Source organism: Athene cunicularia (assembly GCF_003259725.1).
Source record: "Athene cunicularia isolate RWA chromosome 1 unlocalized genomic scaffold, athCun1 chr1_part2, whole genome shotgun sequence".
NCBI classification, from domain to species: Eukaryota; Metazoa; Chordata; class Aves; order Strigiformes; family Strigidae; genus Athene; species Athene cunicularia.
The window spans coordinates 71,429,358-71,501,446 of record NW_020799092.1 but is presented as its reverse complement, the minus strand read 5'-3'; the positions used below and the strand labels follow the sequence as shown (position 1 = coordinate 71,501,446).

General features: G+C 38.1%; 1 protein-coding gene across 8 annotated transcripts; it reads right to left on the bottom strand.

Moving 5' to 3' along the window:
- Nucleotides 1–15,660: 15,660 nt before the first annotated feature.
- CD36 (CD36 molecule) lies at nt 15,661–53,033 on the bottom strand. 8 transcript variants are annotated; one of them, XM_026868650.1, is made up of 15 exons: nt 52,167–52,242; nt 50,996–51,048; nt 39,203–39,430; nt 30,881–31,041; nt 28,609–28,753; nt 25,764–25,943; nt 25,523–25,614; nt 25,060–25,106; nt 22,648–22,717; nt 20,839–21,026; nt 19,961–20,079; nt 18,602–18,675; nt 17,739–17,793; nt 17,376–17,540; nt 15,661–16,275 (listed from the first exon to the last, which is right to left on the bottom strand). In XM_026868650.1, the coding sequence occupies exons 3-14, from the start codon at nt 39,320–39,322 to the stop codon at nt 17,376–17,378; spliced, it is 1,416 nt and encodes a 471-aa protein (XP_026724451.1). In that variant the 5' UTR covers nt 39,323–39,430; nt 50,996–51,048; nt 52,167–52,242; the 3' UTR covers nt 15,661–16,275. The 8 variants fall into 8 exon arrangements, with proteins under 8 accessions (XP_026724451.1, XP_026724450.1, XP_026724454.1 ...); XM_026868649.1 differs by lacking the exons at nt 50,996–51,048; nt 52,167–52,242 and adding an exon at nt 52,922–53,033; XM_026868653.1 differs by lacking the exons at nt 50,996–51,048; nt 52,167–52,242 and adding an exon at nt 52,922–53,018 and having other exon boundaries at nt 39,203–39,427.
- Between the last annotated feature and the right edge of the window lie 19,056 nt (nt 53,034–72,089).

The window sequence follows — 72,089 nt, the reverse complement described above, 5'->3', positions numbered from 1 at the left end:
AATGCAGTAAAAGGTAAATTAAAATCTACCCTGCTGTTTGATTTTATATGACAAAACTCAGTCATAACTGACTTAGCAGCCCTGGCTGTCCTGTAACCGTGCTGTTTACTCCACCAACTATACCAACACTTATTTCCAATTTGATATGTTACAGTTGAGGCCTTTTTTCTGACTTGAAGTTTCCTTTGAAGGTGGCTAGATGGTGCTAGATACACTTCTGCGTTACATCGATGAGCATATGGCTCATATTCTCTTTACTGTTGATCAGAGTATACTTAAAACGTGTTGACAGTGTGCCTTCCACACTTAAAAATAGTGAAATAAGTCGGTTCTACAGTCCAGCCCTGGACTAGAAATTAAGTGCCCCATTAACTAAATATTGAGTTGATTTTAAGGATAGAAATTTTAAAAAATATAAATTAAAAAAATTCTTTCCATTGCCATAGGTTATAGCTGCTTGGCAATATACTGGTGCTTTGTATCTGTGAAGGTTATTTTCTCTTCATTAATATAGGAATTTGTACCAGTAGTGCACTCTAATTTTCCTTGCTGCCACAAATATTGACCTTTGGTCTTGCTAGATGTCCTTTCAGGGTGGTTCTGTGTTTTTGCCTGTTTGTTTGTAATCACTTGGGTCCACCAACTCAAAGAAACATGTGATATAATTAATATGGGAGAGCTGCAGAAACAGTTGAGCACAGCCTGAATTTATATTTTCATTTGACTGGTCAGAAAATTGGTTGCAATTCAAAATGAATGTGTTATCCCAGATCTCCCACTCTGTTCTGTGGACAGCTACACATGCACAGAAACAGATGAAATAAAAATGCAAGTCTCAGAGGATATTTAACCTCCAATATTTTCAACTTCTCTTATCACCACTGACCCCAGTTGCATACTGGCCTTTTCACAGAGATAAAAAAGGGGTTTGAAATGCTGAAAAATGAGTTACAGAAAATGAACGCAATGTGTACCAGTACAGCCCTCATATTCTGCTTGTAAGCAAACAGTTGCTGGTAATTTATAACTAGTTTTGGGAAGATGAGTCGGACCCTTGCTGATATGTGCTAGCTGACTGCTGTAAAGCCTGCAGGGGCAGCATGCCTCCCATCACACAGAAACTTCTAGCAACACAAGAAAGATGATCATAGCTCAGCCATTGCTGTGACTGTGGTTGTATGTTTTCAGAACAGCAGGAAGTTCTCTTTCCCCTCCAATTTGAAAACTAAAGAAACAAAGAGACATTTTTTTGCAGCCCATATATGGGAGAAAACACAAAAAAGAAGACAACTGATAAAGAGAAAACACCTTTCTGTTTAAGATAAATATTGATGCCTCTATCTCCTGAGAAAAACAATACCTCTATAAGGTCAAAGACTTTCAAATAAACATTAACTCACTTTCTGGAGGAGTAAATTTCAAATTATTGAAGAAAGACCTGTCAAGTGAATGCAGGACTCGTTGACTCATTCATGTAGGTTTTGCTGCTGTCAGTCCTCCCTCTTGAGCAAGAGAGTTGTTGAGCAAGTCTCAGGCCACAACATTGGGCTGCTCCATGTAGTGGGAACTAGATGGAGGCTCTGGGATGGATGTGCAGTGCAATCTGTACAAGAGAGGCTTCAATGCTCAAAGAAACCAGAGTGCTGGTTTCTCTGCCAGATAACAGTCCTGAGCACTGTGTTAGTTAAGGCTGTGAGATTTCTCTTTTCCTTTCTTCTCTTTTCCATGCAAAGTCAACCAACCTCAACAGGAGAGACTTAGATAACCCTGGCTAAAATGCTACAAGGGAGCTAGCCTCAAGCTGGTTGAGAAGATTAAAATCTCTTTGGGTTGAGGAGTGATTATCATTTGAGTTAGCCCCATGACCTGTGACTGGAAAGAGAGGAGTTGGAGTCTTTCTCTGGATGTGTTTAACTGGGGTTAGACATAATCTGAGAATAACTACAGGCTCATGCTTTGCAATTGGAATAATATCTGCTGTGGAAATCCTCAAAACTCCTGAGCTTAGGTAACTGGTATGCTCACATGTGGGCAGATGAAGTTTAGCTGATTGTGGCCAGGAAGTATCACTTAGGTCAGGTTGGAGTTTTGTTTCAGGCATCCAGAGCCAGATGCAACATATTGAAGAGACAGTTCTGAAGCTAGATCCCATGCCACACATCGCAAAATTAAAACCTCAGACCTTCTCTCTGGTGCTGTGTAGCCCTAAACACACCAAATATTATGAGGAGAGGCATTGATATGAGCCACTTCTTTCAATTCCTTAGTCAAAGGGTTAGAAATTAGTCTTTGCCATTTGTGGTATATCTCACCACAAGCCTTAAGATTAGAGGAATCATGACTCACAAGTGCCTTTTTTCGTCCATTAACTACAAAGGTGTAATGTTCTGGTTTAATAGTTATAGTAGGTGAGATAAGCCTCAGCATAGTTGCCTCCTGGGATGACTGAAGAGTCAGGGTGACTGGAAGGGTGGAAGAGCAGTGACACCAACACCATGGATGAGCTGAAAGACTTCATAAGATTCAGGGGCATGCACTGGGACATGTGCACAGCGAGTGCCCTGGGTTCATTCCCTTTCTCTCTTGCTTTGGGGTGAAAAGGCAGCATACTCTAACTGAAGAGTAACCGCTTCCTCCATATTGCACTGTAGCAATGCCTAGAGGCCCCAGGCCAGAACAGTGGTCCTTTGCTCTTAGACCTGTTCAAATACATAAACAACGGCCTCTGCCTAGGTCAGCAGGGCAGATAAGAGGCAGAAGAAGTCACAGGGCAGGACAGTTGAAAGGCTGCAGGGAGTTGGTTGACTTCGGTGGATACACCTGGATGATCACAGACCTCTCTCTGCTGCTGGGGAGCTGCTCCCAGGAACTGCCTCCTCCACCCTTTCCAGCTGCCAGACCACTACAAGCAGAAGAGATGTACAACCTTAATGTTCTTTCTGACAGAGTAACTCAGACTGCCAGGCACACCTCTCTGACCACAGCAACCCACCTGATCCAACTTAATTTTAAATTATCTAATTTAATTATAGGAAATGGCCTTTAGCCTTATGCTTCTGCTTTTAAAAGGATTGCTTCAGCTCCAGTCATTATATTTTGCATGAACCACCCACTTAGATATGGAAATTGTTGCAGCCCAAGGGGATTTCATTAAGTAATTAGGAAGGAGGGCATATAATGTCATTTGCTGTAACTGGATCTACAGAGCCAATCAATAAGTGACCATATGTGCATGAACCAGGAACATTTCAACACCCTTAACATCCCTGTGAAAAAAACACTGCAAGAGAGAGCTCCTTTATCTGTGACACAATCTTGTGGTCTCAGGCATATTTTCATTGCTTAAAAGAATCACACGAGCCATGCTGTCATATCAAACTGCACAAAGCAGGCAGATTTATCATCTGCCTGGAAAAGCATGGCAACCAAAGAGCTTTACAGTTCCAAGCTGAGGGCTTGACAAGCACTGTAAGAATAAAACCTGCTTTATATCAGAGCTTTCATAATCAGACCATGTTTTCCATTTATATTCCAAGTTTGCTACTCTTAAAGGTCAGTTTTGTTCTGAGTCTGAAAGAAATTCATGGTATTAACTGCTAATGCAGCTGTAAATACAGCTTTCTAGCTTTTTTTTTTTTTAAATTTTATTTTTGCCTTCTGTTGCCTAAAACCCTAAACAGCTGGTGTTTGCTAGATTGCATTCTTAGGGTGAAGAGTTTGTCCTACATGCACAGAATGTGTTCATTCCTCAGGAATCAAGTGACCACACCAGAGCTAAGCAATATGTAAAGCATACAATTTGTTTTGGAATATGATTTCTCCAGATGCTGAAAGCTGGTACATTTATTAACTTTTGACTACAAACCGCTGAGTTTCAGTAGAAAAATGCATAGAAGAAGGAGCAAAAACTTACTGGGAGTCATTAATTGGAACTTCTTCACTAAATACTTGCTGTTTTCATACCTTCTGGTTTGCAACCTTCAATCTCTGAACACAGATATAAGACAAAGCAGACAAGTTTTTATTTGCAAGAAACCTTTCATTTAGGCAAGATGTCTCAAACTGAGACTGGCTGCACTAATTAAAAAATTTCTCTTGAATCTGTGGGAGCTGGGGTGGGCCACCTATTTGAAGACAGACCAGGTCACCATTCGCCGTAGTTCAGGCATGGTTTACAAACCAAACCTGTGCTATTTAAATAGCATCCACTATAATTTAACTTTTGGTTATGCTTATCAGTTACTCTTTTGGTTAGGTGGGTATTGGTAAGCCTCGTGATCAATCGCCCTGGGATCACATTTTCAGAGCTCTTTACAACCAGAGCAACCTGAGCCTTGTGCCCAGGCCCAGGGGTGGCGGACTAACTGTTATTTAAGACCCACTGGAATTAATAGAAGTCATAGGTGTAAGCCGTACTTCAGTGATCAGATGTCTTTGAGCATTTGCGTTTTAAATATCCTGTATGTGATGGTTTAAGCTCTGGAAGACAGAACTGCTGCTTGAGGGAAATGCACGTCTGAAGCCCACCTGAAACCACTGAGAGCTGGAGCTGTGGCCTAGAAAATGAGTAAACAGGTTTTATCCTTTGATATGACAGTTATTAAAATGCCTAGTGAGGCAAGAAATCCTGCAAAAAAAAATACGTGACTCTTTTCAAACCCTTTTCCTAATCCTGGAAAGCTCAGAAATCGGTGGCACCTGAAAATGTCTGTGCCCGTCCCCAGCAGAGGGCCAGGCTAACAGACTGCCGAGGCATGAGGCTGCCCGGCCTCAGGCTCTGCAGCTCTCTGCACTGATATTTTGCCCCGTGCTCTGAGCCAACTGTTGGCACACACTGAGTAAATCACTAATACTCTGTGTGGAAAAACCCTGCACATGCATTTTTTGCACTGAAGCATGGAGTTCTTCCAGCAAAGGGGTTGGCAGGTACATAGGAACATTATCAGTCTTGTATACAGGGCTGCGCTATGCAGGATAAAAGATAAGAGTTTGTCCAAGACATATTGTATGTCTCTTCCCTTGTTGCCCTCACTTTCATTTTGTTATGATGGTAAAGTTGGTCAAGTGTGGGGCCCCACCCAGCTGAAGGGTCATGGAACATGTTATCATCTCAAATGCATTTCTGTAGCCTCACTGGCAGTTATCTGACTGTATCACCCTGAATAGTTGGGGGTTTCAGTTGTGCACAGAGTTGGAAAACAGTCATTATCAAAGCAATGAGCGGTTATCAAGGCACAGCAAATGGGTAAGGAGGGTACGATGTTGTGTACAGTGTCATCATGGGTGTGTCTGCAGATGATGTAATGGAGAGGTCCAGCCTTATCATGTGGTGCAATTTTACTTTTTGTTCTTATTTATGTGGGTATGCGATGATGATGTTGTATGCAGTAACTGTATGGTTCATAATAAGGCTTTTTGCATGTTTGCTAGTTGTCAATGCCTGTCTGGAGGAATCGGCAGCAGCCGCTGCTGAGCGCTGGAGGAAGCAGACCGAGGGGGACAGAAGTGGCAAAAGGCAGTATTTTATGTATCAGCAGCTGTGTGTAACTCCCTGGTGAGTCAGCAGCTGGAGATGAATTCATGCGATGGCAGCTGCCTTCTTTGGCAAAGTCAGTAATAGAGAAAGTTTAATACACATTGCATATCTGTCATTTTAACACGCCTCCACCACCTACTCAGACCTGGAAATGCTCTCCCTGCCCTTCAGGCACTCAGCACAAAGGCTTCGTCTTCAGCAGGGACACCAGGCTACCGTGTGCCGAGCTTCCATCAGGCAAGAGGTGCTGCAAACCTCATTTGCAGAGCTACTTTGGATAATGGATACAAGTTTCTAAATCATTTAAACACAACACAACAACACAAAAACCTTCACTATGCTACCAGCTCCCTGCAGGATCATCTCCGTGCCAAGTTCAGTTTGTATGGGTAAAGCTAGTTACAACTAATTTTTCTTCAGCAAACGCAGATGTGCCAGAAAATAATTTCAATCAGTAGCCAAAGGTAGCAATTTCTTCTGTAAAATATATGAAAAAAAATCAGTGTGGTAATTATATATATGAAAAGGCCATAAGAGAAATTTTATACTACCTTACTGTAAAATTCAGGATTAAATCCTCATCCTAAAATTGTTACCAGAAACTTTCATAGTGTACAGTGATGATTGGACACACATCCAATATCTTTCCTGTACCAGATGTAGGCCAGTCAACTGAAACTGGATCTTCAGGACATATACACATACATGTTGCAAATAGAAACAGAAAGGGAAACTTGAACAAGCCCAGCATTTGGCATCTTGTCTGTTTATCAACACAGATAACTTCTGAGGTAACATCTTGATCATCATCTCTCTGAGAAATACCTTAGAGTTTAGTTCTGAGAGTCTGTCCATATAATCCAAGCTGATTTTGAAAAATGAACTGATCATGCATAATTGTAAAGGGTCTCTTGAGTGTTACAAGTGGTTTCACCTAGGTATTAGGCACAGACTACAACATATCTCTTTTGATTAGTAATTATATATAAAAACATATATACGTATATGCATATCATCACTCCCACACATTCACAAATAATCAGTCCTGGAAATCAAGGCGGTCAAACCCAAGAAAACCTTATTTTTCTTTCTTTGATGAAATATTCAATTTTAATTTGATTGAATTTCAGGGGAGACTCTATCTCAATTTTTCCATGAATTATATCAATGCAAAAAAAAAATATTTGAAATAATTATTTTTAAAATATTATTTTGAGGTAAACCTATTTTTGAGAAATCATTTCTATGGTCTTCTCAAAGACCTTTTACATTTTTAATATTTTTAGCTTTAGAAACATGATCATGTAAGAAAAAAACATATAACATGTTTTGTTTACAGATTCGATTTTCTGAATAAAAGAGAAACAGCTATCCAACTTTCATGACTCCAGGATGTATACATATGTTATGATTAAGGACAATAAATATGTACAGATTGATAAATATTTTATTTCCATAAAGAATGGACACAGGTGATACTGCTCTAACCATAATTTCAGCTAGACCTGACAAGTTGCTGAGGTGCTGATTCTCATTAGGGCTCACACTATCAGCTTGAAAATGGGGATCAGAAATGGCTCATGTTCTGCTCACTCAGAAAACCCCGCAGAACATCCTGTAGGTACGTTTTTGAAGGTAGACTACAAAGTCCATTTTGCATTTTACATTTTTTTTTAGTTCCTGTCAAAAGGGCTGCTATTATGGGCACCCTATTCACTGAATATTGTTATTATTGGTGCAAATATGTTATCGTAACATAGAACTGTCTGTCTAGCCACTACCATTTTAATATGTGTGTTCTTCCCAGATATAAAAAAATAAAAACATAACCTTAATTCTCTACAATCAAAACATGTCCTGCCATAAAGGCAGTATATCAGTTAATGATTAGAGCCTTGATTTACATCAGAAAATCTGGGAGGGATGTTGTACAAAAGTTTATGCAAATATTTTAAACACAAAATTACACTAATACACACAGAGCCATTTCTAGACATGTCCACACTGTAACTAAAACTCAGCTCAAATGCTCAAGCAGATCATGGTCAGATGTCCCTATAGCCACAATAAGCAGAATCAGAGAAGGTGAGGATGGAGAATGGGGATATTAAAAAGAAGGAGCGTTGGAAAGTGGGAGTTGTTCTGATGGTATGGTAAGGGACAGCAGCTGAGTTTACTGAGCATAAAGGTCTTGCATACTTTCTCATGCCCTTCATCAGAGGTGGCCAGCCTGGCTCTTCAAGCAGGCAGGGTCTGCAGTGGCTGGCAAACAGCAAGTGGAACATCTTCACATTGTTCGCAGGCTTGAGAGTATGTGATCTCTCCGAGTTTAAATATTTCATCATTTCTTCACAAGCTGAAATGGAACTTTGTAAAAAAAAAAAAATTTAAAAAAAAAAAATCTCTATAATATCTATTTCCTGTGGAAGCCATACAGTAATCTAGATGAATGAATTAGGTAACTGTTGCAACCCTACCAAACTGTGTGAGGCGGTGACGCAATGCTTATTTTATGGTCCGGATTAATTCGAAAAAGGGGGCCTCAACTGAGGTCTCACCATGTCCAAGTGTATCCACCCAAACCCCGGTGCAGGGTGAGCCGCTCTGGACAGGACATCTGGAGAATTTGGGACGGTCAGCCTAGATATTGCATTGCCATCTAGTGCGCATCGCAGAAACTGCATGGCGAGGCTTGGAAGTGATGCACAGCGCTGAACAAACATAAAAGAAGGGGGTTTAGAAATGTTCGATTGGAGGGTTATTATGTAGTGGCAGCAGAAAATTCTTAATAGAAGTCTCCAGTCTCATTCGTTCGTTTTCTAAGGCAGCGAGAATCAAGGTTGTGAGGGAACGGCAAGAAAAATTTTAAAATCTCAGCGGTTCCATTTTCCTTCCCTGGATGTAGAACCCAGGGAAGAGTCCTGTGTCCTCCCTCCCTGTAAGTACAGAAAGGACAAGCTGCACGTAAGTCTTGCACAGTGTTTCTTCTTTTAGCTCAGTATTTGCTTGCAAATAAAATGCAAAGATGTAAGTCATTTCTCATTCAAAATTATTCACTGTTTGCCTTTGGGATTGCTCCATGGTTTGCACATCACTCCTACACTGCAAACAGTGACTCAGTGAGTTGTAAAGCACTGATCTCTGACACTTCTGGCAGGTGTGTTGCATTCTCAAGTTTTGCTGCATGGGTACATGTGGACTAAAAAATTAAATATTGTCAAAACTATAAAATAGGCACATGTCATTCAGGGTTCCAGGCTACAGGAGAGCATCTCTTCTTAAATAGTATTTTGGAACATCCAAGGAGTGACCTGAAAAACAAAACAAAACAACAAACAAACAAACAAACAAACAAAACCACAACAACAACAACAAATCCTTAGAAGAGATTAGCAAGGTAAGTTAATATAAATCTGTTCCTGAATTATTTAGCTGGGTATTCTTTTCATTAATTTCAGTCTTCTGCCTACAAAGATGTTTAGGGGAGGTTCCATAAAAGGGCTCAGCTGGGAAACAAGAATAGCAAAGAGTTTAAGTACCTGGTCCCATATCTATGAAGACAGTAACTTGGCTGCTCAACAAGGGAGGATGAGGTACCTGAGATGGGGATATGCAAAGGTCAGCAGTCTCAGGGGGACTCTGCCAAAGCTAGCCAAAAATTCTTCGTGATTGGCCTCCTGCGTGACTTTTGTGGCCTCCTGTGAAGAGCCCAGTCCTGAAAAATACAGCTATGGAAAGAGATTATAAAATGATCTAGTAAGACCTCACAAGACATGCTCTGGAATATTTGAGATATCCAAGAGGGATGAGTGGTATGATATGGAGTCTATTGTAGACCTAGACCCTCCTAAATTAACTGTTAATAAAAATATTATGTGTTCTGAGAGAGATTGAATTTACAGTTAGGCAGCTGAGACTGTTCACAGCATTTCTGCTTTCCCTGGTTCACCTGCACGTGTGCACAGCACACAACCCACATTTGGTAGGGTATCAGCAGTGAACAGTTTAGGGGCTGGTGGACAACAAACTCACTAGTGATCTGATGTTCCTGCTGCCCCAACCTGTGCAATACCTACGGCCTGTTGTGTTCAGACTCGTAGTCCTTGTGGAGTACTGCAGCCTGCCTTTCACTTTATAGCCATCTGTCTGCACACCCCGACCTGCATCTGTGGCTGTTCTCCCTGTCCTGGTCTTCCAGAGTGCTCTTATCCTCATTGCCTTGCACAGGGGCGCTCAAAAATAAGTGTTATATTGTTCATTTCAGCTTTGTTGAAAGTCATTGCCATCACCATGTGATTTGCCCACCCTTCCTCCCCCTGCATTTCACTCCCCACTTCATAAATTCTGCTTTTAAAGGCATATATTAGGGAGCAAGTGAACATAGTAGATGAGTTGTTCAGATAGACAACGTTTCCCAGTAATTTACACACACACAAGGCTCAGCAGCCAAATAGAGCTGCAAAATCTGTTCCAAACTGAAGCATATGTCAGTCAACTCTATTAGCACAATGAGGGAGGGAAAGCAATGGTGAGGTCAAGATGTAACTGCAGTTACTTTGAAAATGGTATTTGCAGGCAATGCTTCACTGGAGATGATGCCCTAAAGAGGATGCTTGTCTGGAGGGACCCATGTCCCTTCTCAACCAGGCTGGCCATGTCAGAGAGCATTTTCTCTTTTTTTTTTTTTTTCCTTTTCTCTTTTCCCCTCATTCCCTTGTATATTTGTTTAGTTTTTGTTTTGCCCAAATAGAAGAGTTACTGTTACAGTTGCTGCATACTGTGAGTTATGGACATCACAAATAAATCGTTGTGCCTGTAAACCTATTTCATCAACCTTTCTTCAACAGTGAGAACTTCCAGTCTTTTTCAGATGAAAACAAAATCGGTGATTTAAACACTTGTCCAAGATTTTAACATTCATAAAACTATTTAACAGGTCTCAGCTCAGATATGATTGATTGGAGACAGTTGCTTGAACTGTCTCCTGTGTGTACTACATCAGAGAGGTTGAAATGCAAAGTCAAATGTATTAGTTTAAGGTGACACCACCACAAATGATTTAAACTCATCAGACATATTGCTGAATAACAGCTATCACCTGCTATCTGGGAGACTTTGATGTGGTGTGATATGCCCTCCACCACCACAGCCAGGGCCACTGACCACTCTCATGTTCATGAAGCTGTGAAACACAGATTACAGAGAGGCACTCTTATCAGACTTTGAGCTAAATACACTCTTGAAAGTTTTCTACAGGGGTATGCGGCATTGCCATGCTAAACCATCTGTGCAGACTTGCCTTTCTTTATCTTTGTGCAAAACTTGTCCTCTGGCACATTCAGCCTCTTTACTCATGTAGTCAAGACAGAGCAGCCCCTTCCAGATCAAAGCAGCTTTAAACAGAAGTACTTAAATGTTTTGATATTTGGTGCTGCAATGCCTAAGGGGTACTTGACCGCAGGAAGGAATTCAGGCAAACACAGGGTAAAATCTGGCTCTTCATCTGGATTCATAAAAGCGGGTGTGATAAGGAATAGATCATCTAAATGCCAAGAAGTGATTCATATTTGTCTTTCCTTAAGGAGAAGATGCATTTAGCATTTATGTTATAGTTCCTGCACCTGGCTAGAAAGGGAGATCAAAAGTATTTGGTCCTTGGTTTTTTGAGTAATTCAGGTTTTAATACAGTAAGAATTAAAATCACCACAAAACCAGTCCTCTGTCTCTCAACCAGTATCCAAAGTAGAGCCAAGACCCCCTTCATCTTAGTGGATTAGCAAACATCTTCATCGAGGACGTTAGAATTTAGGTCATTTGGAGGAATAAACTGTATCATAGGATACTCTCTTCGTCAGGATTAGTGTGATCTAAATGGATTCACATAAACATAGGAGCTTTTGGAACCCACATATTCCATATTCTGGCTGATACCTGTAGTTAGTGACTTATTTTTACTGCTGGTAATATTATGTACATCTCTCAGATACGGCTCCTTCAGGATTGTACTAAGTGCCAAATGACCTTATGCAGGAAACACGTGTACATCCATACAGCTGTGTGGGAGATGCTTCTGGGTGCTCAGGGAAGTCTCCATCTGCTGCCTGGAAGATTAGATGGAGGCTGGAATAGGTGTCCTGAATTAACCTCTCAAGTGAACTGACTTGTTGAATTAAAATATATGCTTTGCCTAAAGTTCTTTCTTTTGTCCTTGTTTTCTGTCAGTATCAGTCTGAATGTCAACAGTGTTCTTCAATTTATCCTGCCAAAGACAACCAGACCGAGGTGGTCAAGACTGCAGAATAAAATGCAGCTGCTGCCACATCACAGTCAATGTATATGTGTGTGTGTGTGTGTGTGTGTGTATGTCCCCATGTGCGTTAATTGTAGTAATAACTTCTGATTTCACAAAGCCGACACAGTGCTTGATCAGTAAAAAGATAAAAGGGTTGTCTTCCATATTTGTGGTAAAAACATGTGGTAAATCCATGTGTCTGGATTTGTACGTCAGTACCCAAAAGTACCTGCAGCTCCAGCAGGCTTTTACCTTCTGCTGCTACTTTGAGGTGCTTATCATGTTTTAGCTCCTATCATGAAAGAAACTACTATTGAGACATTTACCTTTAGTAGCATTCACATATGTGGGCTTTCCATTTGGAAAAATTATGAGGGAAAACTGTGAGAAAAAAAGTAAGGGCAAAAATGCAATTTTCCAAGTCCTATTTGCAAATATTCTAGTGGGGCTGAACTTGTAAATGTATTTAAGGTGAATCCAAAATCTGTCACATAAAAGAGCACTCACATGGCTATATGTAAGTCTTAATTTGTCCACAAGTCCCTGGATTTACATGAGCAAAGCTGGGCAAGAAATAGAGTCCTGAAAAATAGGGGTGTGCCTGGTTACATCAAGAACATATTTCTTAAACAGCAATTCACAGAACTCAAGAGAAACCCTGGCCTTAGAAAAATACTACAGAATATTAATGGGCATAAAAAATACTGTCTTAGCGCTGCATCTGACAATCTGTCATTCAGCTGACATGCAGGATGTGATTTTTCTCACACTACTTTTAAAGTGATGTAATTATTTCTGGTGATGTCAACTGTCAAAGGAATCAACAACGAATTTCAGACAGCACAATTTTTGACTGCCTATGCTGAGATGAAGCAGGAGAACTTGTTAAAAACTGTAAGCCCTTTGGGTGGCGCCTACTGCAAAGCATTTGGTCTCTTTTCTTACACAGAGCTGAGAAAATTCCCAGTGTGGCTGTGTCTGGGTGGGCTCTAAATCCCTGTCTCCTTTGCCTACTGCTGGGAGAGGGTGCAACCACACATCTTCAGGGATATGACATGCAATGAGGGAACAGAGAATAGAAAATTAATAGCATCTACTTATAAATGCAACTTGCATTTGATGTAATTTGTCACTTTGGTTTTTGGTTTTATATCACTACTGAAAAAAAAGCTGTAAATGTATTTTACTAGTTATTAAATGTATTATTTTTTTAAATACTGTTGATGTGTGCACCCATGAATAAAACAAGTTCTTGCCTAGTACTACAGAAGAATAGAGAATAGAGAAAACATAAATTTTCTTTTTCTTTTTCTTTTTCTTTTCTTTTTCTTTTTCTTTTTCTTTTTCTTTTTCTTTTTCTTTTTCTTTTTCTTTTTCTTTTTCTTTTTCTTTTTCTTTTTCTTTTTCTTTTTTAACAGACACTAGTAGGCTAGGTTGGAAGAACAGGTTTTAAGAAAGGTTTTGAAAACGTAATTACACTTAGAGATCAAGAGCTGGCACACCTGCTCTGGGGTGTAAGTATGTGGGCTATTAGATCTTGGGTCAGATCTGATTTTCACCAGTGATTTTCACCCATAAGGACCTGGGATGGGTGGGGAACGTGAGGCACGAGCGCAGCCAGGCTCACCTCCCACCTGGCCTGCTGAGCCAGCAGAGCCAGCAAAGGATGTGGTAATGTGCTGCTGGATGTGCTAGCACCATGCTGCCAACCTGGGGAGTTGAAAGCAGGTCTCTCTCTGAGCTTGGTTTCCTGGGATTTTTAAAGAAATCCTACAGTTTAGACATGCTGGTGCTCAGCTCTGCCCCCAAAGTCCCCTGCATTTTGTAATCCACAGCATAAATGTTGTGCATCACTGGTATTTATAAAATATCATGGGGCAACATTAAAGGTGATATGCACCTCTAACAGCTGTGATGTGCCAGACTATATGCCATAACAAGGTTAGCTGTAAGCTCACTTTTTTATCAGTTTATAAAATTGATTAATAAAATTGATTATAAAATTTATAAAAGGAAACATAGCCAAAATACCAAAAAAAGAAAAAAAAAAAAACACGAGGACTTAATTATTCAGCACAGAAGACTTTATTTACAATTAGACATAAGGATCTCAGAAGGAAGAGTTTGAGCTTTATTTATTTGTATTTAGTTCATTAACTTTTCTAATAAATGTTTATCCTGCACTGTTTGAACAAATGTAAATACTTAACATTAACCTTAATAACATGAATTGACAATAACTGAAACTGATGGCTTGGACAAAATAACTACTAATAATAATTCATGTGAAATCTAAGTGCTGAACATAGTTTAGAAGTCCAAACCTGCGTTGAGATCAATGAGATTATACATATGAACATCTGCATTTGTGTGCATGCAAAACTGGGCCCTGAGACATTTAAAATCATGGCCTGACTTGCTGGATCACTGCTGCTGGAGCACCACATAGCATAAACACTACTAGTAGAGCAAACACTAAATTGCTGACAATAGACTTGAAGCCATAGAAAAAGAAGCTGAAATGCTAGTGTATCAAAAATGACAGGACCATTGCTGCTGTTTCTTTCGTGGAAAGATCTCACTGTTAGATTCTGGCACAAAAGACTAGTTTTATTATAAAAACTCGGTGTCAGATCTTGAACCACAAGCAGAGCTGTGCTTGTGTCAGAGAAGGTGTCTTAATGACTTCAGCTGTCCTCGTACTTTTTTGACAGTCCATAAGATGCTTGGGATGCCTTCAGCTGTGACAAACTGTGCCCAGACTAATATGGGAACAGAACATCACATGTGACAGCAGCAGTAATGTAGAGATGAGAGAAAAGTCTTGGGTTTTATTGACTAGAAAGCACCATGAGTAGTTAAATGCAAAGGCTCTCTAAGTGAGAGCTGAGCTTCCCTTCAGTGTCATGGCTCCTTCAGATCTCCTGCCCTGTTACTTTGTGTTTACAGCTCACAGCCATGTAGCACATAGATCTTGCTTTCAAGAATAAACTCTTGGGACTTCTGTGATTCATCAGCTCTGTTGATAGCTACTCAACTTTGTCCACAAGGAATAAGGGATTAAAACAACAGCATTTTAGACAGTTGGATTTTACTGTTTATTTCCAAAGGATGAAAACTTCCTAAAGGTACTTGGCCAAAAATATTGTCATTTACTAGCAAGACAAACCTTTCTGGTTTAATGTCCATTGTAGCATTACTTACAAACATCAGACTGAACTGAGGCTGAACTTAGTGCTCTTGTTCTGAATTCAGTGCATCCATGGGAAGAGACCCCACAACACTCAATATCTGCCTCACTGAAAATAGATATGTCATTCAGATTAATGAAAAAGTAAACCATTTACACAGATGGCAGTTTGCTACCTGTCTACAGGCTGATGCATCTCATTAAACAAATGATTGCACAAATTTCCTTGTTACAGATGGTTTATGATTAAAGAATTGGGGCTACCTGTTTTGATTTATTTTCTTCCACAGGAAGGAAGTGGAATGCTCTGATGTTTGATCAAAATCATTATCTCAGCCTTTTCTGTGTCTGGAGCATTTTGGAATATTTTCTCTTGAAGATAAAGATGACATATCAGATCATTCTCTAAGGGAGGCCTTGGGTGAAGTGGGGTTAAGGCAGAGCAGAGGCTGGTGGTCAAGCAAGAGCCAGAAAGAAAAGCACAGGGGAGGCAACAGAAAGAACAGTGGAGCAGGTTGGTAGTTAGGGAGTGGTTCAGATTACTAAAGAGCTGTGGGGGCAAATGTTGATGAGCTCCATCAACATATGAATGACTGTGGTGTGTCTATGAGCCATCTCCATATAAAATGTATAAACCACATATTTTAGTAAGTCTTTTATTAACTTCATGTATTACAGTTAGTAACTTTACATAATAAACGTCACATTCAATGCAATTCAGATCCCTGAATAGAGGACAGAGAGCAGTTCTATTGCAGTAGCTTTCATTCCTTGAAGGAACAGAAAGAAACATTGCAATGAGAGCATCTAGAGCACAGCATGAGCTCAAAGGTGGAGTCATTCCCAGCTTGTGCTCAGAGACAGAACATCAGCAAACAGCTTTCATTTTGCAAATCCCAGAAGAAAAAATAGTAGCAGGTTGCATAAATAGCAGAAGGTGGACTAAAATCCAACTGCACCTCAACTTCAGTCTGCTTGGATGTCATTTAAAATTTGTAACAAGGTTACAAATAATCAAAGTTCTTTGAAAGCATAGGTTCCATGGTGGCCTCTTTAGTGATGTCAGAAATGTGGACCTTTGGAAACATCAGCTTATTTGGATTAGTGAGCTGGTCTTCTCAAAATGGAAAAGCATGTTGAATTCCATAGCATGGGGATTGACTGTGCCTTGAATCATATCTTTTGTCTCTGAATTTTAACATGCTGCTTGGCTGCAGTTTCTATCAAACATTGACTCCTTCTGAAGTCTTTAGTTACCTGTAGTGAAATAAAACAAGAATTCCGCATGTGAAGAGGTAAGTCTTTGTCTTAAAAATATCTCTTTGCTACTCACCATAACATTCGTGTCTCTGCACTTCTTTAAATCACTCCAAAAATGTGTTTGTTTCCCTAGATCATAAAATCATAAAATGATTTGGGTTGGAAGGGACCTTAAAGATCACCTAGTTCCACCCCCCTGCCATGGGCAGGGACACCTTCCACTAGACCAGGTTGCTCAAAGCCCCGTCCAACCTGGCCTTGAACACTGCCAGGGAGGGGGCAGCCACAGCTTCTCTGGGAAACCTGTGCCAGTGTCTCACCACCCTCACAGGGAAGAATTTCTTCCTTGTATCTAATCTAAATCTGCCCTCATTCAGTTTAAAATAGTCCCCTCTTGTCCTATCACTCCCTGATAAAGAGTTCATCCCCGTCTTTCCTGTAGGCCCTCTTTAAGTACTGGAAGGCCGCTATGAGGTCTACCCAGAGCTTCTCTTCTCCAGGCTGAACAACCCCAACTGATGATGTTACTGCATTAATCCACCACTTCGTTATTCTATCCATGATGGGAGTATATTTAGTCTTAGTGGGCTAGGTATGCTAAGGAGATGTTTAGACTAACATGACAGTGATGTGTGACTGAGAGAAAGAAGTGAGAAACCCTATCCAACACAATAAAAAATGTGATTTACTGTAGATTGTCTGAACCCAGATAGAGGTATGTCCTGGAAGAGCACAGGAAACTGCAGCTGTGTGGCCTCTGTCCCAGAGAAGTACTAGAGGGCACTTCTGAACAGTTTATCAGTCTTGGATAAAATGCCTGTTTTCATAAACTCACAACAATCATGTTGTGCTTGGGAATAAAATAAAATGTTGGTCTTCTGATATAATTTCCAATACCTTCTCCTAGGTGTGTTAAGAGCATCCTGAAAATTAAGGCTGGGTAGAGAATTTGAAAACATTAACTAAATTATCTGGATGATTTCCTACAGAACAATTGCACTTATAAATAAGAACAGCTAAACAGATAATGATTCTGAACTTCTTGAAACCCTGAGGAAAAGTTACTACTGAGGACTGAGCTGTTAGTACTTACTTACTTATTTTAATTTCTTTGATCTGCATATGAAATAGGAACCCATGAATGCGAGGAACAGCACAGAACCTGCGATCATTAACACCAGCTGCAGCACACTCAGCATCTGGACCCGACTGGTGACTTTATTTCTGAACATTTCTGCTTTTGCATCTCCAATGACAGCAGACTGAAACAGTGCAAGAAAAATGTCAGTGAAAGGTAAGCATGCAAGCCCTCACTTGTTGAATATATTCTTGGTGAGTGCAAATCTTAGCATGAGATTAACTGCCCAGTTTCAGGGCACCAAGACTGAAAAAAACAGGTCAGGTTGGTTTTTTGCATTTTTTTTTAAACACTGAAGATTATAGACAGAACATATACTAACCTCATTTAGCCAAAGAAGAGGAAAAATATAAGGTTTTTGAACTTTTGATAAAGCTCTGAAATGAGAAAATAAGTATACCATGTTATCTTTAGTTTAGTGAATAAGCCCAGTCCCTACTTAAACTTTTTTTCTTCTCTAATTACATTTCTACATTCCAGATGTACCTATTTAGTATAGTTTTGGACTGAAAAAAAAAAACAAAAACCAAAACAAAACCCAAAAAACCAAAACCCTACAATAACAACAGTGATTTTACATATCAAGTAACCATCTCTTTCTCTCTAGTCTTCCATATGTGGGTAGTCAGAAAGAAGAAAGGCTGGACGCAGCTAGGTGTTGGTGGGAGGGTCTGAAGATCTGTGTGGTGTTCACCTGCCAGAGGTATAGGATCCCAAAATGCACATCTCTACATGTACATTTGGGACAATGAAGAGAAAAGAAACAACTAGAGACCTGTCAATCCCTGTGGTAAAATCTGTCTAGTGACATAGCACACATAAATGCTCTCTCTCATTGGGTTTATTGCAGAAAATATATTTTGCCTCCTAGTTCATCCTCATGGCCCCCACTTGTGTTTTGTAAGAATGTTATTTTCAATAACGTGTTGTCTTGTAGGCTTCTGTGGGGAAATCAAATGTCCGTTAAAATACTTGGGCAGTGCCTTGCTCAAGAAGTCTTGCCCTTTTGCTGAAGTTTATTTTCTCTGGAAAGTCATGACTGAAATTTTTGCAATACGGAAGAAAAGGCTTTGGGAAAGTATTTTTATTTATTCTTGTACCAGCCATTTCTACTGACACTCTTGTAGACCAATGAGCCATCTTGAAAAAAGCCTTTAAAAAACAAAATAATTAAATAGTACTTACTCAATTTTTGGTGCAGGCTTCACAAGTAGGTTTACTTGCAGCCTTTTTGCAAACTGTAGTGTAAAACCAGTGATCTAAAACAAAACAAAAAAACCCACACCACATTAATTTAAATTCTTGAATTTGATGTTTAAACCTAGAACATGGACTGTGTCAAAAACCAGTTTGATATTATTTTATCCTTATGTTTTGAAGGATTCCATTTTTATGAAATTTTAATGTTTCTAGGGTGTCTCATTTCCTACAGAAGTTCTGATTTTGTGGCTTTACTATAGTTAGTTCTGTAATTTGCAATTAAATCAAAGAAAAAAAAAAGTTAAAAAGCAGTCATTAAATGTTTCATATATAAATATGTTTTAGAGGTTTTTTTCCACCAGAAATTAGCTAAATTTTCTTTTTCAATAAGAAGGATGTTTAACGTGCATATGGCCAAACCCAAATATTTTATATCAGAACAAACATATCAAAACAAAGGTCAGATCTTTTATTGATCTCCTTTTCTCTTCTGTGCTCCACAAAAATAAGACAGGGCATGATTCTTGAAAATTTCATATCAGATTTAGGAAATATGAGTTTATGGTTCTATTCAAAATAGGATAAAACAAAGATTTAACTTCGGATCTCCTCAGTGAAGTTACATAACTGTCAAGTTATATGATCAAAGATATTTTACTGAGAAATCCTGAATTTTACCTTTTCATCCAAATTCAGAGCAAAATAAAATTTTAGAACCTTAACTCATCACACAATTCAGAAAACTTTGGTAAATACATGTAAAGTTAAGAATCTGAAATACTGGAACAGAAGTAGAGGTAAATTTGGAGGCAATCAAAATCAGAGCTGTTACAAATTCTTTTAGTTTGAGAGTTCTCTTGGACAATCCAAGTCACAAAGTCTATATTAGGTCTGTTCTAGACTAGTCTGTTCAGACTTGTAGAAATTTTCTTGAAATAAACTGCTGTATATTTTATTTAAATTGAGACAGTAACTATACCAAAATAGCTATAGAAAAAAAAAAAAAAAAAAAAAAGCACTTTCATAGAAAAAATTTTTCTCAAAATACTTGGTCATAGAAAAGCTATAGCATACTTCAAAGTTTGCAAAATCTATTTAATCCCACATTCCAATAAGGAAAAATCAAAACTTATTTTCCAAACTTTGAAGGTCAGAATGAGACAAAGTTCTGCTTTAAATTTCCCCTGCTAAAACCGTAACACGTTTGTGAGCAGATCTTGCAAAAGCGAGCATGAAGATATTGTATCTTCTGCTCATCCCTCTGGTATAAAAGCTTACTCTACTACAGTTAAATTTAAACACTGCAAGTTTACTGAGTTACAAGTATTAAATATTTGGACTTACAGGCTCTATATCTAGAAACGTCTCATGCTCCTTCTCATTGGGGCTCAGGCCTTCAACGTCATGCAATATAGAATCACTTGCATGAAGAAAATGCGGAAGAGAGATATATACTGGTTTTCCTATTTGAAAAAAAATAAACTCATTTGAATGATTAAGCCTTGTTTCAGTCTTCATCTTCTGAAGCCATTTTCCATGCAAACATAGTTTTTTATATAGACACACTCTCCTCATAAAACTGTTAATAGTCTCAACCCCTGCCAAAATAATTGAGCTTTTCTCTGATTCTACTGTCATGAGGAAAATTTGCATGGTGAAATTAATTGTAGTTACAAATCCTGCTTGTCTGTGTCTACACTGTGGAGCTGGCAGTGCTCCCAGTTTCATGCTGAGGTGAGGACTTGGCTGTCACTGTTTTCCCCCACTTTCATGATCTTGTTTTAGTAGAAAGCAAGCCTGAAGGGAACCCATGCTGTCCAAATGCAGACTCTGTATATATTTATCATACTGCTACTAAACAAACCCAGTTGTGTCTCTCAGTCTCTGCATGTGTATATAGTTATGCACACAGTTATTACAAATACAAGACTATCTGGCTTTTATACAGTGCCTTCTCCTTTCCTTTCTATACATACATTCCTGCAGCTTCAGTACACAATCTGTAGTATCATGATTTTGCATAGCACCATGCAAAATACAGAAATATTATAGTCCTCATTTTGGGAAATGAGGCTGCAGAAATGTAAAAGATGTCACAGGCAATCTGTGCAAGAATTCACAAACACGAACATTCTGGGTCTTAGAGTAACACCTCAGCTACAGGACATGTGCTTTCTCTCCAGGTAAATGGCTTGCTTGGCAGTACCGTGTCACTGCTATACCTGCTTTGCAGGCACTAATGTCTAGGACTCCACCTAATGTGCAGTTCTTTGATATGACTTCATCTGTACAGAAGCAATAATTATCTCCAACTTCAGCAGGTGATGCAAATGCTTCACGAGGAACTGTGAAACGGTAGAGTGAGATTCCCTTCACTTCCTGCTTGCTCTGGAAAACTCCATAGATCGATCTGAATATAACAGAGGAGAAATGTTTCAGTCATTCCGATTAAAATCTGTTTTTGTGGCAATACTCCTTAAGGATCCCTCAACTGTCTGTCTCTTAAAAGAAACAAGCACTCCAGGGACCAAGTGTCCAGATTCTCTTCACATTGTTCAGGAGTTTGTAGGGGTGTTCCTCTGCAAGGGAGAATATTCCACTCTTTCACAAAAGAATGTCCAAGCTCACAGGTGAGCATGACAGTGCACAAAAAGACAGATAAAACTACTAATATTAACAATAAACAATATACACAAACCCAACTAATTAAGAGCTCTTTTCCCTACACAATTCTACACCCACTGTTGTTATGAAATTTTTTGGACTACAGTGGAGATACTTATCAGTTTAAATCAGCTCTGCTATAGGTTTTTGCTGACCTGATGATACTAATCTAAGCTTTATGATGCAGGCAACATTCTGCATATAACCTTATTCCATGGCATATGAATCAGAATACCACTCAAGCTTCTTTTTGCTGATATATTACCAAATGATAAGAGCTATGGTTGTTAGACAGATCAACAAGAGTTTGCATTGCAGCCAAACAAAAGAAGCACTCTGGGTTTCGCAACATGGACAGAATCATTTTCCATAACCCTGTTTCAGAATGACCTTTGGGCAATTGTGACTGTCCTTCTTAATTGTTCATTAATTGTGAGAATTAAATGGCCAGAGGGATCTCTCAAACTGTGTGCAATCAATCCAAATAATTTTATCATTTCTCCTCTGCATAGAATTCCCTTTTCTATGACTTGTGAAATGCTTTCCAGTTTGGGGATACAACTACCTAACAAAAAAAAAACAAAAACAACTTCATGTAAAAGCACTGATCTTTATAAACAAACAGTCTGCAAAGCAAATGCCCCACATTAAACCTAGTTAAAAAGGAAGTAGCTGTTTCCAAGCAGCAAAATAAATAAAGGGGTCAAAACCTCCCAAAGTAAACACAGTGTGATGTACTTTAAATCTTTTAACATTACTTTCAGCAATCCCACTGGAGAAATCAGGGACACTGGATAGCCACAGCAGAAGCAGCAGACTGAAAAGCCATCATATGGGATGTATTAAGCAGTTTTGATGGTTTGTAAGTGCATAAAAATATCCTGTGAGAAAACTATTTTGAGTATTTAGTGGATGACACTAAATCCTGTTCTGTATAGATGATGTTCTGCATAAATGCCAAAGATGGGCCTGACTGAACCCTGCTGTACCTATTTCCTTCTCAGACCAAGTAAGGCAGGTTATAGACCGGGTCCTGATCTTAGAATAAGTTCAAGACCTGGAACTCTGTGACCCTCAATGTCTTTCATAGATCTGTAACAGCTCACAGCAGTGTCAGATATACCTGAATTATACATCTGTAACTGGTTGAAATAAAAACCACCAAAAATAGCTTGCTACTTGACATAAATAAAAGTGGTAGAATCATTTTCTGAATCATAAGCACATCTTACAAATTTACTTGTATTTAGCTGAAATGTTTCTGTTGAACTGCCTCAGTGACCCGAGCCCAAGCAGAGCCACTGCAGCTGCCCTCTGAAACGAAAGAGCATTTGGGTGGCACGCACACAAGGAAGGGACCAGCCTACCTGCAAATATCGGAGGAGAAGAAACGCAGTACCTGATCCTTCTTAACAAACGGTGGGAATGACGCCCCGTCTGTGAATAAAATAAAATAACAGCTTGAAAGCAATTCCACTTAGAAGACATGATTTAATTTCTAGCTCAATACTCAGCTGTTACTTTCCTATAAAGCTGTGTAAAAGGTAAACAGAATGAGTCATTTATGGGGAAAACATTTATTGCACTGTGACAGGCACTCCACAGAGAAGACTGAATTGCTTTTGAAAGCAAGCCAAATTATGGCAACTATTTGTTTGGGTTTTTTTTTTTGTTGTTGTTTTGTTTTGTTTTGTTTTGTTTTTACAGATGTGAACCTGTATTATCAAATCCATTCAAACCAGAGGATACAAACCCCAGTCCTCCTTAATACAAATCCCAATACCTGCTGCCGTTGCTTCAAGGTTTATGCAGTCTAAAAAGCTAAACCTTTCTAGAGATGCTTGGTTCATCTGCAGTTATGGCACTCAGCCTTACAAAAACCACAGCTTTAGACTTCAAAAGTGCCTATTTAATAATTAGTGCTAAATAGTTTTTCCCCTAAACATTACTCCAGCTGACCTCTTTGTCAGTTGTGACAATGGAGAGAAGGAAGCACTTCTAGGGCACAGCCCATGGTAGACATGAATAATAGGTCAGAGGAATAGGACTTCGGTGATGTCTTTTTCTCCACTCATTATAAAAAGAACACAGACAGCCAGTTCAGATGCATATTTCTGCACTGCAAGCATCTAGAGTTAAGTAAGAAGGCTGTGCCATTTTTCCTAAACAAGGTGTTGTAACAAACCTTTAACCAGTACATTTGTTACTTCTTGATACAATTTCTGTTTAGTTTCTTAGTCAGCAACCATAATCAAAGGATTGAAAACATCTGTCATATCTTTGAATCTAGTTGGCAAGAGCAAGAAAGCTAAATTACATACTGCCACTTGCCCACTGCTGACAGAAGCACTTTTTCTTAAAGAAGTTCCAAGATCATCCTAGACACACACTCTATTTCTACATCTTGGCACTCTTGGAGAGTTTGCAAACATGAACTCATTTCAAGCTCCATACAAGAATACTGCTTAATATTTTAATCTAGATATTTACTTATACTATATATGTTGCGCTTTGGTGTGAAAACTTACAAGATAAGAAGGAATTCTCACACTTACAAGACTTTTTAAACCTGCTGCTTCTCTAAATAAAGTCTTTCCTGAGCAGTCACACCGAATGCTCTTGTAAACTGGGTGATAACCTTTGCTAACAAGGAAAAGCTCCACATTTTCACTGTCCTAGAGCACTTAGCCTAGTTAGCTGAGTATGTCTACTCCATCAGCTGTGGAAGAAAAAACCCAAAAAGCTGACCCTGGGAAAAAAGGGTTCAGGCTCCATAAAAAAGAAAGAAAGTCTCAAAACCTAAGAAAATATTGCCTCCTTTAAAATTAATTACACAGTTTAGAAAGAAACTAATCCTTCTTGATTCACAGACTTTTGGAAAGTCAGGTTCTTATGATGTATTTCAAATACTTCAAAATAACTTGCCACATGCTCTGGGTTATAAGGAAAATTATCTATGTCAGGTAAAGAAGCACAGAAAATAAAATTAAAAAAAAAAAAAAAAAAAAAAAAAAAAAAAAACAACAACCCAAAAACCTGATGGTTTTGATACTCGCCCACTGAAGGCCTACAGCTCTTTGCAAAAGCCTCCATCATGACATCTGCCAGCCTTAGCTCAACAGATTGTGGTGTCCTAACAGTGATGCTTTCTCTCATCAAGAAGAAAATTATCATCTTGAGCAAATGTATCTTAACAACTCAATTGTTTTCATATGCATTCCAGAAACAAATTCAAAAATATTCTTCTCTAGTTTATTCATCCTTTCCTATTCATTCCAAACCACCTGTCTGACAGCCCTTTCCTTTGTCACCTCGATTTCTTTTCATATCTCAGTAAAAATCTTTTCTGTCCATTCTGGTGCATTTACTTTTATTTTTTCAACACTGTAAATGAATGTACATTATTAGAATGCAAAGATAATTTTAAGATGTTATATCAAAGAAAAAGAATCTTAGTTATGTTGTACAATAAAGATAACTAGTAGGAGAGAGCTGAATTTTTTGTTGTGTTTCTTCCATATCTACTCTAGCTGAAGAGTGTGTGTACATGTATATATAAAATAATGTACAATATCATACAATATATATATTATAACAGATACACACATATGCATGCATAGTAGTTGTAGCATGTATACATGTATACTTTCATATTTATACAGACATTTAATATACAGAAGACATAACTGTTGAAGGAATCAACTTAAATATCACATCCCATTATTCCCTTGCAGCATCAAGAAATAAGTTAAAGTTTTAAAAAGCTTTAATAGGCTCACCTGTGCCGTTAACCAAATCGCAGTGACCTTCCCAGTATGAAAGATTCCTTTAAGATAAAAAAGAAGTCATGCTGCATGTAGTATATTGTACCGTGTAATCCATTTCATTGCTTGTATTGCTAAATACAACTGCTCCAGTATAATCCTGATCCATTAGCAAAGTCAGACAATAGAGATGTTCATTCATTTATTCAGATAATCTATACGATGTGTTAGAATAGGATAAAAGGGATGTAGCTACTAAGTATGTAAAACAGAAGTAACTACTAGTATCAAAGAATTAATAGCTGTCTTAAATCTGATCTCCTATTAGAACCATTAATAGCTGAGAGAGGTGGTTTTGCTAAGCCCAGGGCTTGATCCAGCTTCCCTTGAATTGAAGACTTTCCATTATCTATAGGTCTTAGTGAATATATGTATGTTGAAAATATGTATGTTTTTTAATTATACAATGTTATGATACCTTTTGTTTTTATAGCTTTCAATTATTGCTGTATTTTTAATATCTTCTTTCCCAGTATAGACTTTGTAAAGTCCATCCAATGTCTCATTATACTGTAACAGACACAAGAAAAAAGAATAACAGTTAAAAGTACTGAACCAGATTCTGTCATTGGCAGATTTTTCTTCCTCACAGCAGCTGACTTAATTTTTATTCACAGAATGATAACTGAAGGCTTTGCCTCTTCATTAGTTTCACTTACCGGGTAGAAGACTCCCACAACTGGGTCCAAGGGGAAGGGGACCTTGTTTAAGAAGGGATCTTTATATCCCCATAGTATTTCTTTCACTGTTCTGTTCTGCAGCATCTGTGACTTAGAAGCTTTAATCCAAGTATTTAATAGTAGTTGTATAAAAGTGTTTGTATACAAGGCAGGTGCAGCCTACAACAGCAATAAAATTCATGTTTAGCATAAAATTCTGCATGTGCTTTGGATCAAAAACCCAGAGACTGACTCCAAGAAATCTGTGGCAATACCAGTTTCCAGAGGTGCAGCTCACTGTAAGTTAAGTTTCTAAAACTGATACTCCTTAACAAAACAATACTGGGTGTAATTTACACAAAAGCAGAAAATTCGTCTTTACAGCTTACGTGAGTTCACTAGATCAGCCCTAATCACAGAATCACAGAACAGTTGAGGTTGGAAGGGACATCTGGAGGTCATCTGGTCCAACTCCTCTGCTCAAGCAGGGCTACCAAGAGCCAGTTGCCCAGGACCATGGCCAGACAGCTTTTGAATAGCTCCAAGCAATAATCCCCAAACCCTATCTGTATAACATGGGTTGTACCACTTATGGTTTTCTAACTCTTCTGTCACCTCCATATGTCACATACTTCAAACTCACTAGCACTATAACCATGTAAGTGAAAATATACAAGCCTTGTCACTTACTGGCTTAGATAAGTGGTTTAGATTTGCTGTTATGCTAGCAGCAATACATAGAGAGCATAAAACTGTACAAGTGCTGAATCTCCATTATTTCTTTACTTAGAAAGAATATATATTTGCAACAAACAAGTCCTTCTTTCTGAACAGCTTTAATTCTGAATAATGGATATCTTCTCTTAATTCAATGAAGAATAATGTAGATTTGCCAGCAGTAATTGTAATTAATGTTCCCAGAGGCATAAAGTCCCTACAGGCAATGAATAACTTGCAAAAGCAAACAGAAACTCTCTACGTTGACCTGTCTGGTGAAGCAGGAAATTGTAACAATTTTGATAAGTAAATCTGTGTAAAAACAAGTGATTCTCTTAGTGCTCAGCCTAGGCCGTTAGTAGGCCATCTCTTTGTACTTAACGCTACAGGATAGCAATGGAAGGGTCTTTTTTGCTCTCATTTCTTCTTCCTTAATCCCATGAATCTTCTAATTCTGTCTGAACTTGAAAGCAGAAAGCATAGATGTGACAGTATTGAGACAGAGGAGATGTGGGCTCAATCCCCTTGGGGTTAAGAAAGAGTGAAAAACATCTCTGAATTCCCTTGTGAGCATTTTGATGACAAGGCTATAATATAAAAGGTGGGCTCGACTGGTTTGAAGTCAGTGCTGTCAAATGAGACAGTTTCTGAACACCAAAATGGGGCTTGGATCCTCTGTTTCCATATCCCCTGACACAGTTACTTGCAGGCATGGGTCGATGCTTAGACCCATAGAGAGCTGCAAGTTCCTTGTGTGGGAGCTAAGCAGTGTTAGTTAATGCTGTGACATGAAGGACTCTGAGCATAGGAAATATTAACAGCTTTTCAAGAGAGAGATGTGGGCCTAAATTAGGACACAGGCATAATGTATCTGGTCTGAATAAGGCCAGTCACCTTTATTTATTAAGTCCTTTTCTGCCTAGAGAAGGGAAAGCTCTGGGGATCTCATCACAATATTCCAGTACTTAAAGGGTGGATACAAAGTGGATGGAGGCTCTTTCTTTACAAGGAGTGACATGGAGAAGACAAGGGGCAACGGGTACAAATTGTACTAGGAAAGATTTCATCTTGATAGAAGAAAGAAATCTTTTACTGTGAGAACATTTAGTCACTGGAACATTGTAGAGTCCCCAGCACTGGATGTTTTCAAGGTGCAATTGGACAGGGTGTTAGAAAAATCTAATCTGGGCTCCCCTTCTCAGAAGAGGTTGGATCAGATAATCTTTTGATGTCCCTTCCAACATGAGCTCTTCTATGATGCTGTGATTGATTCTGTGATTCTGTATCATGTTAACACCAAGCCATCTCTTCACTCTGTCCCTAGCATCCACCCTCTCACAGTGATCCTGAACACTCACACGCTAATGCTACAGACTTAGTGCAAGATAATCAGGCAACACTATCAGGGCTGAATATAAATATGAAAACTGTAAACATCAGTCAAGGGCAAGCATTCTCAGCCTGTGACAACACACAAACATTTGGACTGAAAAGGCTCTAGCACTACTCTAGGTAGGGACTCCCGTGCTTTTCTCTAAAGGAATAACATCTCAGCAGGACAGGAGAGCTCAGGGGATGCCACTGAAGTGGTGCTGAGGGGCACCATGGGGAGCAAGCAGCTGGGGCAGCAAAGCCATGAATGCACTGAGCATGGGATTTAATACAGCCTCCCCCGCAAAGCCGGACTGAGGATGTTATGGAAAGGGTATGGCAAATCTGTCTTGTACTGTTCATGCTGTACCTCACACAGAAAGGGAATCCATCCACAAACTCTTGACTCATTCCCACACTAAAATTGAATAGGATGATGCTTTTTGACAAATCCCATCCAAACTGATGACTTTGCTTCCATTGACAGGAACAAGTCAATTTTAATTTACCGTTAAGATTACCCTGGGAATATAAGGGAACCTTAATATATATGCAATACATCCTCAGAATTTTATTTTTTTTAAAAAAGACAGTAATACAGCTATCCAGAGTGTAGCTGACACTCATGTCATCTGAGTTCATAGAGAGAAAACATATCCTGTGGCAGTTTCAGTATTAGTAATGCTAACTTCTTCCCTATTTCCTCCAGTATCTCAACATTTGAATGTGCACACCAGGGGTTTGTTTCTTTACTCACAACAACAGCAAGGTTGAGGCACGTGATGGTATCATTTTCTGTCCCAACAGACATATCAGGTTCAAAACGAGCAATGTTAGGCAACATGTAGGATATTGTGCCATCAGAGTTTTCTGTGATATTTTCTTTGGGTAAATATCGCACCCTTGAAATACAAAATAAAAACATTGAATATTTTAAACATTTTATTTTCAAGACAGCACATAACCATGCCTGACTGAAGCTTTTTGAAAAGTTGAATAATTTGTAGATGAACATCAAACATTTTATAACCACTGAAAGGATTCTAGACTTTTCATGTGAATATATGTAAAAAATTCCATTTTCTGTAAAATATTTTTCTTTTGGAAATATTTCCTTAATGCCTAATAGAATTTTTTTTCTTGATAATAAAATAAAAACAAATATTTAGTTTTTATTTCAATAGTAGACCTTGTGTGTTCTTCTATTTTGTTTTAAATTAATTATGTTTTGTCACTTTTTTTCCTAAGCTTTCTTATGGTTGCCTGTAATTAGGAGATAACACAGAATGGTTAACAAACACTCTCAAGTCTTGCTCTTATGAGCCTGTGTTGCCACAAAAAAGATTACAAGTTAGATCCATAATGGGAGTCACTTTGATGACATTTCATATGCATGTGGAGATTTACAAGCAGCCTTTTAGCTCCACTGAGATCTTCATAAACCTCTCAAGCATGCCCTCTCTGCAGATCACTAAGGTACAAATCTCTGAGCTACTGTTCAACTCTTCAAGTCCCCATCCTCTTGCTGACCCCTCTGCTGGGGCAGCATCCAATAGCAGCATATGACTTAGCCTGTGTTGTGGGTCCACAAAGCTTGTCCCAGCTCCATCCCAGCAGGGATCTTCAGGGTAATCTGTCAGAACCTCCAGCCTGGGCACAGGGGGACCAAAAGCTTCAAAGAGCATTTCCCCATGGTACAGATGTAGCCAGCGCAGGTGGGCCTTACCCCAAAAGCAGCGGCATCTTGGCTTCTCAAGGCTGTTTTTTGTGCATGTCATTTTAATTGTCTAATGTGTAGAGCACCTACATGAAAGTTGGGAGATTTTTCTTCTGATTAATATTACTTCTAACTGGAAACAAAAGACCTAAACAAAGTTTCCCAACAGAATCATGGGGACAGTTGCATTTTCCAGGCCAGTTGTTCTACATTGTAATAAATTATTAAATATTTAAAGGGAGTTTGAGAGAGAGACTCAGTGTCACAGTGATTCAAGTAGACCCCATATCCCAGGTGAGCATGACTGCACAGTGAGAAGAGCTCTAGCTATCATTTCTTACACATTCTCATCTAGGCTTCTGGCAGACATTTATCCCTGAGAAAATAGGCACCATCACCACCACCAAAGTAAACATTTCTGTTTGGTAGGAATTCACCTTCTGCGGTATTTTATGACTGGTTAGTTTCCTGATTCCTGTGTAACCATTTCCTATGTCTTCCCAGGTACTCTACGAACCAAGAGTTCTCTATATCCAATAATAAATAAAAAATCTTTTAATCATCGAAGCATCTCAGATGTAGATGCTGCAATGCAAAGCCATCTTGCAAATGTAATATACATCCCCAAAGATATCAAGAAAGAAATATCATTTTAGAAAAGCAATTTCATAACAAGGATGCCAGTGATAGCTGGGTAGTGGTCTTCATGACTCAGGAAGCATCGACTAGTCCTATGTCAGCATCGTATTTAAAGACAAGCAAATTACTAAAATTTTCCCTGAATGGGGAGGGACTGCTGCATCTAGGCTGTAGCTAGTACATTCAGAAAAAAAAAATGTTTTTCAGAGGAAAAACTGAAAAAAGAAAAACCATAGATTAAAAATAAGTCATAAAGGAACAAAGAAAAAAAATATTAAAATAAATGAGTGATACATGGGTGATAAGATAAACTCTTGGATTTAGAGGACCTGGAATATTTTCTTCCATGAAAAAAGTTGGCAAAAACACAACAGCAACAAATGCAACAATGCCTGTGTGTTGTTGTGGAAAGCACCTTGGTAATGAGCATTAATTTTTCACAAGAGCAAGCAGCATCACACCCAATTACTTGTTTCTGTATGGGTTTTCCCAGTGTGAGGCCCAATACAGAAAATATGATTGCTGTGTGTAGCTGCGATTTAGGCATTTTTGTCAAGTCTGACTAAAATATGACACTGGAATTTCAAAACCAAATTTTAACTCAGCAGAACTTTCTCTGACTTTAACAAAACTTCTGATATGACATCTCACATATTCCAGGGGCTTTGCTTACCTGTATGTGTAAGGTCCTCTTTGTTCAAGTTGTGGACGTGCTCCTTGGTTTAATACCTCGGAAGGATTTTGCACATTGAAAACCCAAAATTGTCTGTAAACTGAACTTCCTGGCACAAGCCAATTTTCAAAAGCAATGGTACCATTTGAAATGACAGCTTCCTAAAAGGACAAAAATCAAAGCTAAATTTAACAACAAAGAAATAATCATGAGCTGCATTTACTTTCCAGATGATTGTAGCTTTCCAAACAAGAAAGAAATGAAGCTATTTTATCATCAATATGAGGTATACAGCACACATTTTTGGCAAACCTTTGAAGGCAGCCTGCCATTGCTACTCAGTGAGAGCAAGAGTGAGTACCCCTAAAATAAGTGTCCACAAAGCTGATATAATTGCTACTGTAGTCAGTAGCAAAACTTTTCTACTGCTGTGATAAGGCACTTCCCAAACACTTGCCAAATCCACTGATAATTTGTCAAAATAAAATCTCTTTAGAAGGTTTTAGAACCCATAAACTACTTTTCATACATTTGCAAATATCCCAGGAGAGGAAACAAGATTTATCTCTGAGCGTTACTCAGGCACTTGGTAATTTTGTACCCAGAGAAAGCAAACAGTGCTCTTGCAGGACTGGTTTTTCTCAGAAAATTCTTGGTACCAAACCTGATACTTTCTAAGAAGTCTCTGTAGTTTTGATAACATTTTGTTAGGAAAGTTTTCCAGGCATAGAGAATGAGGGCAAAATATAGCTATAAGGACAAGACAGGACATCATGAACAACTCTAGAGTAACCAACAGTTTTATGAATGTGGCACCCAGTGCCTCCAGGCCTTGAGACTGTACTGTGAGAAGGAGAGTTTGAAGGTATGTTTCCTGTATTGGGATGGGAATACCTGATTTTCCTGGTCTACATCAGGCTTCTTTCTATATGAGTTTCCCAAACCCCTGGGATAATGCATTTTTTCCCCCTTGGTGGTAAAAATTCAGAAAAGTTTTTTTCAATAATAAGAAAAATCTAGGCTGCCTGACTCCAAGCTCTAAAATGCTTATTTTATTAGAATGCTGCAATATTAAGTAGTTAATTTGCACAGTTCATAGAGTTACAGGAATAGAAAGGCTGGAATCCCTCCAGATAGCAAGAAAGACCTTTTAAATTATAAGTTGCTATAGTTTCTTTCTAGCTTAAGTTTCTGCCTCTAGAGTTTGCTTAGCAGGCACCATCAAAAAAAAAAAAAACCAAACAAACAACCCCCCCAAAAAAAACACCAAACAAACAAACAACAACAACAACAAAAAGATACTACCAATTAAGAATCACTGCAGTTAGAAATTAATATCATGTCTTAGAGAACACATAACACAGTCAGGGCTTTGCCTGTGGAAAGCCTGTTTGTATGGTGGAGTTGCAAATGCCTTGCTGGTGGGGTAAAGCACTGGGCTTGCTCTCTGAATATCTGCCATAATTTATGCGCATTTGTGTGAGAGGGGAAGGAAACTTTGTCGCAGCAAATGTGTTATCAGCTTGAGGTCTTGCACTCAAATGTACAGCTAAAATTCTCTTCGGCCTTGTTTTGCAAATCTCAGGAGGCCAAAACTCTATCACAGCTGTGATCCAGCATGAGGCAGACCATCTCCTTGATGGAGAGAAAAGTTTACATGATTTGGAAAGCTCCTTTTCAGTTTCCACAGAGGATTGCTCAAAGGCTCTGGGAGAAACAGGCTTATATAAAGAAAGGTACAACTCAGTCCGCTCATATTCTGTTTATGATCTGTACTCAGCAGGGTCCTGGGATGGGGGCAGACGCCAGGATTTGACCTCCTGCTTCTGTGTAACTAGGGTAGGAAAAGGGTTAAGGAGTCCTGGCAGCTATATGGTCAAGAGGACAAAGTAATCTCTCGAGAAGTCAAAACCACACAGGCACAGCTGTGAATAAAGAAGTTTCAATCTTGTGGCAGTAGATTTTAAAGTAGTGGTATTTACTTCTTAAAAGAAGTTTTCCCTCCATCCATTCCTCTCTCCCCTCATTAAACCTCCCTTAAAACCCCTCTGCTAGGGTTTTTAATAGCACAGAATGATATGCTAACTCCTCTGCCATTGATAGGGTTGTTCAGAGTGTCTGAGACATAGGATCTCTCCTCCCATGCTGGAGAGACACAGAAATAGTCTTTCTGCTTTAGACATTTTGGGCACTTTGAAAAATATTTAGTCTGCAATGATCACGTCTTAGGACTTTATGTTGACTTGGAAGGATATAAGGAACACGCTTCCTCACAGCATTCTCCATGTAAGTGATCTTACTTTTTCCAAAGGGTGGATATTTGCTCCTAATCCTCTCTCTACTGTTGCAGGGAAAGCTAAGGGTTTGCAGGACTTTATAATGGATTTTTAGTGCAATCAGGACAATTTCCCATGTAAACTGAGGCTGTAGGCTATGTCATGAGCTTTTTCATGTGCTTTCTGTACTGCCCTTCACTTTATTATACTATCTACTTTCTTATCAATCTAGAACAAATCTGTTGTCCACCTAAAGAGGTGCAGGGGGTCTCCTTCATATTTTCATTCAAGAATAACCACTATATCAGTATTGTACCCTGAAAAATTACTTTGGGCATTGTACAAAAGAGGTCCCTGGGACCTGAGTACACAAGACAGCCACAGCCCAACGAGTTACTGTGTGGATTTGCAGCCCACCATTTACTCTGCTGATGCCACCATGGACACTCTTGGGGGATGCTTCAAGGGCACAGCTGATCCAACCTGACAGTGCTGCAGCCAAAGGGTCAAACCAGCTCCCACAGCCCCAGTACCTGATCCATGTGCCTCTCCCTTTCTTTGTGCCAGCTCTCAGTCCTCAGGGAGCTGTTTCTTCCTGTCAGACTGGAGGAAGATTATTTCCTTCTTTTTTTTCTTTTTTTTTTTTTTTCTGAATTACCTTTCTACCAATGAGCAACTTGGCTCAGAGGTGTGGCTAGGGGGAAGGATCAGATGACAACCAAATCAAGGGAAGCAGCAGGACAAAGGAAGGAGGGAGAGGAAGGGAGTACGACCATTATTTTCAGTGGCATTCAGCCATTATTGTTAATAACTTTTATCCCACAAAGGAGGTGTGTATGTCTCTGTCACATACTTCTGGTGAGGCCAGCCCTAAACGTTACTCCTGTCTATGGCTGCTCACTTGTATACTTCCCTGGTAGCACTGCCATGCTTTGTGAAATTATGAAAGGTAAGGCAATTTTGGAAACTACTAATTTACTATTGATAATATGAAACACTTCTTAACTCCCTAGTCAACCTACAACAGCTCTAATATCTTATGCAATAGTTAACTATTGGAATCAAAAGTAGCTATACAATATGTAATTGCTATACAGCCAAGTTCATCTCATGACCAAATTGTGCAAGACTGAGTGAAATCAATGAGAACTTTAAGCCCTTTGGTTTCTGACACAGTTTTTCCCCAACTTGGGGTGGGTCAATCGGCAATACAGAAGTTCAAGAAATGCTGAGCAGTCCGCAACAGAAGCTTGCTGTACTTTGATGCATTATGCTAAATTCAGCCATAATGATTTCTGATGAAGAAATGCAAAATGTTAAGAGAAAGATGCTGCCTTGACAAAGGATCTGGCCACATGGACAAAAGATGCCATTTTCTGGGAACTGAGAGATGCCAAGAATACTTTAAGCTCTAACAAAATTGTTACTGGTTTATCTCTATGTGTTGTATGCGTTGGGCTGCATATGTAAGGTGAAGGAATCAATACAATTCTGTAAAATGTAATGTTAAATACCAGGAAAGCAAACAATCTTCTTCCATTTTGCAGCTGAAAGTACAAATAGTTGTTTATTACTTTTTAAGTGATGATTATTAGGTTATTATCAGCCTTTTTATTCTGGCCTTGTTGGATCAAAACTTTTAGTTCTTTTTCAATCCTTGATCATAAAAAATTATGGAAGCCAATCAAGTTTATCACAGATGGAATATGTGTGATTATATCACTTACATTCTGCTGAGAACCAGAAATTGCTTTAGCTTCATTAGTTTAGATTAAGAAGTAACATATGAATGTCACGAACACAATTTTAAATTGAAGTGCTTCCTATGCCTCCAGTAGCTGAGGAGATATAATCTGGCCAATCATAACTAACAGATATGTAAAGAGACAGATGGGTAAACATAATAATAGATAAAATTGATGGGTTTATTTCTAAAAATAGCAGAGACTAACCCTGAGGACTCTACAGAATGAGTGCAGCACTGAGGTATTGTGGCAAATCATACACCATTCTGTATTATCATTCATGAGGAATTCAATATATTAGGTAACATTAAGTGGCTTCTGTTAACTTCCTGAGCTCACACACTCAGGTAGAAAGCAAAAGCTCTTAGACTAGTGGTGATAAAGATTTTTCTGGCAAATGAATCAGGTACCAATGGGTTTGAGTGGTTAGACCTAACAGGAAAAAAAAAAAAAAAAAAAAAAAAAAAATTATTATCTGGAAAAAAAATCATAACTGAAATGATGGGAATTTTGCCTAAATAAATAATACTGTTTTAAGGGAGGGAAAGGCAAACAGTAGTAATAGAACCATGTAAAAATATCTCTTTTCAACAGTGTCAGATGCAAGCTTTCTCATTTTTGCTTTGAATTAATCTTTCCTTTTGATTTTTTTCTAATGTTAGACATGATAATGTCTAATAATAACAGACATGATAATGTACAACCGAAATGTGTGAAGTCAGTTAAAAAGGTGTGTTTTGATAGTCTCAGACAAAATATTTTATTTTAAATAACTCAGAAACTTTCATGTTTTACTCCTAACTGTACCAAGGACAGTTTTCTACATCTGTACGACTTCCATGGAAAGCATCTCTCCACTCTGGATAGATTCAGTGTTTGGGGAAACTAGTATTTCTGCCCTTTGGTACTGAAATCAAAGGCACTTTTTAAGAGGGAAGTCTCCTTTCCCTGAATAGAATCAGAGCTGAAATAGTTTAGCACTAATCTCATTCAGTGGATCCATGCCAAGATGCTACTGGTGGTGGTGTCATTTTCAGTGTGCTCTTCAAGTGTCAGGTTCTTTAAAGAACCTCCAAAAAGATTCTGAAAATATATATAATGTAGAAATTCTTTAAAACCGTGTCCCCCACTGGAAGCAGGAGTGGAAAAGGCTTATCCAAAATCAATCTGAGACACAGGTGAAGCAGTCTGGGGTTAGGAAACATAGCAATGTGTTTTGTGTTGAAGCAAAGATTTATGTCAATAAACTGGAACACCTAAAGAGAAGACATCCTGGTGTTCCATGTTACATGGACTTTGGGTTGCTGAGAACAGCATCAGCCTGCCAGGAGATAACTGCCTGAAACCTGGGAGTCTCTGTCAAATATCTAAGGAGAATTTCTAAGGACCTGAGATTGTCTACACATTTGCAGATGCTTTCTCTTTGCTGCAACAGTATGCAGCATTCCAGCAAAATGAGTCCTGCAGTGTTTACTCAGGTTAATCTGTCTATGACTGCAGTAAAGAAGAAATGAGGCTGAGAGCATTTGGTAAACTGCAAAGGTGTGTGGTCAAGGGAAGCGTGTTCAGGCTTCTACTGCTAGCAGAACAAGAATGGTAAAATCTACTGACTTCATTAGTTTTTGAAAGTAAAGTTGCCCCTATTCACTGGGAGATGCTAAGAAGTTCAGCTGGACTAGTTTGAGAATAAATTGATAATAATGTGATTTGACCAAACCTTGAGAACAAGTTAAGTTATGAGAAATTGATTTGTTGTAGTATGAAGTGTCCTAAAACTATTCATTCAGGAGAAAAAAAATTCAAATCAGTTTCTCTAATCCAGCAATAACTTTTTATAGAAATATTCACTTCCCCTAGAAATACAGATCTGATCTTGCTGCATTGCTGTCAACTTGTGCAAAGAACTAGGATTTACTCTGAGATAGGATAGGCAGAGGAAAAACTAGAGGACATTTTTTCAAACTTTGGACTGTGCAGAATATAAGACATGATTTTCCTTATAATGGTGAAAATTGAAACAGTCTTTCCTTTTCATTAAAAATACATTGTTTAAATATTTGTTTTCACCCAGTGGGTGAGGAGCTATGTACAAGGCTTTTGCCTCATGTGACTCCAAATGGAAATATAAATGCTTACAGGTCATATCTGGGATAACATCTTGCTCATTAGTTTTTTTCTAATCCTAGAGTCTCTGTTTTTGAGAAATTCCAGATAAAATTGTTATTGTAACTGATCCGTTTATACCCAATGGTTCCTTAAAAAATTGACATTTCCAGAGTGAAAGATTTCAGAAAAAAAAAAAAAAAAAAAAAAGCATTATAATCTGCTCAGCAAGTCCATTTCCTTTGCAGTCAGCTCTATATTTATCCTAAAGATAACTGCAATGAATACTAAATATGTGGTTTTTCTTATTAGCCCTTTCATCGACACAGGTAAATCAGAATTAGTTAGATTCAAGACCCTTTTGAGCATCTGCTGAACTGATCATATATTTCAGCTGTTGTACCTTGGCATATCTTTTCTGAAAAGGAATTGTCTCAAGAGTCTCATGGTCTCACTGAACAGTCAGCACACTAAATAAAAAATAATCCAGTATGACTTGTGCTTAGGGAAAAAAAGTATCCATTTACTTAAAGCCTTTACAAATTTACTCTTTTGTTTTATACAAATACTGGTTCAAATTTTCCTTTTTATATATATCAAACAAGCTGCCTTGAAATAGGTACAAGCATCTGAAACACAATCACAATGCAGAAAATTATAAAGACGTTCAGGAAAAAAATTACTCTGTCTAACACTTTACCATTAAGAACTCATGCAGGTATAATTTAATATGTAGACATTTGCAAACCATGCTGTATAGCTGGTCCATTATTATAAGTAAACAGATGAACATTAACAATAACATTGCTAAGATGTGTAATTTGCTTTGGAAATTCTTAATAACAACACTCTGAATTAACTCAAAATAAATATTTAACGTAAGGAGATACACAGTTTTAAAATGATGTGCTTTCTAAAAAACCTACCATTTCCTCAATATGTCAGACAATATAATTTATTTGCAAATATAGTAAGTATGACTTTTTGAAAAATGTTGCAACGTGGGTGAGACCTTATCTTGTGAGAATTACATTGTATTGTCTATAAATTTGAAAATTTCATTAAAAAAACCCACAAAAAATAATCTACAGTTAAGTTTTCACTGAGTTTGCTAACAAAATTAAAATGTTATTTAGACGCCCTTTTTTTTTCAATTAAAAAAAAAAAAAAAGTGATGCTAGATTCTAGGCAGGGCCTCAACAAACACTTTAACATTTTCTGACAGTTCATATATCCTGACTTCAATACTTGTTAAGGGCAGTGTTCCAGAAGAATAAGTATCTCCAAGATTTACACAGTCTTCAGTGTCACAGCAGACCATGAGGAGGACTAACCATCAGCCAAAGACCTTAAGGTTTTATAGATTTGTAGCGTAGGAGAGCCCACCTTGGCTGCAGTGTCTCCATGGTGGACAACCCAGTCTTTCCATGGCCTTTCACGCCAGATTACTCCATGATTTATACCCTCAGTTATACACCCCTCTCACCAAAGAGTTAATAAATTAACTTTTTTTTTTTTTTTTTTTAAGGCAAAACTAGATTTTAAAGACATAAAATCATCTAAGAAAATTGGAAAAAAAAATGTCTCTGCCATGTCTACAAAACTTTACTTCAGTTGCTCTTCACACTCCTTGAATCAAGGAGATGCATATGATCAGATCCTGAGGTATTCTGGAGCACACTGATTTGGATCATATTGTCACAGAATGTGAGTTTAATGCACATAAATATGGGATTAGATTCTGCATCAGAAGTTTGCTTAGATTATTTACAGTACATAAATATAAGTGCATGGAGTGAATACCAAAATAAGAAATGCAGGAAAAGTAAATAGGTGGATCATCATGGGGGAAAAAAAAAAAAAAAAAAAAAAAAAAAAAAAAAGAAAATAGAAACAATCATAATTAAAATAAAAATTAAAAAGCTTACTTCTAAATTATGTTACTGAAAACACATGTTGAGAACAAGATTTTGGCTTCTCATGTGAAGCATGAGAGAGCAAGCAAGTAAACATGGCAATACAATTAATATATTAAAAAATGTTTCTGCAGCATTTATTCTCAGGGAAGTTTGGATTTCATATCTAGCAAAAACTAGGTCTAATTAAAAGAAAAAATCAGAAACAGCACACAAGATTTAGAAATAACGTCTACTCAATAACCAAAACCCATATAAACTGAAAAAAATAAAAATTTGTACCTTTTTTATTGCTTTGCCTATAAGGTTATCTCCAACTGGGATCAGAACTCCTCCAAAGATAGCCAGCACAGCACTAATGATGGCCCCAGTGAGAAGCCCACAGTTTCTGTTACAGCCCATTCTTCTGCTCTGTCAGAGTGCAGGCAAACAATATCCTTGCTGTAGGCTTGATGGTTTTTTCTCACTTCTTGGTCCCAATAGACTCACTGATCTTCCTGAGAGAAGCTGCTAATATAAGGAGAGAGTGAACAAAAATCACATTCCAAAGTTCAAAGTACAGAGTGCATGAGGTGAAGCAACTAGAAAGATAACATTTCAAACACAGCCAGACAGTGGCAGAGAGTGCCAAAAAAATAAATGTCCTTTTGGCAAGCTAGTCGCTTGTTACCTATCACTATTTTTTTTTTAATTCTAGTTCGCTTAAACACCAATAAATTCCTTTTTATTTTTTTTTTTTTTTTCCAAATTCCTTTTTTTTTTTTTTTTTTTTCCTCTGTGCATTAGGGCAAACTGACACTGGGCTGACACTCTGAGGCAAGCACCTCCTCTAAAATCAATCTGTGCCAAAGGAGCAGTCTGTGGCCCTCTGATTTTATCACAACTTGCAATGTCCATGGATCCCACTTCAGGCAAAACCAGGAGTTTACACTACTAGTGTGAGCTACCCAGGTTGTGTCTGCGTTACGCCAGTGAGGAAGTTCTCAAGGTCCATCAGCACCTCGGTGGAAATGGTGGCCTCTAAGAGGAGGCACCTACAAGAAGCCTGTCTTGTCAGATCTCTGTCAGTCCATAGTCTACTACTGGAGGAATAAAACTTTGTTTCAGCAACTTCAGGGCAAAGGCATGACTGGATTTTCCTTTCAGAGCTGCATTCTTACCATCACCTAGTTTCATCAATCCCATTTGCCTTACAGAAAGGCAGATTTCTTAAAGTGAGTCTAGATTTTTATCTTTGAGAGATGGAACACCTCAAGATCATTCAGTCTCAGAAAAAAAGTCTGTAATTACTTGGAAAACAACAGTTGCTGGTAATATATGCTAACATACCTTGAGATCTGGCCCCTAGTGATAGGTGTTATAAAGAAAATCAGCATTATACCAGTGCTGAGATATATGGCAAAACATAAACTTACAGTGATATTTTTTCTGTTCTTTACTATTTATGAATAACTGAGACAAAGAACTGTCCAATTTGCAATTTATTCTTACTTGGGAATTAATCACATCCACAGAATTTACAAGTTTGTTATTTTCTTTAGACCTTCAGCTAACAGAAAATCTGCTGGTTTGTATTTTAGATGTCATCGTCCGTATCCTTTATATGTTTACCAATTTCTGTTTTTAACATGTAACGATCTCTAAATCAATTTTAAAGCAGGTAATAGTTGCAGAGTTAATTAGACATTCAGGCCAAACACAGAGAGCAAAGGTAAACAGAAAGATGGAGTGGAAGAACAACTCAACCTGAATTGCCGGTTTGCTCATGAGGATTAAAGGGCTAAAAAATCTTCATGGATTTCTAAATAGTAAAGCAGGTGTAGGAATAACGTGGTTTGTTTTCATAAATTCAGTTTGAGGTCCTTTTATTCAAAAAAATACAGATACAGCAGGCACTGACATATAAGGTGCAGTGGTCAGCAGACGAATGATGTGTCCTCCCATGTCCTACCAAACTCACAATTATATCATGTCTGTACCTGGGCCCAGACGGCCTCTTCTATCTCCATTATAAACCCACCTTTTTCCTGCTCTTGCACTAGCAACAGTTTATGTCTCCCTTGCCATTAACAATGACTATTTCTGCACATTTGAGCTTGTTTGGTATTTTAGTCATTTCTCCTTGGATAGTTGCAAGCAGAATGACCCAAAGACTAGTTGCAAGCTCAGCCAAATACCCTGCCTACAAAATTCAGTCAGTCTATCCACCAGCCACTTGGTCATTCCTTGTGGTTCTCACATCAAAATTTACCCTTTGATTGCCTGACATGCGCATACAACGGGCCAAGAAAGAAACCAGATTTGGCTAATGGTTTTGACTTTTTCTAGAGGCTAAGAGTTTCTTTACAGCTGTAAACTTGGCTTTTCTGCTGGAGGAGATACACCTTACTTGAACCTCAGGTTTACTTAGTTGCTCTCCTTTCTACCAGTGGCTACTTTGTGCCTTTTTACAAAACATCAACAGAAACTTAGAGGGGTAACATTAAGAAAAAAAAACATTTTTCCCAAACTTTTCATGTAACTTGTTGCACTTTTCACAAAGATAACTAAAAGATGACTTGACTGAATTATAAAACCACCAAGTTATTAAAGGTTCTCTGATATAGTGGATGGATGCATAATGTAGTTAATGGCAAACTTCAAAGAAAACGCGTTAAAATTTCATTGGATGTGAAAAACTTTTAAGTGAAAGTCACTAGGACAATTCTCACATCTTTGTAGAAATGTTCAGAGCAGTATCTTTAGTATGACAAAAGCAGAACTGTAATATGGCTGTGCAACTCATTGGATAAATCATGTAGGGATTTAAAAATCTGACTGCTGTTACACATTGTAGCAAATCTAAGGAGAAGCAGAAATTCTCAACGAAATCAAATTCTGAAAAGTACATTATTTCAAGTTGCTATCTATTCTGGCAGGTTTTTTTAAAAAGTGTGGAAATACACATTTTAAAATTTAAAAAGGAAATTATCTCTTCCATAAGTGTTTAAAGAGGCCTTTCAGATACTGTCAGACTTTTTTTCTTGGTTTACATACTGGTTTTTCAAATTCAACAGAAATACAACTTCCCTGAAGTACATATCCATCTAAGTTTCTGCAAGCTGTTCCAATGGATTTATTTTGTGTTAGGCAGTCTAGGTTACTTCTCATGAGCAAGCACTAGCAATAAACAGCTGGAAAGCAACTAGCTGGTAATAACTTGTGTCTATTCCACACTTTTGCAAATTGTAAAATATTCACCCTTCTCCCACCAAACACAATGCAATAGCAGTCTAGACATAACTCAATTTATGCAATTCTAATTATACATTACACAACTGCAATGAAGAGCACTCACATCATAACACTCAATTTCACAAAGAAGTCAACAAGCTATTCTCATCTATCTCAACTGAATGTAAAATATCAAGATTAAAGTAAAAATTTCCAATAAGAATGCAGTTGTATCTGGGAATTCATATTCAGACCAAAATTATTTACCTTAAGCAGAATAGAAAATACCATAACAAAATTAGATATTGTCTGTGACACTGCAGTATCATTTAAACTTAGATTTGACTATAGGATAAATAAGATTATAATAAATAAATAAATATAATAAATAAATAAGATTATAATAAATTAATTCTCCCCATTCTACAGTGTTGGGTATGCACTTTTTAATATTGTTTCAAATGTCCTTAATAGAACATTCACAATGGAAATGGTCCATCGAAATCTTTGAAAAGACAATTTATAAGCAACTGAATAGGAGGAAAAATGCAAAAAATATTATTACATTTTTCTTCCCCTTCTTAACTTATACTTCTGTACATGCCAGTTTAAAGCAAGCCCTTATAAAAATTTAAAAAAAAAAAAAAAAAAATCTATATTTTCTTAATGATTTCTTCAACTCTAATAGTAATTTTTAAACATTACTTGGCATGGCATTTCTTCAATTCTGACAGAGAATCAGTTTTATTGCCTCAAATGAGAGTAACTACATGGGGAAGAAGCAGTGTGCATACTGAAAATTAAAATGGATTTTGAAAATTCCTGTTAAGAGTTTCAACCCAAAACCATGCTGTTACTTTAAACATAATTCCAGTTTCTCCAAGGTCAGATGGTGGGATTAAAAATCCTGGAGTTATTAACAGATACATTTGCAGGGAAGAGGTACTTTCTGTATTTATTTATTTATTTATTTATTGTATACATTGAAATTATAGTTTTGAGCTTTTAATCTCCAATAGCAAATGCTACAAATATAACTTTAAAAGATGCATTTCTTATAAATTCACATGACTTCAGACCTGTAGTTTCAAGAATCTTAAATATCAAAAGACAGAATGCAATTGGGAAAGCCAGCAATACTGAGCATAAAATACCATTGCTAACATAGTAACGAAGCATTTCATTAATACATGTAAAATTTCAGTTTCTCACAAACAGTTTTGCAAAATCCTTTCATTTTGTTTTATATTACAAATATTTTCAATAGCTTTTCACCAACTGATTTAAAAAGTATTTTCAAGGAAAACCCTCTGATTTTAACTGTTGTATCATATGACTCACCTTGAATAAGGGCAACTGACTTTTCAGCTGAACATACAAGTACTTAACACATTACTTGTATCAAGTTACGAGAAGACAAGCAGCTAAATCTCCCCACCAAGCGCATAACCTCTAAACTCCAAGGGAGTGTTTATATATTCCAAGAGACGTCAGTTCCCTCTATCTTTTTGCCAGAAGAAAAAAGTAAAGTTGTATTGGTGCTGGGGGGTGTTATTTTTGCAGTCTGACTAAAAGCCACTACCTACATCTCGTGGTAATATACTTAGCAGCTGCAATCTTTGTGAAATTTTGATCCAAGTGAGTCAAAGGTCAAGGAGACAAAAGGGTAACTTATTTGGTTCCTGGTCACTTCTCTAATATCCATTTGCTTTAAAACTGCTCATAATAGCAAGTCATGACTAACAGCTCCTGACAGCTTCTTTAAGATACAGAATATTTTCAAATATTCTTTGCTATATAGCATGCTCTGCTGTATAAATAAAGCCCTACTACCACAGTCCATTCTCTGTCAAAATACACACTAAACACCTCTACAGTATAATCATCGTGATAGCATATATTCAAGTAATAAAAATCAGGAAATGTCAGAATATTTTTTAAAGGGATTTTTTTTTTCACAGTTTGAATTACAACATTTCCTCCCAAAGTGCTAAGGTTCTTCCTCTTACTGTGAGTTCAACATCATCCCAGAAGCTTCTTTTCCTTAATCTAAAAATCAGCTATTTTTACACCGACATCTGTGTAGACCAAGGCGGCACCCCAGCACAGTGTCTACCAATAATTAACAATAATTAGTTTGGCGAGCTTTGGCACAAATATTTTTTAAATACCTCCTCATCCCAGGTGATTTAAAGGAATGGATTGTTTTAAAAAATTCTTCCGGCAGCAGCAAGAGGAAGTGGTTTATATTTGGCTTATTTAATTATAAGAGAGAAAATATTCCTAAAAATAGATTCTTATTTCCAGACTTTCAGGGTATAGCACTGAATAGCGTGTGATCCACATGCTGTGTATTTGGTTTACTGTTCTGGTTTTGATATTGCACTATTTGAAAGTTGAGCTTTTGTGGAAGAAGGTCCTTTCTTCTATATACTTCTGCAAAGTAAATCTAAGGTGCGTGAAGATGAATGAATATGAGGTTTTATCTCCTAATAGTGAAAGCAAGAGTGAAAGTGAGCCTGGTCCTTTGAACGCAATCTTTAGGAGAGTCTTTGCACAAGGCTTGCTGCCAGAGAAATTTGGTGACCCTGACTAACTCCACTTTCACATACTTGAGAAGTGGAATAAATTTGCTTTCCTCTATTCTCTAATTGAAGAGTGGATTTTAACTGCTGAAAGGAATCCACACTATGGTTCCCATGCACTATTTTTCTGAATATGATCATTAATGATTTCTATGGGACATCTCCTTGTATGATGGTCTCCTGAGGATGCTCTTGTTCAGGATCCCCCAGCTTTCCTCCCAGGCTGCACCACCTCCTTCCCTACTGATCTGTCACTTCTAAGAGGAAGTAATTCCAGTTACACACACCTGCCCGTGGAGATGTTCCCTATCATCATCATTTTCTCCATTTGCAATGTAGGGGATTCAGTGTGCACCATTTCTAAGGGAGGAAAATATCTACTGCTCCCTTTTTGTTGAAATCCTAAAGGCACTAACACAGAAATAATGAAACTCAGTTTTCAACATATATATGCTGAGTTGTATCAGCTAATTTTTTTTTTATTTATAATATCCTATTATTGCCCTATATAGGCAAAATCTCCTCTAGCAGGCAGTTCTTGGCAGTGAAATGAGGACTGCCAGGCTCAACTTCAGAAACCAGCTAAAAGGATTTGACGCTCAGAGAAAATCTTTGCACTCTTGGATATCAGATATACCTGTTTCTTCAAAACAAACAAACCAAACCAAACCAAACCATAAGTACTTAATGGTCCTTCTGTGTTCTCTGACTTCATATCAGAGTTCAGAGGTTATAGGGGAGAAAATATAGAGACACACAACAACAGATCAATGACAGAAAAAGAAAAAGATATGTACTTGACTGGAGTCTTCAGTGATGTGACGACAAACTACCCCAGAAGGAGAAACTGTCAAGAAAGAGAAATAGTGTAAATGACACTCACATGCTTGATGAAGACACAAAAAACCACAGGAAGCAGAAAAAGACAAATGCAGTTAACTCCAAATGAAGTCCACCCACATTTCTGTGTACTACTGACAAGAAAATGCAGAAAAGATGACTGATTCCTGGCTTTTCTAAACATCTCATAGCAGGGCCTTTTGGAAATCACTTTCCTTGAGGTGCTTTCTAAAGACAAAGGGAGAAAGTGAGCAGAGTTACCATCTTTCTGTATACCCTGAGATTCCTAAACACTCAATGCCTCCCTTTTTTTTTTAATGTTAAGATCCCTTCCATCAGAGGATGACATACCTTTATGGTACATATAATTTAAGTTTGGAGGATGCCCACATAAATGCTCCCACATTCCTGTGGGAATTCTCGATGCAGAGTACAGCACAGCATGATTTTATATTCCCATGTTTCCACAGTCATGGCACTCACAGAGATTTTCTACACCTTCCTATTATGAAACTTGTAAAAACTAATCTTAACATTAATTCCTTGTCAGATGTGGAGATGTTAGCAGATGTTAGATGAGGTCAACAATTAAATTAGAAAACTCCAGGAAACTTCTGTCTATACTTTTGCACCGTCTGAATTTTTCAGAGGACATCAAGTTTTAAAAAAAAATAAAAAATACTTCTAGTTGTTTAAGCTTTAAAAAACCCCCAAAAAACAACACCTTCTAGTTGTTAGGTAAAGTGCCAAGCCTTGGGGCTGAAGATGAGGTTAATGTTCTCATCATTCAAAACATGATTTTCTATAATCTCTAGGATAGTCTTCCTATTTTGAAATAAAGGTGTGAGGAATTATGTTTACCTCCTTTCTATGGTAAGTAAATGTTCTATGGCAAGTAAAAGCACAGATTCATTGTTTATCCATCTGGCTTATTGTATTAACATCATCTTATGTGGCTTCTACACTTCCTACCCAAAAAATCCTGTTGCTACCACTCAGTGGTCCTCTGACTTCTACGCAGTCATTAAGTCCCACTAGAAGAGTTGTATCTTGCTCAGTGGTGAAAGATTTAAAGCATTTAAAAATCCACAAAAAATAAGAACACGTGGCTCCAGTCCCTAAATACACTCTTCCTGATTCAACACACGCATGTTCATTCACGTGCACTTAGTTTTACTGAGGAGGAGTAAGATGAATCATCTACAGAGAAAATGTGCAATATGTCACCAGCTAGAAGAGACTTCTGCCCCTCCACAGGTATTGGAGATACTAGGAGGTGTTACTTTATAGGGAACAGTGGTTTTTATTCATGAAAAGTAGTTTGATTTCCTATGGAAATTAAAGTTGTCCATGTATCATGTCATCACATAATACATAAGAAGTAGCACAGGAGCTATCCACCCAGACCCGCCTCAACAATTCACTTCTGTTGCATCAGAGCCTGCCCTAGAGTGAACATGGCCTGTCTTCAAGTACTGCCTATAAAGAACTTCAATATATAACACTCAAATTACAAAAATAATAATAGAGAAGTAATATTTTTTTCCTAACTTAGAAGGTCGCTGTCTTTGGCTCAGCTACTCTTACTGTGACTGCTGTTTTGAACCAAGTCATTTTCCAAAAGCCACAAGACAGAGCAGAGTTAAATGGCAGGGGTCATGACCTCACTTTAAAAGAAGGAAATATCAAGATATATTGGTTATTTCAGTTTTGCTTTTAATATCTTATCTCTAAGGACCTAAATGAAAAGAAAGACATAGTTTCATGACGATAATTATTTTCTTGTTTAAAGTTAATTACAAATATATGTTGCCAATAACTTTAATCAGGTAAAAATGAGCATATGGCCTAAGGAAGATGAATTGGTTTCCTCTGCTCTCAATGGAGAAGTATGGGCATATCTACATTCTCATCCCATCTACCCTAAATGTTTATCTCCGCCAAGGATGTATCATATCTCTTGGAGATACTGATGTCTCTCCTTTAACAGCAGAGAATCTAAACGACTGACTTACATCACACATCTAGCTTTTAGAAAGTTAATGTTAGAACAATTCTACACAACTCCTCAAAAAGGTCTTTCCGTTACTCCCCTCATCAGTGCACCACACCAACAATACCAGGACAGCTATGCAAGGTTCTGGTAAGTGCAAGAAAGTTGTGAAGCAAGAAGAAAATGCAATGAGAAAACTTCAAAATATTTACCACCTGACATTAATGGAAAATTTGGTCAAAGACTGCGGATGTGGCGTAGCATTTGTTTTCTCATCTCACATCACAGACTTTTACTGCAGATGTGTTGGCCTTCAAGGCTTTCCAGTGTATGCCCAGAGGCATACTCCAACCACTTATATCAAGCAGTCTTCAGCTCCCTGAAAAAAAAGATCCTCCCAAACATGCATTAATAGCTAATTTCTCATCACAAGAGCCTGGAAGACTCATTCCAAACTGCTGTGTAGCTCCTTCATTACCCACTAAAACTATGGTTTTCCCAGCTCTGTGAAGTGTTAGGACTTAAGGTGCTGTCCCTTGTGATTCTCAATGTATTCTGATGATATGGAACACATCCTAAAATACCTTTGGCTCAAGCCAATTTGGCAGCAGTACAGTGGAAACAGCGTGATATATTTGGCTCCTGCCAGTGATGAGTTTCTCTGTCAAACTGTAACTAGGTTGTTTAAGGGAAAATGGGTGATGGAAGACCCAGCAGCTGCTTTGCTTCATTTTTTCCCTGGAAATATTGATTCTGAGCTCTTCTCTGACTGTGGCATGCTGCCTTTCTCAGTCCTCAAAAGCACTTTTAAATTTTATTTTCAAGTGATTTTAGCAGGGGAATCAGGTGAAGAAAGCACAAGAGAGGCAGGAATAGAGCAAACTTTGATTCTTCCACTCCTGTGGGTCATGTGCGAATCACTCAGAACATACATACAAAGGAACTTCATAGAAGTGAACCAAATACAGAGAGTGTAATATAATAACAGGCTTCTGGGTGAGTCTAAAGCAACAAAGAGCTATAAAAATTTGTTACCTAAAGGGCTGGGTCAGTCTGTTAATGCTAGAGACATTTCTTACTGTAACATAAAGATGGCACAGAGAGGGGGTTCCAATGGTAGGAGAGAAAAATTTTGAAAGCAGATGTCTTTTGAAAGTCAAGAGAACTGTAATAAATCTTGTCCCTACTTGGATATATTCCACTTCTTGCAAAACTCTTCTCCTTGGCTCAGAAGTCATGGAATAATAGAGTAATTCAAAACTCCTTCACTGGTGCAATACCTGGTTGAGAAATAGTCACCATAATGAATCATCCTAGACAATGGCAGTGGCTTTGATGAATGACTGGGTAGTCCTTATGTTAGCTTTTGCCTACCAGCCACACCATAATTTTGTCTGTGTAATAATTAAGATGAACATACATACAGGGGATTTTTCCAATTAATGAAGAAGTAAGTTTGAGGTCAACTTTTTGGTGACTTCCCAAGAGCAGAAAACCTGTCAAATAATTGACACCCTTTTCTTTCAGTTCAGATGTTCCAGACCTGGAGAAATGTCCTTGGTCTGACCTTCCCTGGGACTTCAGTTCAGCCTCACAAGGTATTAAAGCCAAACTTTAGTCTACTGCCAGAAGAAAACTCTGCTCTTCATCAGGCCAGCATAAGAAAGGTTTTCTTAGCCAACCCCATGTCCTGGGACAGTTTCTCAGCCCCAATTTGAGAATCAGAATCAGTGGTTGGGATAGTACCAGGGGATCCAGGCTTCTACCAGAGAGATGTATGCTTTCTATCAAAAGAAAGAGCAACACAGAAAATAATCTGGAGAATTAATACAGACCAAAGCCCTTCCCAATTAAGCTTTCTTCCTTGAGGGGAAATCTTAGAGACTACAGCAGTGGCAGCACAGAACTATTGGAAACACTCTCAGCAATGCAGATTTTCCCCTCCAGCTGCAGTGGAGGTACAGACTGTGCAGGTCTTGCCTACCAGTCTGGGTGAGGAAGCAATACTCAGACACTTTTAAGAAAATGTGTGCCAACTGCTGTGGAATTTTTCCATTTTATAGCCTTTCCCTATGGATCTGGTGAGCTAGGCTTTATTTAAACTACTTTATTATACAAAAAACTTTATTATACAAATTTTATTATACCAAAGGATGCTTTTTCTCTTCTAAGTGCTAATGTGCTACCTCTGTGTGTATGACAAAAAAATAATCACACACACACACAAAGAAAAAACAGAACTGAAAAATAAAAACACCCTTTCCACAAGAGATACCTTGGAAGCAGCTGAAGATCTAAAGAGATAAGGAAAATTTGTGTAGTGTTATTGTGTATTAAGAAACGTTGACTATGAAGAACAGAGCAGTAGAAAAAGTAGTAGCAGTGACTTCTGTGCACTAGCAGTGAATGAAGAAGGCAACTAATACATACCCTGAACTTCTCAGATCGTGTAATTTTCTGATGCTAAGATATGACATTATTCTTTCAGATGATACCATGTTACAGAAATATGCATATAACTATCAGTTGCACAAAAAGTAGTTTCAGAATATAATCATTTAACTGAAAAAAACTACATTTCTGATAATTTTCCTGGTTGTACCAATTATATAAATGCTTCTGAAGTCTCACTTGAGGACAGAAATAAAATCCCCCAAACTAGACAACTACAGATTACATATTTTTTATGAATAGGACATTTTTGTCAAGTTAAAAAAAAAAAAAAAAAATCACGGAGTCAAAATCATAGTTATATTAATTGTTAAAAGACAATGAGATCACTAAAATAACACAAGTTATTAGTGTTTATAAGACTATGCTATATTTATTGAGTTGATGTCTGGACTTCCATATCAAAATTAATTTATGTTACATCAGCATCTTTCCTGGACATGCATTATAATTTTAAATCTACACAGAAATGCACATATATGCCATTTCCTATAATTAATAATTGCTACAGTATTTTCAGATGTTCATTATAATACACTTACAAAACATATGTATTTTATGATCAGCCATATATTTAATATTTATCTTAATTCGTATTATAATAAATGTATATAATCCTTTCTATAACACTTTTATATATAAGATGATTCACAGACAAATTAATATATACACTTGTTACAGTTTAAAATATAATTACATTAATTTTTAGTTGCAATGTACAGTGAAATTAGCAATAAAATATTATCAAGATAATATGCAAGTGAAATAATTTGATCAGTATATTTACTCTTTCTAAATTTTAGTTAATGGTCTCAGAGATATAAACAGTCAAGAAATAGAGGCTGAATAGCATCTGGTTTTTGTTTTTAGTAATTCTAGCATATAAGAGCATTTTGCTAGCAATAGGATGCCATAGTATGCTCACGAGAAATGAATACAATGTCCAAGTGTGTGCTGAGAAATTGCATTTAGTCCAGGAGCAGGGTCACATACCTGAATAGAGGGAGAGCTGCGCCCACTTGCTCTAGCCACCAGGAACTGGAGAGCTGCAGAAGAGCCTGCTAAATTAGCTCCTTATTCACTGGAAAGTCAAGCTGCTGTAACAACCCTATAGCAACCCTGGCTGCCCACTGCCCTACAAGTCAGCTGAGCTTTCAACAGCCACAAAGAGAAATAGAAAGTTGTCCAGACCTTTTAAACTCCTTGGTAGCTAAGCTGTCTCAAGTGATAAGGAATTATAAAACCTCTGAGCCAAAGATAATACTCTTTCACATTTACACTTCGCAAGAAAGACCAGCTCTAAGAAATCCTTCCAACAACAGCCTCTGCCTCTGATCTCTTTCTGCAATAGCCCAACACTTGAAGGCAATGTATCAGGTCCCTGTTGCCAATCCAGAACAAGTTTAATTGACTTTGCTCTTTGCAATAAATCTTTGCAAACACAATCTAATCCCAGTCAATTCTCACAACACACTGGAAGCCAGGTAAGAAGTTTTATACTAGAGATAACTCTTTGGATTTGGGCTTATTATACTTATTTACACGAACCACGGACACAGGTCAGCATGAAGGATCACAGCTGTGAATACAGCTGTCCAAATTCATGGGACTCTTTCTAATTATTTCCACAGGATTTGGTTCAGACCTTCGTTGTCTAAATTAACAACTGAGTCAAGTGACAGTGCTATTGCTTCCTCTGCCTGTCTTTTTGGATCTTTGCTAGCTCTTTTTATCATAGCAGTGATCAACTGTTTAAAGCACTTTTTAAGAACTATTTTAAACACTGTATTAATTTTTCAAATTTGAACAGTAGATTGAGGCACTTCCTTCCACGTCCTAGTGATAGCAAATAGCTACAGTGAGCAGCCTGTCTGCCAAGGCCTTTCATAATTAAGATAAAAGCTGTCCCAGAGGGTTAACAGGACAGGACCCCGAGGTGAACCAGTATGACAGGAGCTATAAAGCTGCATCCCACACATACTAACTCAAGAGGCATCCCATGGTGTAAGCCTCTTTGCCTGACTTTCTAAGAAATTTCTCCTTCTCTAAAGTTAGTCAGAAAATGAAGCAACAAGGAAAAGGAAGAAAACAGAAATATTCCTGAATTTTCCATTAATCTGGATATTTTCTGTCCTACTCTCTTATGTAAATGCTGCTATTCTACCTCTGGTCTTTTTGGAGTCCTGTGATTGCTTCCTGTGTGGCTTTTGCAGCTGCAGCCTCCAGCTTGTTGCCTGACTTCCCTTCTGCCTTCCTTTCTACATGTGCTTCTTTTTACTCCTGTTTCCTTCCCCAAGAATCTCCTCCCTCCTCCAGATTGTTGTATCTCTCTCCCACCTTCCACCCTATTCTCTCAGCAGTCATTCCTCCATCAAGCATCTCCTCTGATCTGTCTCCTCCCCTACTGAATTATCCTCTAGCTTTTCCATACGTCCAGAATTTACAGCTTTACATCAATTTTGTCCTCATCCCCTGCCATTAACTTTTATATTTCTCAGAATCTCCCATGATACTTTTTTCTTTCTTCTCCTACTTCCTTCTTTTCCCTCTGCCTGAAATCCTGATATATAATCTACTTGTACCATCAGTTAACCAAAAAGCTATGACAACTAACTGAAAGCCAGATTTATCAGTGCTCTTTGTTACACAGATGAATTTTACCTGAAAAAGTTAATTATAAATAATAATTTATATTTGGTACCTTAATCCTGTAATGTGTTCTTGTTTGTGTTCCTTCCTAAAGCCTTAGAACAGTAAAGCCTATGGTTCTCCTGTTCATTTTTTTTTCCCTGCCCAGCTGTCATTCAGCACTCTTTTTGAAGTCCTCCCACTCCTAAGAATATTAATATTGAACAGCTTCACCCATACACAAAAGAAGCAGATGTGCCAGGTAAGGAAAAGTAAACCTCCTCAACTTACCTGCACCAGAACTGAGAGAGGATGTGAGATGAGGCTGGGAACAACTTGAACTTCTCTGAACGCAGAGCCAGACAGGTTCAGCAGCAGAGCAGGCGTACTGGACTACCAAAACTAGTGCTGTGCCCTTCCTCCCACCCCACAACAGCTAGAAAGGAAATGGGATGTATCCTTCACCTCTTATGCTTTGGGAAGTCAGGTCACTCGTTAGTGCTTAGTGCTTAAAAACAATTCTTAAAATTACATAGGATAAAGATTACAGAATATTAAACATGCCATCAACAACATGAAACACCCCAGGCATGTTTGTGGTGGAGTGCACACCCTCCGTATAATTATACTCCTCTGTTTTAGGCAAAAAGTAACAATAGTGACTTATCAGATTCCCAAAATGGTATTGGAGAGGATTCAGCAGGACACTCCCAAGACTTTCTGGGTAGTAACAGCCACAGGATTACAGTCATTTAAATGCTGAGTCCCTCCAGTTCTTGCAGTCATTTCTTTTATGCTGCACTCTGCTCTGTTAGTGGTTTTCTACTTAGTTTTTCGCCAGTTTTTCTTTCACAATTCCTTTTCTCAACTGCCAAATTCTAACACAGACTTCTCCTTTCCCTAAGCCTTGCTATCAGGCTGTCTGCCCACCTCCGCTCAGAGGATAAATCTTGACTATATCAGAACAGTACCTCTGAGTCTTGGATGTGCAGACTGAAATGCTCATCTTAGCATTGCATCTTCACACAATAAGGAAGGTTTTTTCCACTGTACATCTGTGTATAAGAACTGTTTTAATAAAAGTTACATATTCTAAGTCATATTGAATATTGTATTTTCCAGAGTTGTGTACCCAAGGGAGCATGCCAGCATCTTGATCAACAATCAGCTGATATCTGTCAGTTTACCCACCATGTCTCTGTCTATAGTTTTTATGTGTCTGATTTTAATGTACACATGCCTAAATAGTGTCTGTATGCACATTCAAGTAATATGTACGAATCTCCTTATAACAGACAGAAACAACTGCAGTGGAGATGATTTTTCATGGCTTCCCAACAGCTTTCCTGGCAGAGAGTTCTCATCCATTAGCCTTATAAAAAACTAGTAAAAGACAACTTCTTTGCCATTTGGAGACAGCATATCCTGGTATTTTGATTCTTCATCTGCATGTAATGAGAAGAATCTTCATCTTGGCATGACAGGCATATGTTGCCTCATGAACTGGTGAGGCTTGTGAGAGGGTCTTTTCTTTTCTTGGATAGTAAACATGAGAACATATTTTCGTGTGGATATTTCTTTCCTACGCTCTAGTAAAATGTGAAGGCCCTCTTCTCTAAGGGCAGTAAAATTCAATTTCAAAGAATGTCTCCTGAAACATAATGTGCAGCTGAGCTCTTTTGCCTCTTGCAACCTTGCCTATTGCCATTTCCCATCATGCAAATACCCTGAAAAAAATCTTTTTTTTCCTCAGAAATTTCCATGTGTCTCTCACTGAAATGCATGTGGCTGGGAGGATTTGTGCCTACACAGACCTTTGAAATTGTGTTATGGATCCCCGCACAGCCCTAGCCAAGCCATACTTTTCATACCATTCAGGTTCCTCAGCTGAGGAACAGGGCAGTAATATAGGCCTATTTCTTTGGCATGTTGCCACACAGTGTATTGCTTAAACTGAGGTGCTTTCTGAGGTGCTAGAGCCCTCTTTAATGTGGGTATTGTATTTCTATGTAGCCTTCCTTTTCCTGTGATGAAATTCATCCATGAACAGATTCCCACTTCTAGAAATTTGTCTCATTTAAATACCATTTTGATACTTCATGTTTAATTCACATTATGCACAGGGCATGTGCGCAGTGCACATTTATACATGGGACAAGACCAACTTCCAAAGTATAGATCCAATGCAAATGTGGTGACTCAACACATCACCTGCTTACACTTACAGATCTTTCTGGATCACCTGAAAAGATACCTTGTTTGGATCTTACAACTCTAAGGATCAAAATCCAGTGTCAACTTGTCTTTAACTATATATGTGATGTTTTCCACCTTACTGTAGAAAATCTTGCTGTTGTTGTTCCCCGTTATGAAGATGATGTGCATCACTCAAGCATCCTAGGAGAACTGAAGTAGTGCATTGTTTCTTGTTTGTGAACATCAGTAGATTTTTCAGGATTAAAAGTTAACAGATCTTAATAAACAACAACAACAACAAAAAAACAACAAACCAACCCACAAAAAACCAAAAACCACAAACTAACAAAAATCATGCAGCAGACCATAGCATTTACTTTTGAAAAAATGTTTTGTGCATTCTGATTCAACATGCATTTTGTGGAATGAAAGAAATGAACTGCCATTCTGGGTAGGATTCATCTTTCCACATTTAGTTGTCCACATTGCAGACATATGAATGTCTGCCCAGAATCCCTTCATTGTCTACATAGAAAAATATGCCTTTCTAGGAACCGAGTCCTCTTGTTCTTACTATATGATAAATTAAAATTAGCTCTCATTAGCTACCTGCCCAAGTGTCTATTGCTCTGCAAAAATTTAGCTCGGAATATTTTCCACTGTGAGATGAAGTTTATCCTTTTTCCCTGAGGAAAAAAAAAAAAAAGGTGTATTATTCAAAATAGCACCTACAAAAAGGCATGCAAAGATGCACTCCAAAGATACAGAAGGACTTTCAGGATTTCAAATATAACCTGTATTCAACTTCATGGGGCATTAGAAGGAAGGAGAAACAAACAAAATGATAATATAAACTTTATCTGAACAGGTCTCATCCTCATTTTGCAATTTGGACTTATTTGATTCTGGAGTTTCCTTTCTATGGGGAGCGTTTCATCCTAAAAAACTGATTGTAGTTAGTGAGACTTGATACAGTGACATCAGTTGAATTTAAACAGCCTATGGGCATTGTTCCTGGGTTTTGCTCAGGGTGAATTTCATCACAGAGCTCATATGACTCTTTATTAAATAATCACAATATGAAATTGTCCTATTATATCCGATTTATTAAGTTTTTAATTCTCATTTCTTCTTATATTCTTTATTTCACCATATTGTAATTAGTCAAAATTAATTTAATGCACAATTAATTATCAGTTAAAACCTGTCAAACACTCTGTGCATGTTTTGAAGTCAAAGTTTCATGAAGTGTTGGTGGGATCCCAATGAGTGCTTTTCTTCAAGCAGTTTTAGAGGCACATAAAGGAGCCATCATATGTACTAAATAATTATGGCTCTTAATTAATTAGATATTAAGCTATAAATTAGTTTAATATTAAGGTTTAGCAAGGAACGTGCTAATCTAGACACACCATGCAACGCTGAGTTGAGTTTAATGAAAAAATATTACACTGACAAATATCTGACACCTCTGTCTTTCTGTAGGGCATCTCTAATAAGAAAAGATGGGAGATATTGCAGTATGTTACATTTCTGTTCAGAAACTTAAACAGCACTGAGCGTGTCTTTGCTCTACATTACATGAATCACATACTTGATGCTTCAAGTAAAACACTGGGATAGCAAGATTACGGGGTTTTTATAGAGTCAGAGCCCCTGAAAGCAGTGTTCTACCTACTTTTTGTTAATAGAGAGCTTTAACCATCTCTAAAGTCACGAATAAAAATGTAAAGGGAAAGTTAGTCTGAATTTAGAAACTACAAAGTGGCGTAGCTCTTTACTTAATGACAACCCAACCCGGCTAGATTTACTCAGGGAATTGAGGGTTCACAGTGAATCCTCCCAGAGCCTGCGGGGAAGCTGGGAGAACTGGCATCGGTGCTGAGTCTAGGCAGTGAGACTGGAAACGCCCATGCCTCAAGGCAAAATGTCAGAGTAGGAATTTTGCCTAGGCCAGTTGCTTAGGCCTGCTGCCTACATGCCCAGAACTGGTGACAACAATTGTCCTCTTCTCCAACTGAGTCTGGATGTATTTGATATAATTCCGAAATAGGAGCCAGACTAAGTTACAGATCACAGGAATCCAAAAGAATTTACATCAGTGAAGTAATTAAGTTACATAAATATAAGGCAGTGGAAAATCAGTTCTGTTATTATTCAGTTTTTCAGATATAGCCCATTTATTTCCATGTATTTTCTTTAAGACTCAGCATGGCTGAAAACAGCATCTCTGCTTTATTTCTCTAAACTAAACACTGCAATATCCTAGCATACACGAATCCTAAAAATGTTATTCTCAAAAGTCACATACTGATTGTCTTCAAATTTACATATCCAATTTATGAAGATTTCAAAAAATCAGATCACTTTTAGTTGAAATTATCATGTTCCCCAAAACACAGAGATTAACATTGCCAAAAAATCTTTTAAAGTAAATAATTGCTGGTTACTTAAAAAATGGAAGTGGTGTGTTTGTTTGTACAGCACCTACACAGCAAAAAATAACATCGTTGGTTTAGATTATTTCAAATATGCCAAAGAGCAACTGGTTTTAATCATCAAAAAAATTATAAATCTCAGATCTAGACTGTTCAGATGGATAATTCTCTGCTATCTCTTAAAACAGAACTTAAAAGACTTTCTGTCATATTTTTTTTAAGCTACATAATCCAGAATTTTGCCCACCAGAGTTATCTGGAGTGTTCCCAGCAGGACGCTCACAGCGCTTAGCTCCTCTCCTACTCGAAAGATCCTTGACATTTGTTTTTCATCTCAGTTGACTTTCATTCGCTTTCATTTCTTTGGCCTCTCATTTGTATTTTCCAAACACAAGTGCCATAACTGTAAAACACCTTTTGAGGAAAATGTAAAGTTGAGCATGCCTAATGTCTTTTGAATGAGCATTGACTTCCAGTGTGTTTCAGCACATTCTGTCTTGCAATATCTCTGCCTGAGAGTTCTTGATTTATAAAATATATCTTCAAGGACATAGGAAGGTGCAGCAAGCAAAGCCATAGGCTTTACAAAGGACTGGTAAACAGTTTTTCTACTTTAGCAAACACAAGTCAGGTACACTGCTAGATCAAAGAAGGCATGATATCACAATTCAGACAACAGGCTGCTGTCCTAAAGAACTGGAACTTAACATATTTTTTTCTGCTGAAAATGAGAAAGCAATGTCAAATTCAAGAAAACTAAGTTTTTCATAGAGATCTCATTGCATAGTCATGCCCAGCTCCCCAGCCTTTGAGTCTGAAGCTAAACTCAATGAAGACATACTCTAAACAAATAAAACCACTCAGAATACGTTATTTTGAAAAATCAGGCCACAGGTGTATCATCAGAGGATGCCATTAACATCATAATATGTAAATTTACTATTTACAACTTCTATCTGTTAAGCTCTTATGTACAAGCTGTAAGCTTCTCCAGTCTGTTACATTTCTGAGATAAAGGCTCCTTTAACAAGTTACGTGAATGCTTGGACTGTTCTTGCTTCCTTGAGTCAGCATTCCCCTGTGAATTGACCAGCATTAAGAATCGGATCTATTTATATCTTGAATAAACATTTTTTTTTATTTCAACATTTGCAGACTTAAACAGCTAAATTAACTTTTCCTTTATGGAATATGTAGACTTTCTAATTGATGAGAAGCCCAAATAGCAACTTGCATTCAAAATCATCTGATATTTGCATTATTATCAGGGTCAGAATGCAGAATCTGATGTGAAGAATGAAAATGTCTATATCTTGTGTTCAAAGACTATCTGCCCTACTGGGCAGCTGTAACGGATGCTGATCATTGCTAAATTAGGAAGATACTGAACAAAATGTCACAAGAATGCTTCTTGCACTTTGTGAGGACTTGGAACCTCACGTGTACTTTGGGTCTCTAATGGCTCTGGCAGTAATTGTGGGAAGAATAGCAGCAATGCTGGAAAGTAAGAAGTCAAGAGTGAGAAACGTACTGGGGTTGAGACAGATCTTGACGTTGCACCAGTCATACTTAAATAAGTGCCAAGAATGACTGTTAGGGGCCAGTAGCTCAAAGATACTTGGGCTTCTCTTTTAGTTTTTATCATTTTGTTCCAGACACATATAAACAATACCTAACTGTAGGCAATCTGGGAGGTAATTTTCAACTCCAAAAAGTGTGTAAAAGGGTAAAGGAAACTCTGATGTTAATAAGGGATAACCAGACTTAAAGAAGTACTATCTGAATAGCCTCAAGGGACTAGACAGCAAATAGACTAACAAAGTATGATTATGTTGTGGAAGAATATTCAGAGAAAAGATTCAAAAGAGATACTAAAAATAACAAAGAAAATAAAAAAATCTAAGCAAGTTTGGTGGGTTGACATTGGCTGGCCACCAGGTGCCCACCAACCTACTCTATCACTCCCCTCAAAGAGTCAGGGGAAGAAAATGCAGCAAAAAGCTCATGGATTGAGATAAGGACATGGAGATCACTTACCAATTATTGTCATGAGCAAAGCAGACTCACTTTAGGGAAATTAACTTTATTGCCAATTAAACAGAGTAGGACAATGAGAAATAAGAAAAAAAAAATCTAACTTTCCCCCCTTTCTTCTTACTGAGCTCAATTTCACTTCCAACTCTTCTGTTTGTTCCCCCAAGCAGCACAGGGGAAGGGAATGGGGGTTGCAGTCTGTTCATAGCACTAAGCCCCTGCCACTCCTTCCTCCTCACACTCTTCCCCTCCTTCACTGTGCAGTCCCTCCCACGGGAGACGCACTGCCCCAGCGTGGGTCCCTCCCATGGGTGCAGCCCTTCAGGCACAGGCTGCTCCAGCGTGGGTCCCCCGCGGGGTCACAAGTCCTGCCAGGAGCCTGCTCCAGCGTGGGCTCCTCTCCCCACGGGGCCACAGGTGCTGCCAGGAGCCTGCTCCAGCGTGGGCTTCCCACAGCCACAGCCTCCTTGGGGCACCCCCTGCCCCAGCGTGGGGCCCTCCCCGGGCTGCAGGTGGAGATCTGCTCCTCCGTTCCCCTCCCTGGGCGCAGGGCACAGCTGCCTCCCCATGGGCTGCCCACGGGCTGGGGGGAACCTCTGCTCCGGGCCTGGAGCACCTCCTGCCCTCCTGCTTCACTCACCCGGGGGCTGCAGGGCTGTTTCGCTCATATACACTCACTCCTTTCTTAAACATGTTATCACAGAGGTGCTACCAGTGTTGCTGATCAGCTCAGCTCTGGGCAGCAATGGATCATCTCGGAGCCAGCGGCAACTGGCTGGCAGACGTGGAGACAGCTTCTGGCACCTTTGCACAGAAGCCACCCCTGCAGCCTCCACCCCCCAGCTACCAAAACCTTGCTCATTAACCCAATACAGCAAGAAAAAATAAAATAAAATAAAAAATATTGTGAACACATGAAAGAGTAAACCAACAGAAATATTTCAGGTAACTGATATTTATGAAATCAGAATTTCCCAATAGGGTCATCATCTTACAGTGGTTAGACTCGTAGCTGTAGTCAAGTGTTAGTATGAGTATCCCAGCTTTCATTTCTGAAAAAAGTGTCTAGCTATTATAACTATAGCAAAACACTGGAGGAAAAGGATAATTTTCAGTGAAATCAGTCTTCTAGTGATGTTAACTTACTATTCCTGGGGGGTGCGGTGGGCTTGTCTGTATTAAAGATTTCCAAGTTTTGCAAAAGGTTAACATCATTTGGGGGAACTCTAGTAACTAATTTTTAAATATTGGAATATATTATTACATAATTCTTGGGAACAAATCATAATTTTAAACTAAATTTCCTCTTTTCTGTAACTCTAGCAGAGTGGTAATAATTTGAGAACTATATATAGAAAGGAACCCAACCTTTACAGTTTGTCTGTAAAGAAATTAAGAAATTACAAGAGTCAGTGCTGCCTTAGCAGTTCTTAAATAAGGTATATATGTGTAAAAAATTACATTATTGCAGACTTCTCTAAAGTGCCTGGAGAGCCAGATTCCCTCCTTTGGTTTTATCAAAGATCTGTTACATTTCGGTGGGGGGTTCTGTGCTTCAATTTTTTTTTTTTTACTCAGAAGATTTTGGACAACATTTCTAAATGTCCTTGAAAATGACCTCCTTTTTCCTACAGATTTCTAATCACACAAATGCAGGAAATTGTTATAATAAATGTTCTATAAACAGCCTGATTTAGACAGATTAGCATTTCTGATTCTTCTAACCTTGCACTGATTTTCTGGCAATAATCTAATTGAAAAAAACCCAAGAAAATATTATAGAGTTTGCAGCTATTTCAATAGCATCTAAGTAACCAGTTATTCTTTTAAATTGTTCTCAATCAAAGTAACTGAATTAAATCCAATTTAAAAACATTGCTTATGAGGAAAATGTTCTGTTGGTGATTCCCCAGTGTCACAGGGTTTCTCTGCACAGAGAAGCACACGAACAAAACAAGGAAGACAGTCCTTAATCATGAATCAGACACGCCTGACCTTGTCTCAGTTGTTAAGATGAGATCAAGCATGAGGGAGGATTTCTCAACTGTTTTTTTGTGCATTGCCTATTTCTAGCATCTTGCCATCCATCAAGCAATTAGGAATTGTCACTTACAATTGCTGAGTAATTCAGTAATTGCTTCAAACCATGTAGGTGATTTAACATAGTCCTATTTAAGAAGAACAATTCCACAGCAGCTGAGGGCTTGGTGGAAAAACAAACCCATAAGCTCAGTAGCTGAAATCAACCATCTTCAGTGTAGGCTGTTTGTACATGGAAAAACCCCTTCTAACAGCAATAAAACTGCTCTCAAGAAGTATTTACTTATACTTTAATTAAGCGAGTGTATTAATAGATGTGTTATTACAAGGCAGTTCATATTAATTTTGATGATAAAACAACTGTTTGCAACTGTCTTGAAAAGATATGCTTGTATCTATGTGTAACAAATAGATACGTGCATGTTTTCATTGTAAATCCTCATGTTTTGCTAAGGGACGAGGGAACGAACAGGATTTTGAAATTATACGCATTTTGGCATGTCATGAGAGCTTCCAGGAATATCTGTTTTTCATGACATGCCACTGTTATCATTAGATTTTTCAAACTCTCCTATTGTGTTTAAGTCTTATCTGAACTGCTCAGCAGCATTAAATGTTGTTATGCTCCAAGTTTTCCACATTGTGTAAACCATTTCTCCTCATATCCCAAGTCACATCTTCAACTAAATAGAAAATTTGGGCTGAACTGACAGCTCTGACTGATGACTGCAGATCCCGTCCTTCCTTTCCTCCCCCTTTAACACATCTGCTTTAAACCATAGAATCATGGAATCATAGGATGGTTTGGGTTGGAAGGGACCTTAAAGATCATCTAGTTCCAACCCCCCTGCCATGGGCAGGGACACCTTCCACTAGATCATACGATTGCTTTCCTGATAGCTGGGGTGAAGAAACCTCTAAGTGAGACCGAGCAAATAGGAACAAAAACTGATTTAACAGATTTTTTCTCTCTCATAGTCAGCATGAAGAGTTAATGTTAATTGGGTGCTCCAATAGTTGTGTACATCTGCAGCTGGGGTCACCTCCTATCACCACATATGAGCTAAGGAGATGAGAGGTGGAGGTGAGAACTGGCATTTTGCTCCTCTCTGTACTGTATGTTTGAAGAAGGCTGAAAGCTCAGTTACATGACCTGTGGTTGAAGAGTCTCTTCTGTTTTCAGATGAGACTGGTCAAAGAGAAAATAGGCACTTTTTTACTTCAGCAAGAGCTGTGGACAATTGCTTAAACTAAACTTTTAATGTGGGGTGTCTAAATTGCAATTTCTATGCTAAATTATACAAACCATAATCCAAGTAAGCCCATAAACCCTGTTTGTATAGACCAAAACCAGTGCAATAAATGCAATCACCTTTTGAGAAATATATCAATATATTCTGGTGATCCCTGTGGTAGGAAAATATCTTTTATTGGGGCAGAAGCTTCAATCCACAATAGTAGAGTCCAATACCCAGTGCAGTGAGTAACTGACTGGGATTTCTCCAATTCAGTCAGAATATCAGAGTTATACACTTAAATAAATCCTCATCTTATTTATTTAAAAGATCAATTTTAAGGCAAAGTCCTGAAATCCTGTCCAGCAACAGGAGTTTATCTGAGGAAGGGTACAATAAACGGTGTTCAAAGTCTCTCAGAATTGTAACATAGTCTGGAAAAACATGATCACAAATGATTAACAGAAAATTTCCCTGTCTGAGGCAGGACAGGTAGGTGTTATCCTGCACTATTCCATGTATCTGTAAAGAGCTTTTATCTTATTCTGCTTTATGTGGAGTGGAACCTGTTAAAAATGCAGTTTAGAAAAGCTCTGAAAAATGTATTTTTTATAGCTCTGCTCTTAGAAACAAATCAAAATAGTGGAGGATTAATCTATTGTTTAGAATTCAGTCCATACTATACAGGCAGAGGATTAAGATACTATTGTTCTATTTTAAATTAGTGAGATACAGTGATTATAGTAATTTTACCAGCAAGTGAAACCATGCAGAAGAAACAAATCATAACTTTAGACCTGCAAAATTAGAATCACTAAGCAGAGCTCTTGTGGCTGGTGGTGTCTGCCAGGTACCCTGGTGGAGATGAGTAATTTTCAGGGAAAGGGTACCAGCATCACTAGAAATTTCATCCACAGCAAGTGCTGCTGAGCAGCAGTCCAGATAGGCAGGTAGAAGGGAGGAAGGAAGGAGGAAAAGGTGCAGAGGAGAGGCCCAGCTACCAACCGAGATGTAACACGTTCATCTGGAAATTACTGCAGTATTACCACTATTGGAGTAACACAGACAGACGAGCATGGACTTAAAACATTTATCAAAAAAAACCCCAAGAATCTTCAGCCTTTACACATAAGGACAGTGGTTTTATAGCCAAAAAAACCCAGCTGATCTAAGCAGACATCTGAAAGGGAAGGGTTGCACAGAAAACTTAAGAGGGAAGGAAACTCACAGCAATGTGAAACTGGGAAAGGTTTGATAAGCCACTAAAAACAGGCAGTCACCTCCTGTTAGTAACCATGTCGTCTTCTGTCAAGATGAATCTCTTCACAGATATTCTAAAATCTTGGATTCTTGTCTTTGGAATATTTTCACTTGGCTGTATCATGGTTAAGCCTCAGCTTCCTCTCTGCTCTTCCACAGCATGATGTTTTGGACAGCAAAGGAGTGAAACAGGACAGTCTGAGAAAGAATCTGAACTTTGATCTCCAGTCTCATAACATTACATCCTTAACCACCAGACTTCTACACAAAGGAAAGTACTTTTGCCAAGAGCACAACAACCTTGCATCCAGGCTTTAGTTCATCCCATTCACTAAGGTGTACATGGCAGCATAATGAATCCCACTCTTACAGCTGATCTGGAGCCTGAAAGCATGAAAATTTCATTTATAATCCCGTCCTACGTCAGAATATGAAGAACTGCCTCTGGGACTAATGTTTCTTGTTCTTAGCTTCTTACCTAAAATTTAAGGGGCTGAAGTTGAGAGGAAATTTATTTCAATTGTTAAAGGGTTTGATTTTTTTTTAGAAGGCTGACCATGTTTTTGAATATCCAGTCTTCCAGGACCACATGCAAGTATCTAACCCAGTAGTCTTATATCAGTCTTAATAGTCAGAAAATGTCTTTGTTAATTTGAAGCTGGGATGTGATGTGAACTCCATTTTAACATAACTCAAGGAAGAGATAAATAACAGGAAACGGTTAATAAGGGTCTCCCCTTTGTCAAGGAAAGTCATGCCTCAGAGTTTTCTCTGGCAAAGCCAAAAAAAGTGGACATGGGAAATCCTGTTTATGCTTCAGTTTGAAAAAATTGTTCAACACAATCATCCATCAAATATACCTGAAGAAGCCAAAGTGGCAAAGCATGAGAAGGATAATCCTCACGTGAATGAAGAACCGCACAAAAGATAGGCAACACAGGGCAAGAAGAAGTAACCGTGTTTTTAAAAGCTGGGAGATCAGCAGGGGAATTCCACAGAGATTTGTACTGTGGCTCATGGAGGTCAGCAAAATTTTAAAGATTACGAAAAGAGGGCAAGTAATGAATTGTCAAATTTAGTTATAATAAAACCTTATTCAGGCAGGAAAGATAAAAAGTGACAGTGAAGATTCACAGAAAAATCTTATGACATTAAATGACTATGCAATATTTTTTCCAAAAATGTGATATACACAGAAGAAAACAGTCCTAAAATTGCTGGGATTCTGAGCAGTTATCAGTCTGGAATCTGAGTAATGAGAGATTTTGGTCAGAATAGGCAGTACCATGAGAACGTCCTCTGAATAACAGTCAGAACAGCAAACATAATGCTGGAAACTGTATTGAATTCTTTATCCTGCAAGAGAGACTGCTGAGGGAGGACATGATAGAGTTCTGTAAGTAGCATGCTAAAAGTGAATTGTTCTTTCTTACAATACAAGAATGAAATCTATAACCCCCTGAGAGTGGAATAAAAACCAAAACAAACCAACAACAACAGAAACCCCAAAAAAAACCCCAAAAACACGAGAGGCAAATCAGATGAAAAACAGAAGGTAGGGCTTTACACAGTTAATCTATAGAATTACTTGTTGATATTAATTTACTTGTGTTCAGAAAGTAACAGAAATGGTTCTTGAAAAAAAAAACCAAAACTATTTAAAGCTATTTAGTACAAAAAGCTCTTTGTCAGTGAGCTACAGCATGCTATAGGCTGAGGAATTACTCGAGAAATGTTCTCTCTTCTTATGCTATTTAGGTAGTGTTCAGGATACTAGGCTGGATGGACTTTTAGTTTGATCTCATTCTTTTGGTTTTAAATCTTTATGAAAATTAGATATTTCATGTGACACCAAGGAGTCTGACTTTACGTCTGATTGATCCAATCCTGGCCCCTGAAATAAAACTGAATAAAATGCACTTACTGTTTCTGAGTTCTGATCCTCTCCCAGCTATGATGAGTAAAATGTCACAGTTCAGCAGAACAGAGCAGCAGTCCTAGGGGTACACAGGAGAAAGATGATAGCGTGATGACCTTTATGACTTTTTAAGTCTTGTATGCAGATGTTCTGATTGCTGCCAGCTGTTTGGCACTCCAATGTTTATTTGTTGTGTAGGTGTTCCTCTTTTCATATTTGTGTAGTGGATAAAGAACCTCTAGTCCTAGAGACTGTGACAGGTGTATTCAAACTGAGTGGATTAATTAAGAGTTTCTTCATGAACGCTGCTGAATGAAAGTTGAGTATGCTACTTGTTTGAATATCTCACTTGGTTCTGAATTACAAAACAGAGCTACGTGGGATACTTAATAGTAGAGTGATGGTTTTCACTGTTACAGGTTGGGTTTTTTTTTTTCTCAGAAGGACTCACAAATGCAATTAGTTAAGAATCTCAAGATTGGCTTTTGTGATGACTATTAAATTTTATTTCTTATTTAGATTTTCTTATCTAAAAGATAAGGAGGAGGAAGAGAAAAATCCTACAAAAATGAGTGAAGTATTTGGGAAATATTCTGGTAACCTTCAAATGAGCCATTAATATTCACAAATAATCCCCACCAACTGTTTTTCCAATTTGTTGTTCTCTTTTCTACTATGATTTAACACTTTAAATGTAAAAAGAAATTGTATCTGATTTAAAATAAATCTTTCTTCTATATAACTAATAGTTCTCTTTCTGTACCCACCTATGTGTTTTTTCTCTTACTAATAGCCATTCATATTTTTACCTATCATCCTCCAATTTTTAGGTTTCTTTCTACAAAGAATTCTCACTTTCTCCAAAGCAATTCTTATTTTTCTGCACAATAGCATATTTTCCTAATATTTTCCTTATTTTCTTTTGTATTGCACTGGTAATCTCTGTATACTCTTTGCTTTCTTACTGGTATGATGTTCTGTTACTTATTTTCACTGACCTCAGCGAATCACTCTGAGTTCACACAGTCATGCTTCCTTTAGTTTTAATTCCCAAAAAGGATCTCAGGTTTTCTGGCCAAGATAACTGACTGCTATATCAGTCCCTGATGGGAATGATGCTATAAATGTAACACGGACATTAATAATGTAAAGTGGTGACAAGATCACCAGAAACTCTTTCAGACCCTGGCTACACAAAATATCCTCTGGACTTTTTCCACCAGAATGTCTTCTCCTAGTTGTCATCATCTTGCCTTTGAGATCTCTGGTGCCCAATACTTTGATTTTTAATCTGATCCCAAAAACATCAAACATGCAAATTCAGAAGGGACTATAGGTGAGATACATGTCTCATTCAACATATTTAATCATGAACTCTCAACTATGAAGATGGACTCTTCCACAGGCAGTTGTCCCTCCTAAGTGGAATATTAGTCAGGATCACTCCCATTTCAAGATTTAAATTAATTCACACTTCTCCACCTACCTCTGAATGGTCTTTTGTCATAGAGCTGCATAGGGGATACCAAAACAATCATGGTTGTCTCCCACTTGATTCACCAAACTTAAGACTCCACGTTATATGTCAGCAGCTTAGAGTATGTGCACTCTGACAGAGGAAATTCAGGCACCAAGACCATAGACCAGTATGTCTATATAAAGAAGTAGGGTAGCCTGGACAGTGAGTATAAGCACTGACTGTCTATATTTAGCACTTCTTAGTGCAACAGTCCTCTGACTGTTTTGAACCAGTCCAACTATATCTCCAGCACCATGGATATTGGACAATCAATGCCACTTGGCCTACGTGGCTCTCACTTGGTTCTGATCACTTTTTATTTAGCAGTATCAACAGACTCCTAGATGCCTTAGGTGAATGAAGGTTTTTAGGATGCTTGTGATTTCTAAATAGTCATTAAAGATACCCCAGGCATCAGTATCTTAGTTAAATTAATATCCCTCTCCTCTTTGAAGAAAGTCAGGAAGCTGTAGAAGAAATTTAGATCTTTGGGACTTTAGTCCTCTTCTGTTCTCTATAAACTGCAGAGAGAAGCTGAAGTGACTAACCTCCTAAATTCACCAAATCCACTAAATGTCTGGATTTGGGTCATAAATCCTCTTGGGGGTAATTTCCTTCCTCATGCTGGCACTAGGGAGTAATATATACATACAAAGAATCAGTGCTATACATGTATTTAAGAATTAAATATTGTAATATTTGGGAATAAGGCTAGGGCTCTTACAGTGTGTCTTCAGCAAGGAGAAAAACCACTGGGATCTTTTTGACTATATAAAGGACTCATCATATTATTCCTTTTTAGAGTTTTCCACTTCATTTACTCCAGTGCTGAAACCTGCTTCTTTTCCTTCACAGAGCTGGAACACAAGATGCAGGGGTTTTTTTCTTAAAGCATGCATGAAATAGTGTTGTTACAAAATATATTAATAAGAAGAAGAGAGAGGGGAGAGGGGAGAGGGGAGAAAAAGGAAAAAGAAAATTTAAAAAGCAGTGTAATCCCAGTAATTAAGAATGAGTACTTATTATAATTATTCATTAACAAAAAAACCCATAAATGTTCCTAGTAAGAACCTTGCACAAAATATGGTTTAATTAACACAGTGCTCCTTAACCCAGACTTGCAGGGTGTGGACCAAATATTCCACAATACCCAGGCTACATGTTGTGGACTTTCACCATGTTTAAAGCATCATCTTGGCAAATGGTACAGATTCTGCAATGCTGATTCAGCTCTTTTTGAGGACACTGGTGAAAATTCCCACTGTTTTGTTGGAGTTTTTTTGTTTTGTTTTAATTTGGGTGTTTTTTCTTTTGCACGTTTCATAAGCTGTACCAATGCCTACAGCTAAAGGTGGAAATGGTCACCTGCAACCTGGCACCTTCTAAGGCCGTCCTTAACACTGCAAGCCTTGGAAGAACACAATAATCACCTGCATTACTTTTCCCAAGGAGGTGGCATCCCTAAAACCTCTTGTATGCAGTGAATTCTTTCATAAAGTTCTAGCTCTGAGAAGTATGCAGATTCGAGACAAAGAAGATAATTGAAATCTTGCAGCAGTGCAGGCTGAGAGCTCCCCATGGCCTGGGGCAGGGGCTGAAGGTGCCAGGCTTGGCTGGAATGGGGACCTGGGCCATGGGCAGGATGAAGGAGGTCCCACAAAGGGGAGGACAGGGACAATAAGGCCTATTGGTGCCCTCAGGATCCTGATAATAAAACAACTGTGGAGCTCCACAGATCTCCTCCTGGTCTAGTTCTAGGATTTAGAGCAGCCCCCCATCCTCTGTGCTGCATTGATCTGCCTCTGCATGAAGTGGCATCCCACCATTCCTCTCCCACCTCATGCCTCAGAGTATCTCCCTTACATTCAAATGCACAGATGAAGGGAAACAAGATGGAAAATCTCTAAACTTCACAACCCCCACAAGTATAATGTGTGAAGAAAAAGGAACAGACGTGAGTGCAGGGTGCTGAGCTGTGAAGGATCTCACACAGCCTGAAGAGCCTCTGTACTCAAACCTCAGTAAAATATCCAGTCTCATTTGACCCCTCTGCTTCAATCATCATTTATTTGACAGAATGATACTGTGACACACATAGAGTTTTACTGTCTTACTCGTTATTACCTAAAATTAGTTTCACACTGGGAGACTTTGTAAGTCATATAATGATGCATATAATTATTAACCATTTCTGGGATGAACTTAAAAGTTTCCATTTATCTCAAAATCATGCGTCAGAATTCATGCTAGTAATCTAATACCTGCCAGCATTTTAGCTGCCACATACTAGCTTTGACAGCCCTGTTTTTATATGCTAACTGGGATGCTTGTCATTCTGTCACAAAGTTTTAAAAAAGAAAATTGCATAAGCCAAGGACCCCTTTATAACCACTGAGGCTGAAAAACTTCTACCTCCAGCAACAATGCCACTGATTCTACTTTGACTTTACTTTGACAGCCAAAAGTACTTTTGCATAAAATTGACTGGTATTGATAAAAAAGCTGTCATATTGTGAGGAAGTTCAGAAAACAACTGGCCACTATGTAAAAATTTTCTGTTTCATAATTAGTTATCTTCTATTACCCACATACATAAACTATCATATTTGTGATCCCCCCACTAATTCAAGTCACAAGCAATGTAAGTTTTTTTCTCCACATACTTTGATTGATTATGGATCATCCATATTTTCTGCTAGATCAAACAGATAAAACAAGTTAAATCCTGTGCACTGGTGACTTGAGTGCTTCATGTGTGCTGTTAACAAATAAGGGATGCAAGTGCCGAAGTGAAAAAAATAGTAATTACAACATTTAAAGTACAGCAACTATGCAGCATGAATTAAGCTGCATCCAAATCCTGTTTTCAAGACACACAGATGTTCTCCTAAGTCACTACAAAAGTGGATTTACAATATCATAAAAACTCGAGGCACAGGAGAGAAGCTGTACCAACTACATCATGGGGATGCAGGGATCCTCAGGAGACAGACTGAGGTTAAGCTTTAGAAGAACATATAAGGAAATGTCTAACAAAATGATCTCTAGGGTAAATGAACAAAGAACAAATTGTAAGAGGAAGTATCAGAAAAGACACAAAGATAGCTTGTGTATTATGAGTAATACTCGTGACAGGAAAGCCACCAGTGAACACTTGCATACAAAACTACTTAGACACAGTCAAGGAAATCCTTCACTCAGAGTTGATAATTTAGACATCTTGGTTTAACTGTAAAAAGAATATAAGCTTAAAATCAAGCAGAAATTGCTTTTAGGGATCAAGGTATGCCTAGTGTTGGCTTTCAGTCAGCCGGGCCATGGCAGAAAGTTCACAATGGTGGCAGTAGCTGTACTTCACATTTATAGACCCAAAGAAGAACAACCCCCCTCTGGCACTTGTGAATGACAGCTAATTAGACACTGATGGACAAAGGCAATAAAATTAATTACTCTGTTTTCACAGCAGTGTCACCTAGAGAGACTCTACATGGTCTGAATTATGACATAGGTAGGAACAGAACTACTTACACAGTCATATATAGGAGGATGTTTAGCAACCTACCGCCCTGATGAAATACATTGGAAGGCCAGAAGCTAAACTCATTTACTTGCTTGGAAGCACTGCCGCCTTGCTCAGGATGAATACGTGCCTGTCTGTTGCACACTGAAAAGTCTTGGATTTGTGTGAACACCTACAGATCACTTAAAATTAGTTTAACACTAATCCGTTGTAAATACTTTTCCTCATAAACACATGTGTAAGGGGTCTCTATGTAAGCCCTCTGAGTACCCACACAGGATGTGGCAATTGTAGATATAATTATATCTACAAGAAGAGTTTAAATTCCCATCACCAAAAAAGCCTTAACTATCAGTTTGAAATCAAAGTCACAAGTGTGATCATGCTTATCACACTGTTCCCCCCACCCTGTTATTTAATAGGTCCCAATGCAGCTATAGTGCTCTTTTAATGTGATTCTTATCTCTCCCTTTAAGTGGTTTGTAATTATGCCTCTAAGACTGTCATTTGTTAATTAATAGTTTTTCTGTTATACCATATCATCAGACTAAATCCAGCAGTTTCCTGAGCTCCTCACACGCTATTTCAACTTCTGTCACAAATCATAGATCTAAATTGTCTCGACTATCATTTTTAAGCTCCTGAAGCAATAAAATAGCAATAAGACAATGACCTCACTGAGTAAGCAGTACAGTATTTTGAGAAGTTGTTATGCTGATAGCGTTTTATTTCTGTGTTCTCAAGCAGAATGTTTTTCAACAGAAGTAAATTGTACTGTCCATTTAGTCACTTGCTCAGCTATTTGAAAGAAAAATTCCTTCCCAACACCCTCTTGAGAATTTGCTGGGCTATGTCATGGTCTATTATTTTCAAACAGTTTTGTGGATAATTAAAATTCCCACAGGTTCTATCCTTGGAGAAGGCTATTAAAGGTACAGATATACAGTGCCCTTCTGGAAACTACAGAGTATGTAGAGAAAATAATCTGTGTTAATATAGAAAGACTATATCTTTCTATATAGCTATTCTACCTTTGCCATTTTTTCAACCAAACATCTTGATGACTCTGTGAGATTGCATTTTTGGCCTTCAAAATGCAATTTCTTCCTACCTTTCTACATGATATTTGAGACTAGATATCTCAGATGCTCAGCATGAATGGGCTCCAGTCTGCCTAATAAATAGATGTGAACTGAGGCAGACAGTCCCTTTCAGGTCATCTTTATTCCACACAGACACCCATATATGACTGGTATCAGCAGCTCCCTAAAAGTAGGTGCAGTGCAAGTGCTGAAGCTA

Excerpts from the sequence above, each read along its gene's own strand:
- CD36 (XM_026868649.1), bottom strand. The coding sequence starts at position 39,322 with ATGGGCTGTAACAGAAACTGTGGGCTTCTCACTGGGGCCATCATTAGT. Across the intron at positions 25,107-25,522 it reads GAAAGCTATAAAAACAAAAG|GAATCTTTCATACTGGGAAG; the intron begins GTATCATAACAT and ends TTTATCTTAAAG. Across the intron at positions 18,676-19,960 it reads CGTTTCTAGATATAGAGCCT|ATCACTGGTTTTACACTACA; the intron begins GTAAGTCCAAAT and ends GTTTTGTTTTAG.